This window comes from Mytilus californianus, unplaced genomic scaffold, assembly GCF_021869535.1.
Source record: "Mytilus californianus isolate M0D057914Y unplaced genomic scaffold, xbMytCali1.0.p SCAF_13, whole genome shotgun sequence".
Lineage (NCBI taxonomy): Eukaryota > Metazoa > Mollusca > Bivalvia > Mytilida > Mytilidae > Mytilus > Mytilus californianus.
In genome coordinates this window covers 17,469,565-17,541,653 of record NW_026262615.1, presented here as the reverse complement: position 1 = coordinate 17,541,653, position 72,089 = coordinate 17,469,565, and the positions used below count along the sequence as shown (strand labels likewise).

The 72,089-nt window shown below is 32.3% G+C and overlaps 1 protein-coding gene across 1 annotated transcript; it reads right to left on the bottom strand.

Moving 5' to 3' along the window:
- Nucleotides 1-13,678: 13,678 nt before the first annotated feature.
- LOC127723272 (uncharacterized) lies at nucleotides 13,679-59,810 on the bottom strand. Its single transcript, XM_052229840.1, has 6 exons — nucleotides 59,731-59,810; nucleotides 58,340-58,404; nucleotides 55,284-55,344; nucleotides 50,032-50,135; nucleotides 36,298-36,431; nucleotides 13,679-16,415 (listed from the first exon to the last, which is right to left on the bottom strand). The coding sequence occupies exons 2-6, from the start codon at nucleotides 58,389-58,391 to the stop codon at nucleotides 16,083-16,085; spliced, it is 684 nt and encodes a 227-aa protein (XP_052085800.1). The 5' UTR covers nucleotides 58,392-58,404; nucleotides 59,731-59,810; the 3' UTR covers nucleotides 13,679-16,082.
- Between the last annotated feature and the right edge of the window lie 12,279 nt (nucleotides 59,811-72,089).

Genomic DNA, 72,089 nt, shown 5'->3' with positions numbered 1-72,089 from the left:
AAACATATTCAAACAGATACATTCAGAAAAGTCTGCTTTAAAGGGACACAACCTCTGAACTGAAGACTTACATGACTAACATATTAAGGATCAAGCTGTACAACAGAAGGATACCCATGAAATAAGGGGCATTACGTACGATTTATACAAAACTATGAAATACGATTCTTTTTGTGTCAAGTATTTATGAAGGCGGAATGCTGAAATAATATTTCGTTATAAGCTGTCAGTTTGGTCAAAACTTATCAAAATAATATCAACACATCGTTGATGTATTACTGACTTACAACTCAATAATTTAACCTCAATTGAATTTGTATTTATTGAACCTTTAATATAATCCCTTAGCTAGGCGTGTTTAACTATTAAAGGGAAAAAAATGTGAACACTGAAATTGAAACAAGGGTGATCCCTTTCGTTGACTAATTCGATTCACAACAAATCATTCTTATACAGGTTAAAATGGTGATTAATATATTTTTGATCTGTATTATGAAATCAAATAGTCCTAAAAAATCCAACTGCACTTGCTCAATGTCTATTTCTTATCCTATTTATGTTTATATTAGGTTATGTGACCGTCGGCAGTCTTGTATTAATACAAGGTGAGAAAAAAAAGGAGAAAAATCGTGGAGCATATTGGCAAAATTACATAACAATCTTATAATACTACCTTGTCTAAAAGTTAGTTAATATTTAGTGCATCTGTCCGTAATTGCTGTAAAGTATAAAAGGATTCATATTTTTTTCAAAATCTAATATCAAGGCGTTACAATGAATTAAATACCTTAGTACGAAGATATAAACACACACAAGAAGTCAGAAATCGATTGGTTTAGATCATGTCTTCCAGTGGCAAATATCAAAGGCATATCTGGACGAGGATATATTGATATGATGTGAATATGTCCACAGTTTTGTGCTAGAACGACACATTGATCCAGTAGAATATAAACATGCTTGTTTACGTTGCCAAATTCCACAGGAAGACATGTTTTCTTGCCCAAGCATATTCTTCTGACTTACACTGTAAAAACAAGACATTTATGTTTGATCAATACAATGGCAATTTAAAAATCAAATAAGTGTTGTCTCATTCATATTCTACATGCAACATGTATGAAGAATTGATGTTCAGAGATTTGACTAAAATTATCATATTTGATACTTTTTACGTACTAAAATGTATAACCAAATTTGAACAAGTCTTAAATAAACAATGCACAATGCATGGACCTTATAAAATGTTTAAACATTTAGTTTTTATACTTGTTATTTTGGTCTAGGCGCCATCTGATTAACCATATATATGACTTCCGAAGACTGCCGACGGTCACATAACCTAATATAAACATAAATAGGATAAGAAATAGAAATTGAGCAAGTGCAGTTGGATTTTTTTTAGGACTATTTGATTTCATAATACAGATCAAAAATATATTAATCATCGTTTTAACCTGGATAAGAATGATTTGTTGTGAATCGAATTAGTCAACGAAAGGGATCACCCTTGTTTCAACTTCAGTGTTCACATATTTTTCCTTTTAATAGTTAAACACGCCTAGAACATGTGTACCCCATCCCTAGCTAAGGGATTACATTAAAGGTTCAATGAATACAAATTCAATTGAGGTTAAATTATTGAGTTGTAAGTCAATAATTCTGTGTTCATGTTGTAGACTTTTGGTTTTTTTTAATCTATGAATAATTAGAACAAAAGGACTGATTATTTTATAAATTCACTGAATTTAAACAGTGAATCTGTAAATTGTTTTAAATTATCTCGGGAATTTTTTAAAATCCCCAGTCAAACTTAAAGATTTCATATAATCACTTATCCGTTCAGTGATTTTATAAAACTCCTGAAATTTCATGGATTTTACAACTTTTTGCAACCCAAACTCATTATTGAAACATAGGTAAAATGTAGTTTTTATATCTGTACATATACCTTTTTTTCATAGACACTTTAATGTTCCATTTCTTTAGTGACACTTCACTACAAACCAGTAAAGGTCTGAAATGGCCTATATTTGTACTCGACTGAACTGATTTTTCCTCGACCAGAATTGGTCTTAAATTTACTTGATATTACTCGACTGTAGTCTGAACCATACTAAACAGTCTGAACTTGGACTCGACCTTTACTCCACCAGTACTTATCCATTATATACGAGTCTGAACCATACTCGACACAGTCTTAACCATTCTTGACCAAGTCTGAACCATGCTCGACCTAGTCTGAACCATACTCGACCTAGTCTGAACCATACTCGACCAAGTCTTAACTATACTCGACCTAGTCTGAACCATACTCGAACAAGTCTCAACCAACCTAGACCTATTTTTTGTATCTATCTATTGTATTTCATCAATTTAGGAACTGTTATACATACATATATATATATATATATAATGTATATCACATTTAAAATTAAAATATAACAAGGTGATCAAATTTCTGGTTGGATTAAAAAAATATCATGTAATAAGTTGTTAAGTTCGTTAAATGAGTTTTTATTACATGATATTGTGTTCGCATTGATTTATGCACATCAAAAATACCAGAACTTTCAACCATTATTCAAATATCTTAAATGTTATTCAATTTTTTTTTATCAAAATATATATAAAATAGTATATAAAACAAATTAATAAATGATAAAATTGACACATTTGTTTTGTAAAACCGAAAAAATAATGCAATGATAATAATGAAACTTTCATAGCAATCCTTGATAACCTTAGCTTTTAAAAAAGGAAATGTATTCCAAAGTGGCAGTAGAAATTTATCTTAATTAAATTTAAATACGTTTTGTCAAAATTAAAGACATGGCATACAAGAAGCACTTTAATAAGGTTTAATGGTTTAATTACCTCAGTACAGGTGTGTTTTACAGGTAAAAAGAGAACCATCTTTTTCTTAAACTCGTGTATTACTTATCTAGTGAATTCAAAATAACTATTGTATGTAACCATGAAACCAAAGTACAGAAAGTCACAGGACAAAAATTCACAAGACAGAAAGTCACAAATTTGATAGGACAAAAAGTCACAAATAATTTGTATACAATTGTTTGAATATTTATGAGAAAGATCTTGAAAGGTTTACTTTTTATTACACATATTCATTTTTAAAGTTTAGGAAATTGTTCATAAGACTTAATAAATAAAGATTTATAAAATTTTATTCGTGCAAAGGATATATTTCTTGGCACCACAAAGACATTTAAGTACTTAGACACTGTAACATTTTGTTTTCTTAACAATTATTTGATCATTATTGATATTGTTTCAAGAAAAATACAAAAATGTTTTTTTTTAAAATAAGTGTTTAATTGTTCAAAGAAAAATAATCTCAAAACTGAATTGTGACTTTCTATCCTACATTCGTTTTTATTTAGGAAAATCAAGTTTTGTTTAAAAAAAAAACACATGCCAAACAAAAAGCATTTTTTTTAATAAGGTTTTATTACCCTCATTATAGGTGTGGTTTTCAGGTAAATAAAAGTTTAAGACTTTAAAATTAGATAATTTATTTATCTCGATTTGACAAATCTAAGAGAATCGTGTATTATCAAAGGATGTAAAAATCTGTTCTTATATATATATTTATTTAACTCTGGCTGTTGTCATGTCATTTAAATAAAAAGTTTTTTAACAATCAAAATTATAAAGAAGAGGTTATTTGGTCAAGTATGGTTCAGACTGTTCGAGTATTGTTCAGATCTTTGGTCGAGTATGGTTCAGACTGAAAAAAATAGGTAGAGAGCTGGTCGAGTACAGGTCGAGACTGGGTTAAGACTGTTTCAGACTGGTCGAGTAATAGTTGAGACTATTTTCAATAGCAAAGATAGGGGTCAAGTACAAATCACAACAGTCAAATATGGTTAAGACTGGGTCGAATAATATTAAGTAAAATTCGGCCCAATTCAGACTGGTCGAGTAAAAATCAGTACAGTCGAGTACAGATATAGGCCATTAAGACTTTTACTGGTTTGTAGTGCTTTAAAACAGAAAAGTGATAATTGTATTGTCTGTTAAACGAATATACTTAGCAATGTCATAGTCTATCTATATCATGTATATACAAAAAAAACACATTTCAGATATTAAGCATTGTTAAGTTTAAACTTGTTATCAGGGATTTAAAAAAAATATCTGGCAATATTTACTGTGATTTAATAACATTTTTTAATTTTATTTTCAGGGACTACAAAATCACTGAAACTGTTAGATATTTTACACAATCACTAATTATTTCAGGGAATTTAGAAAATCCGCGATTTTAAAAAATTCACTGTTAAGATATATTTACTTCATAGTATCTTCAAATCCCAATGCTTTTCAGGGAATTTAGGAAATCCACGATTTAAAAACTTCACTGAAAGATATATTTACTTTATAATACCTTTAATCCCAATGCTTTTAAGGACTTTTCCTTTAATCATTTATCATTTATCCTGTTCATATAAGAAACAATTTGTATAAATATGTACAACACTGAGAGAAAGCTCAAAATGTCATATCCACTAAACTCTTACCCATAGGATTGCCATAAAAATCGGGTTGACTAGAACATTCAGTCATGCAATTAATCCAGAGAATATATCCTTGCCTGAAATTATTGCGGAAGAAAAAAAAGACTTCAGCTAAAATCGTTTCACTGCTATTTGTTGATTTTTTTCTTGTACTGACATCAGGAATGAAAAAAAAAAAGATTTCAACTGAATCCCAGTTGATTATTTTTGAACAGATAATACAACAATGCATCAATTAGGTTAACTAATGTAGATATTCAAGACAGAGAGTTAAAAATTTGAAAATGTAACTGTCAAATATGGAAGCTTGGTATGTAAACATTCTTCTTGCAACCTGGTATTTACATGAACTCCCAAATGAGTGTAAAAACGTATATAATTCGTCATGCTCAGCTGTCTGCTTACACGCAATTTTTCATTTTCATTTGATTGTTATTTTTCGTTACGTCTTATTGTATATATGGGACTTATAGAAAGCAATTATAATACTCTTCACGTGGTACATATGTACGTATAATATAATAATCAAGTCTATTTTGTTAACTGAAATAATTGAAATAGTATTTCAAAATCTGTAACAAGTAGTCTGAAATTGCTGCATTGTTCTTACCAAATTATCAGCCTAGTATTTGTTACGATTTTTCCCTATCCAGATGTCTGAATGTTTATTAAACTGAAGTCATAGATTAAAATCGTAATCAACGTATTTCAGGTCTCCCGAAAGTTGTATGATATAATTGCATTGCTGAAGTTATTTGCTTTACCGTACCAAATTATAAGCTTAGTGTCTTTAATGAGTGATCACTCCATATGGTTGATTTTGTATTATACTAAACTGAAATGGTAATTAAGGTATTTAAGTCTTCTTAAAATGTGTATGATAGATTCATATTCTTCATGTTTACTGTCTTAATCATACTAAATTATAAGACTAGTGTCTTTGATAAATTTTATTTCTTATATGATTAGAATATAGATATGAACAATACTGTAAGTGCATCATAAGCCTAGTTGGCTGGTTTATTATTTTGTATTTTATAACATGTATTTATTTGTTTATTCAGGTTACATTATAATAAATAATTCGTCTTCTTCTTCTATAATTTGTTGAATAAACTGATATACTAACATCGCAATCGTGTAATCAAATGATTCTTTTAAGTCGTATGGGAGAATGACATCGTCCATCTCATGTAATCTTGCATGTTTTCAAACTTTATGATAACTGTTACATATCAATCAAAAGATAGGATATTTATTAACAAATGAAAATAGTTACTGGCATATGCTTTATTGTCATCACTGAAATATGTTGATAGCCTTGAACGTTGAATGACCTCAGAGTAAATAAAAAGTACATACACTCATTAAGATCCTACTAATAAAATTGAGAATGGAAATGGGGAATGTGTCAAAGAGACAACAACCCGACCATAGAGCAGACAACAGCCGAAGGCCACCAATGGGTCTTCAATGCAGCGATAACTCCCGCACCCGGAGGCGTCCTTCAGCTGGCCTCTAAACAAATATGTATACTAGTTCAGTGATAATGGACGTCATACTAAACTCCAAATTATACACGAGAAACTAAAATTAAAAATGATACAAGACTAACAAAGGCCAGAGGCTCCTGACTTGGGACAGGCGCAAAAGTTCGGCGGGGTTAACCATGTTTTTTGAGATCTCAACCCTCCCCCTATACCTCTAGCCAATGTAGAAAAAACAAACGTACAACAGTACGCACAGTAAAACTCAGTTTAAGAGAAGTCCGAGTCCGATGTCAGAATAGGAATAAAAAGAAAATAAACAAAATGACAATAATACATAAATAACAACAGACTACTAGCAGTAACTGACATGCCAGCTCCAGACCTCAATTAAACTGATTGAAAGATTATGTCTTCATCATATGAATATCAGGCACAATACCTCCTGTTAGGGGTTTTGTATTATACCGTCATAAAATATATGAGAAGAACATAACCCGTGTCATGCCAACAACTGGTTTTAGAATACATATGTTTAATTCCGATGCAAAGACCCTATAAGTGAATCAATATTAAAGCCAAAATATGCAATCTAAAATGACCTGACAACAGTATCGTAACTATATCCCTTCTTAATAAGTCTGTTTAAAGGTTTTGTTAGCTTTTGAGGTGAATACTGACATTTTCGTGCTTTGTAAAGAATATAACCATAAAAGATTGGATGTGAAATACCCGAACGTATAAGATGTCTGCATGTTGAGTTATATTTACGAATGATGTCCTTGTACCGATGATAAAATATGGTAAATGTTGTTTATATTGTAATAATGATTCTGACTGTAATATTATTTCAAAGAAGGATATTTTGATAAATTCTCGTATCACAAAGAACGGAGTGTGATATGAATAAATGAAACATACCATGCATACAATGTGTTAATAGTTTGTTCAACAGCGTTGAGTTACAAAATTGCCATCTTTAAAACTTTTTTTCGTTAGGCTTACGGTGACTTTAAAAGGTCACATTTCCATCTTGGTGAAGGATATTTGTGATATTCATAAATATGCAAAGCACTAACATGTTTCATGTTAAATTATTTTTTTTGTCAAATTTGATTTTATTGTGAAGCGTAAAAGAAGCTTAAAAACTTCTGATATTAACAGTAGTTTCGATTCCTGACAAACTATTTTCAATACCGCAAGTTAGCACTTGAAGTGAAGCTGGCGAAATCAAATAAATGTCAATAGAACGAGAAAAAAATGATTATCATTAGAGTTGAATTCATCATATAAACAATTATCAGTTAAAATCACCAGACACGTGGTTCGTCTAAAACAGAACTCATCAGGGACGCTCTAATCAGAAAAAGTTAAAATGATCGAATGAAGTTTAAAAGAAATCTTTCTCAAATTTGTGCGTCTTAAAAAATGTTTAATGCAATATTTTTGAAGTATAATTTTCTTACGTGGCTATGTACACTTATGACAATATACAACTTTTCTTTTCAATGTTTCCTAAATAATTTTCCTCAACATTTTACTCCAATTATTTCGATATGTAACTTACATGTATTAACTGTTTATATGTTCTCTTTGCACACACTGTGTTACTAAACGACGTTTCACCAATGAAATGTTGAGGTTTCTTACGCAATTGGGATGTATGTCAGAAATCAGAGATGATTTATAATCTCCCGTTTTCTTAAGTTTTTTTTGTTTTTGCTCTAGTGGTAGTGTAAATCTTTGTATTTACACCTCAAATTTGAACTAACAGTTCTTTAAACATCTAAACCAAGTTACCTTATGTCTAAGACGACCGCCATCTTCACAAATAACAGTAACCTCACTTGACCCTTTAATTATAATGACATTGACATTCATTATTTAATCTTGATAGATTAGTTACTAAGGAATTGTAGATGCCGTAACAAGTCAATGTAAGTGGAAACAGAATAATCCGCCGTTACTTTATAATGAAAAGGTAATTGCTTTATACGTTTACTTCATCATAATTCTAAAGTTATACTTTGACTGTTCTGTGTGACAGTTATCATGTTAATATAAATAGATAATTAACGGAAAGATATTTCAGATGAGTCGTTGAAAAACTACCGAGACCAACTTATATCTGATAATAGTAAACTAATCAAGGTATAAATTTAATATTATGTCAATAATCATACTTTTTTCTTATAAAGGAGCTAACCAGGATATTTAGAAGCATCAAATCAAACGTGCAACTCTGTTTATGAGAAATAAGCATGCCGAAGTCAAGCATATATTATATAGTAGTTTCGTCTTTTGTTCTGCTTTATAAATACATTTCCTTTCCCTTGTGGTATTAAAAAGATTGCCTAAATTACGAAAATCGAGATTCGAAAAGTTAGTTATACATTTGAGTATAAGTGATATATTTTTTATTGTTGAAATTATCACTTATATTGTGTTAAAAGAGTTAGATACCGGAATTCATATACCATATAGGTATGCGTGTCTTAGTGTAAGAAACATAACAGCAGGGACATATATATTTTCACTATTTCAAAGTTTCTGATTTGCTTGGACCTTCTCAACGCAACATTTGCTGTAGAAAGAACTGTTATTAGAGAGTTAACTTCTTACAAAGAATTGTTAATGGATGCATTGTTTGTCATCTAGGTTCGGTTCTTCAAAATGTGGTTGAAATATTCCTGTTTCAAAACAGTATATCAGTATGTAATACAAGTGTTTCAAGTATCAAGACAGCTTTAGTTATACCAATGCCATTGCCTTGTATTTGTACCGTCCTTATTTATCTGATAATCGTGACAATCTACAAGAGACAAAATACTCGCCCGGGTTCTTCAAGCAACACTTTTACAGAACAGATGACGATTAAGGCTCTAATAACACTTAGTCTAGTGATATCGATCGTACTCATTGCTAACCTACCAAGTTGCATTATTGCACTTTATTCGGAGTTGTTTAGCCGTACAGAAAACATCAGTCAATGGATATTTTACTGTTACACATTAGTAATTATTAATCCCCTATTAGATCCAATAATTTATGTTATGAGTCCTGACGATTTTCGTGACCACATTGCAAAGGTTCTCCGTAGAAAACACGATTCGCCAATTGAATCGAGAAGTGGCAGCACAAATGTAACTTTTGATTTCAGCATATGAATGAGGATATAAATGGATCGTTCAGAAAAGTAATTTCAAACGAGGTATGGTCAATTTCTCCTAACACATACAGAGGATCATAGAAATTGCTAATCATCCGACTCATCAATGAAGAAGTTATGAAAACTAAGACATCAATATAAAAAAACCCAGCCTGGATAGCTATATACAAGAACAAAATATGGTTTATTCATATCTTCGCAGACTTTCTCGGTTATATATGCAATGGATTTGATAGTGATAAGCTTTAGACACATCTTTTTCTACTGTTCCTTTTTCCATTTTGCAATGTGTATTTCGAAGTCCGTTTAAAATTAATCATTTTTCCATTATCAATATAAATAATCTATAGTCAATTTTAATAAGTCTCTGTTTTTTAACAACACTGTCTGTTTTAAATACCATATCAATGTTTGTATCGGTTATATGTGTTCTTGTCCCATTATATTTTTCGGATCGTAGTTTCTAATATATTCGTACAAATATCTGGGCATATTATCTACAAACGTTTTACTCTTTCTCTAGCATCTATTTACTCACCTTGCACCGTTTTTTGTTCATCCATTAATCATTTATATCAAACAGGCGCAAACCATGATTTTAATGTGTATTATTCATGTGATCGTTGACCGTGCACTGATCTACTCACTATTAGTGTACAATTAGAGCACCTGTGGCCGAGAGATCTAATAAGTTTAACTAGCACTATTAGCCTGTGAACACAGAGGTTATGAGTTCGAACGGTTCATATTCTTTGCATTTGTAAATAACTAGTTACATTTGTATTCATAAAAAAAAATCATTAAAGATACCTTATACTGTGGATTCATTTATTTTCGTGGGTACCAATTTTCGTGGATTAGGGAAAATTGGCATGTTCGTGGATATTTAATTTCGTGGTTTTACCGAAAGTCTGCGTACAAGCCTATACAAAATATGTCATTCGTTGAACATTTAATTTCGTGGTTCACTTGTACCCACGAAATCCACGAAAATTGGTATCCAACGAATAATAATGAATCCACAGTATCTAAATTTTGTTTTTCCTTTTCATAATGCGTATCTCTGACACTGTAGAAATAAGAAGATGTGGCATGAGTGCCAATGAGACAACTCTCCAACCAAGTCACAATGCGTAAAAAGTAAACAATTATAGGTCCAAGTACGGCCTTCAACACGGAGCCTAGCCTCACACCGAACAGCAAGCTATAAAGGGCCCCAACATGACTGAATGTATCTAGATATTGAAATTATCATAACAAATAAAGTCTGTATTGGTTTAAACATTTTTAATTATATATATATATAGATTATTAGTTTAAATTGAATGAAATTAGTGTTTACTTTTTTGAGACATTAGTACAAAATGTTATTATCAACTAAACTGTAACCCCAACACCAATAAATAGATTGTTGATATATTATGCTATTTCTACATATGCTGAATTTACGTTTAATCTTAATCTGCCAAATTTACGAGAAGAATGATTTTAAATATATTCTTTAAAAACATTACCTCAATGTACTAATCGAATGATAATTTCTCAATCGGCGATTCCGCTGAAGTCCAAATTCTATCATTTTACTAATTTTGCAAAACAATATATCTACAATATACCTTAGTTGAACGGTATGATAGATATAATCAAAATCTTGCAAACCGAATGGCATTCCTGAAAAAAATAATCGACAAACAGAACTTCGCATAAATCAGTTCAGTTTACGAGTAATATGTTTCCCGCTACATCATTGTAAGCAACATAGATATGAAATAGTATCCAAAATGCATGCCTGACATGAAAAGAAATACAAGCCGGAACTCTTTGGTCCTACCAACACTTCAGAAATAGGAGATTCTTTAAAATCTTTAAAACTGTACATCTTTTTCTAGTAATTGGTCTGCAAAAAAGTATTTTCCAGGGAAGACAATGACATCGAATTCATTGCATGCCAACATGGTTTGGCTACTAAGACTTCGAGGTAATAATTGAATGACAATCACAAAAAGTCACATTAAACTTCATCTCTGAGGTTAATATTTTATTCTAAAAATAGACTGAAATTGTCCATTGTTTCACCCCAATGCTCAACCATCCGGATTATTCCAACCATTCCAACATCAGATTAGCATGCTTACTGTAACATGTCAGCATTCATTACATTGTCAGGACTTAACTTATTTACATAATATTCCAATTACTTGGAAACGTGTGATTTCGGGGTGAATAAATTGTGAGGCTTATTGTACATGTTCAACAGTTGTATACAGAAAAAAACAAAACAAGACATTAATTTAAAAAGAAGTAAAGTCAATTTTATCTTGATTTGTTTTACGCAAAGACATTTTGAATTTACCTTGGAATTCGGTTTTTGTGTTATACTTTTTCACCATTACGATTAATAGTTGAAGCACACAAAATATCAAGTTGGAAAGATAACGAACGAAAAACAAATGATAATCCAAAATAAAGGAAACACATAAATAAACGTATAGAAAACGTTAAAAAGAACATCATATTATTTATTTTGTTTGTGAAAATGTTGAAATCGTACAATCGTATAACTATTTATATATATGTTTATTATCTGTCTTCCCTGTGGAATAACACACATTTTTATTTAGTTCATAGAAAAAAACTGATCTCACAAGTATATAATTGCTGTGTGTTTGTTTATTCCACATTTGCTAGAGGTATAGGTGGAGTGTTGAGATTTCACAAAACATGGTAAACCCCGCCCAAGTCAGGAGCCCTCGGCTTTCTTAGTCTTGTGCGTTTTTTTTTAATTGTTGTTCATTTGTATGTTTCAGAGTTAATTGTGGCGTCCGTTTCGCTGAACTGGTATGCCTTATTGTTTAAGGGCCAGCTTAAACCGGACTCCGGGTGTAGGATTTTCTCACTGTATAAAAGACCCATTGATGGCCTTGGGCTATTTTTCTGCTCTTTGTTTGGGTTGTTGTCTCTTTGACAAATTACCCGTTTCCGTTGTATATTGTAATACTTATTGTATCAATGTATTTAGTGGTCCTTTTTTTTTTCCCAACACAACCAACAAATAATTAGCTTTTTTCCAAAACAACCAACAAACAATTAGCTTTTTTCGTTGTCTCGTTGGTTTCTTTCTCCGTTTCTTTGCACTAACATTATTATTAACATGATATTATTATCTTTTGTAACTGTGTGTGTTTTCTTTATTTACTATAAAATATGAATAAAGTTAATTGCGGGATAAACTTCAATGGAACAGTCACTAAACGACAATGGTCATACATCTTTTCAACTTGTGAAAGGTACATGTATATTGATTCATATTCAAGCAAAAAGAAGTAATTCTTGGTGCATTTTGTTATTTATAAAGGCAGCAATATTTAGCAACATTGATTTTGTCCCTTTATCGTTTGCATGCAGTTATATCCCTTGCTCCTATTTGAACGTGTTAATTTGATTTGAACAGTATACAAGACTGAACAATCGATCATAAAGTAATTTATAGACCTTTAATCAATTTTCAGACTTAATTATGTTAATCACGACGGCGAATTTAGTACTCTTGAGGCAATTCGCTTTCAGTGTACAGTACAAAAAAGGTATGAATTCAGCTTTCCAATTCTTAACTTTCCATTTCTAGGTATCAACATTTCAGCTGCGCATTCATAAGGAGTATACATCTCCATGATCCTATTATATTCAAGAGCTTGCGTTTCTTATCCTGATTTTTTTTATAGAAGGTTTCTGCTTAGATGGACGCTTTTGAACTAAGGATTCAAAAAGTAAAATTACAAAAACACCAAACTCCTAGGAAAATTGAAAAGGGAATTCCTTATCAAATGGCAAAATCAAAAGCACACACACATCAAGTAAAACTCAAAACGGAAATTTCTTTATCAAATGGCAAAATCCAAAGCTCAAACACATCAATTGAATGAACAACAACCGTCATATTCCTGACTTGGTATAGGTTTTTTCTTATGTAGAAAATGGTGAATTAAACCTGGTTTTATAGTGGTTAATTTGAAGTCGTTTCTTCGAAAGTTTTTTCGGATTTTATCACGAATTGGTTGACCGTTAAGAAATATATGTGTCACAGATATCAATGGATTTTTTTCAAATTGTCGTTATCACATTCCCGTTTTTTGTCTACGATTTGGATAGCACATAATGTGTCTCGTCATCAATGTCTTACCTACAATTAGAAATATCTGCCTTCCCTTTCAGAGAATCTGATACACAGGTACAATAGTAACGGAGTAACGGATGTAGTACTTTACGTCGGTAAAACATCAATATTGCGGAATCCAACCACAAGAATATATTTCCCAAAATATAGCATTTTGTACCAGAAAAGTTTATGCGGTAATTGTATTGTACAGAAATCATTTTTGTTTTCATTGTAAATTTTGAATTGCACATCATAACTCATTTGTGTGCTTCATTAAATTTCATTCCCTACTTTTCATAAAAAAACAAATTTAAATAGCATATCATACTTTTTAGATGTATTTAATTAAAAGTGCATCCTGATACAATATACATAATATAACACCACAATTACAATTCAATACATCAGCAATAGTATATTATATAAGCAAGCTTTAAGAGGCATAAGAAACACTAACATTATTCTTACAAGTATATAAACATACAAAGAAAATATCAACTATAAATTAATCTTTCTGAAATCTGATGTTAACATAATTTGTTAAAACAGCTGATATTTTCTTTTTCTTTTTTTTGGTCATTGTTCTATTATATCATTGCATAAATGGCAGTTTTTAGTGAATAACGAGCAATTCTCATTTAAAAGAAGAAATGTATGTGACGTCTACGTATACATATAGTACTTGCAACCTTAGGCGTTACTGTTTGACGAGAATTTGACTGATCGGTGAATGATCGGTGACGGATGTTTGACTGATCGATGAATGATTGGTGATCGATGACACATAGAATCCGCCAGATACGTAAAATAAGCTATATGAGAGTAACCGTGAGAACGGTCAACGATCGATCAGTAAATTATTTATATGCACGAATCGGACGTATACATACATAATTAAACTTCTTATGTAAAACGAACTCCACAGTATTTACATTCGATAAACACGAATGTTATTTTTATGAACAAAATTTGATTTTGGTACTTTTTGTATATCAGTATTGGTTGTTTTTTCATAAAATATGCTGAATTTCAGGGAAAAGATACTGAAATTTTGTTCGCATTGCCTAAAATTTCAAATATTTCTTCTTTAATATCAGAACAAATGCAATGTCATTTGCGATCAGTCATTATAAATGCTTTTAGATAAGTAATTTTGTATAAGATGTGAATAATACAAGGACAAAGAAACTTAAACTTTTGTTTATGTTGAATAAGCAATGCAATTATTTCTTTATTTAAAAGGAAATCATGAACCGCTAATTGTTTTTGTTGGATAAGAAGGGAATTGTTTCTTCATTTTAATTGAAATCATGAACCGCTATTGGAATCTAGTACTTTTTAACATCAGGATTGGTTGTTATTTACAGATAATGACCAATATTAGAGAAAAGATGATATAGGTTGCACTTTGTTTCTTTGTTTACAGCTGTTTCACGAGCCACGCCTCTTTTGGGGAGATATCTAATATTCATATAATTATATGTTAATTTGTTAACGTACTGCTTCCCAAATATGATCTCTGTGTTTCATCTCAAAGAGGCATCACTTGTAAATGTTACCAGTATAGAAAAACATGGTAGCTCCTAAAATTTAATTCTTAGGAGGTCCAAAAGTGGAGGTAGGGGTAGTATAGAATTTTAGTATAAGTTTAAAGTTCAGGGCATGATGTTGACAATATGCCGCACAGCCCTATATTTTGACCTTTGAATAAAATAGTAGTGCATATCAACTTTCCATTCTGGGATATGATTTTTCACGAAACTTCATAGTAAAAGTGGCTGTTTTAGCCGCAAAGGGAGTTCCTATGGAAAATTGCATTGTCTATATTTACAGAATTGCAACCTAAAATTGTGTTCGCATTGTTTTAATATGCCAATATTTCTTCTTTTTATCCAAAATAATGCAATGCTATTTGCAATCAATCATTATAAATGCCTCTAAATAAATTTGTTTTATAGAATGTGAATAATATAAGGATAAAAATGCATTAACTTTTGTTTTTGTTGAATAAGAATGCAATATTTTGTTTTTATCTTAATGGGAATTATTGACCACCATTGCATTTTTGTACTTTTTATACATCAGGATGGGTTGTTTGCATAATAGGGAAGCATATAAGAGAAAAGATACCAACATTGTGCTTGCCTTGTTTGATAATGCCCATATTTTATTTTACTTAAAAATAGTGCACTGTTGTTTGCAATCAGTTATTCTAAATGGCTTTGGATATACGTCATTGTTTATACTTTTTATGTAGAAACTAATTCGAATAAGATCCAAATGACAAAATAAATTGCTGTCAATAATGCTTTTTTTGACGTGTGTCAATCTAAGGTAAATTACTTAATAAAAAACGTTTTGAAGTGGGAAGGATTTAAAACAATCTAATTAAGAAACTATTTAAAGATAATCAACCAGTAATACCCTTACATGCTCACGGAGCACATGTGATCATCCTTGGTTTTTGATGGGGTTTGTGTTTAGTATTTAGTATTTAATTTAAGTTTTTTTGTAGACCGCTGTTTGTCATTAGGTCGTTTTCTCGTTTGGTTTTTTTTTTTGCAGTTTGTTTCCGATTAAAGGGTTTGACTATATCTTAAGTATCTTCTGTCTCTTTTCATAAACTTATAAATTGCTACATTTAGAAATGATTTCCCGTTACAGAACTTTTCTTGTGAGAAAAAAAGGCGTTTTTGACTTAAAGCAAATCATCATACGTCAATTGTATTTCAGAGAATATAGAACCAACTGCTATCTTTTCTTTTAGCATCACTCAAAGATCTTCCGTATCTAACCATGTATTCTGGTGTTGACATAATCTTCATTCCAGGATGTCTCCAGTCCCAGGCACCTCCTTTTTTTAGAGCCTTTAACACAACATCACAACAGTTGTGGGATATCAAGTTGTAACCGTAGCCCTCTATTTTGTAATTACTCCACCACTTACTTATAGCTAAAGTATTGACTTTTTCACTTGAAATATGAAACCTGTGGGTAGCATAACGACCCATTTCTTCTACATCTTCTTCGTAATTATCAGGAAGATGTCCTTGAGCATTTACCTACAATATCTTGGAAAATGTATACTTTGTTTTTGTAATGATATTTTACGCACAGAAACGGGTTATATTAGTTAAGATAAAGTTACTCACCCTTCTAAGGCAAACCAGTTCATGTATTTGTGTTGCTTGAAATTAAGTTTTCAATGTGCTTTCTATTCTACGATTTAGATAAACGTATCTAAAACTTTTGTAATCCCTTGCGTTCCTTACTTTAAAAAACACAACGTTTTCAGACAGCATTCTTGATTACTAACTTTGATAGTCAAAAAGCAAACAAAATATCTAGTTTAAGATGATATCACCAGTAAACCAAATTTGATCTGAAACGGTAATTTTGATCTAAACTACTCTTAAAAGACAACATTTGATCAGATATGTTCAGTTTTTCAGTCGATATACAAATCAATACACTGCAGTAAATTCAATACTGACAATTTGCCTTTCTGTCAATTAAAGGGAAACCTCGCCAAAAAATAAAAAAATGATATTATGTCCATTCTGTATAAAAAAGCACAAATTCATAAATATTAAAGTTTTATTCTGCTAGATAAGAGATCGCCATCGATTTTAAATTTAGAGTATCAATTCTCTGCGTGCGGCCATTTTGACATCTTCTCGGTTTAGAAACCCCGATATATCTATAAACCACAAAGGACCAAAACCAGCAGTAACCTAACGTAGTCGCATTTATCCGACTAACTAACTTGATACGGAAAATGTAATTATTTTTTTAAATAACTATGGTCTGTCGTTTTAAAACTGTTTTTTCTTTACGAAGTTTTTGGAACAAGAAATTTATATGGGAATAAGTTAAAAAGTCAAAGTTCAAAGTCATAAATAAGTGTTCCGTGTAAAATCGTTTTCGAAAATCTAATTTGTTCATAATTCTTTTATGTAATAAACTTATTTAAATAAATTCGGACCTTCTCTTATCTGATCACCAGCATGGCTAAAGGAATTATTCCCTGAGGTATTGTGAGGTGACACGTCCAGGTATTCAAGCGATTTCCTGTCGGGTTTAAAAACTCTTATTACACAATTACATAAAGCATGTCCATGCATCGCTTCACTTCTGAGGGTATTGATCAGTGTACACGGCCGATAACTTGTAACTTTCCATTTTAAAACTATCAGGTGTAATATACATCTTTGTCTTACGTGTCCGATAGTGATATACTAGTCATTACTAAACTCATACGCTTGTTTATAAATAACATTTCTAGTGTAAAGAATGATATTTATGAAAATCTAAATAATTCCAAAAAAAGATTTGATAAAATAAAAATCTATTTACATATTTTTCCAAGGGTAAATTGGGGAAAATGTAAGTATATACTCGTTGTCAATAATGATGGACATTTTGAAACATGAAAAACTATTGATTTAAAAAATACGCACTTGTCGATCATTGGTTTATACGCCTAGATAGAAAGTTACGAAACTATAGATAGTCGCAATTTAAAATTGTATATTGAATATAAGAAAGAACATCTAGAACCAATTTGATTTAAATACAGGTCGATATCTAACTTGCTTTGGTTCATCGAAGTTATGGACATAATAAAATCACAGATTTATATTTCAATTAGATTGTTCTCGAACAGTTGAAGAAATTCGTCATCATCACAATTGTTGGGTATAATGTATATTAATGTGAACATGGTTCTAATAGAACCTTATGCCAATTTTCCTGTTCCGACATGCATGTAATATATATGCCACTGGACGTACAATAATGATCCCCAAAAGTTTATTTGAAGAAATAAAGAAACTTCACTCCGGATAGACTGATAGTAGTTGTATTAACGTCTGCTCAGCTTGAGGGTTGATTAATTTATTACGTTAGCTTGTGGGGGAATAAACCATTCCCACTATTGCACTTATGCATAAAATATTAAATAAGAGTAATATAAGAGAAAATATAAATACGAAAAGTCGCATATCTGGTAAAAAAAAAAGTCTCACCAACTATAGGATTTCACGTACAATTGTCATTATGATCGAACTAACGGACAGTCATTAAAATACATGCATGTACGCTTTGATAAAAAGGGGTGCCGCAGTTGCATATTATTCATCATAAATCTATTTCAAGTTTATACTTTCCTGTTATTCTTATCAGTTAACGCAGAGACATGTAACTATACATCTCTAGTTAACGACAATCAACTATATAAATATCTGAATCTGATGTGACTTGCCGTTCATCTCTAGTGGTTCATCTCTTTCTTTTTTTTTTTCTTCTTTTTTTTTTTTTATTTGGGCAGGAACATAAACATTGTTAGATATAATGTAACCAGGTTTGAGGGGGTGGGGGTTGGAGGTCAAGTCTATCGAAAGTTACAAAATAAGAACGTTGTATTTATGAATTTACAAGAAGAATTCTGTTCTTGAACGTTGTTTTCTCCTTTCTTTTTTTTTTTAGTTCAGTGATTTAAATTGAGAAAAAATCTAGTCAGAATTTAAATCGTTCCGACAATCCCCCACCTAATACTCCTCTAAAATCATGAATGGTCATGCTTCACAATCATCAGAATTTACTTTGCATTGGTACATTCTGTATCGGTAGTGATTAACCTTGACATTTCCGGGTATAACAGAGCTACTTGTATATTACCTGTATGTGGTTAGGTACATCATCCCATGAGGTCTTACGTATACAGGTTCACATTTATAATGGTTTCTGATATAACAAGGTTTTATGACATTCACACTTCTGCATGTTCTGTATACCAGTTTCTTATCTTATTTTCAGACCGAATGAGGATGTGATTATTTTCCAGGAAAAATATTGAGTATCAAAGTATCAAATTAATTTCGGGATTTTTTTCTTTCTTGGTATTAAATCACAGAAATTTAAAGATAATACTGCTTATAGATATAAGAAGATGTGGTATGAGTGCAAATGAGACAACTCTCCATCCAAGTCACAATTTATAAAAGAAAACCATTATAGGTCAAAGTACGGTCTTCAACACGGAGCCTTGGCTCACACCGAACAGCATTAAGCTATAAAGGGCCCCAACAAATTGAACATTGATTCCGCCGGTTTGTCTCCATTCAATAAAGGCAAGTTGACGTTAGATTGATTCTGTAAAAAATTTTAAACATCGTTGGTCAAATAGCTAAAGTATTTGTTGTGAGATGTAGAATATTTTAATAAGGACATTCCCGATTAGTTAAATGTAGATCGCTTTGGACGGACCAAACTATATCAATGTAACTGATAATTTTCTCTGCACATTTAAATATTCAAGGTTACCGATGATAATTCAAAATAGCACAGTTTTTGGTTTATACGCTCGTTTTCGTGGGCCGTTTTTATTTATAAAATTATTTCATTGAAAGTTATTCAGAATTCCGATGTTACAACAAAGTACTCACCCATCTATTTAAAAACTGAGCTAACGCAAAATATAAAAAATAAATATAACGGCGATTCAGGTATTTTGCCACCATATTCCTCCCCAAATAATTATTTTTTTCTGTCTCAAACCCACATTTCTCTTTTATCATTTTTTTTTTATGTTTTTCAAACCGGAAAATAATTTTTGTTCTTAATTATTCGATCTCATTCCAATAAGACAAAGTTAACCTTAAATTTCCTATCAACTTTTTAATTATCTTTTTTCAAATGGCTGAAGTATTTATACGTTGTGAGATTTAAAATATTTTGATAAGGACATTAATTCCTGAATATGTAAATAAAGATCGCTTTGGACGGATCAAATTATATAATTACAATTGGTAATTATCTATTTCAAATATTCAAGGTTACCGATTCTAATTTAAAATAGTACAATTTTTAGTTCATACACTCGTGTTTAGAATGCCATTAATATTTATTCAATTAAATTAATTCAGTATTTCATTGTTACAAAAATATTCAGCAGTCATAATTCATTTTAAACTGAGCTTACGGAAAATATAAAAATATACCACGGCTATCCAGTTATTGTGCCACCATACTACTCCCTCAAAATAATTATATTTCTTTTTTTATTTTCTGTCTCAAACTATCACTCCCGTTTATCATTCATACGAAATGATGTTCACACCTGGAACGGTGAACCGTGACGGCTAAAATTCACTGAGTGAAGATCAAAAGATTAGAATTACAGAATGCAAACCTTTAAATACCTTGAATTTAACCACGCATTCAACAGGTAGTCACTAAGTGTCACAGTACAATACACATTGTATTTACACGGTACTAGCGGAAAATGTTTGCTATACTGAAGTAAAAGGTGAGAATACAAACATGCATTTTTAATACACTATCAGTTAAATTTGTTTGTTGAAAATATCCGTCGGAAAAAAAATTCTATTGTATGATTTACTTTTATTACTATAATGACTATGATCATATCAGAAATCCTTAACATATAAATCGTACATTTTATTTTTAAAAGTTGCACGGCTGATCACTTTACTTTCTTAATTATTAGTTGGTTAATAGCTACGCCAAAAGTCGTCGATGCGCTTTAAATCGCGTTATTAGATGATTAACGAACAAGACTTAAATGAGATTAATTCCACTCCCGGCATGCAAAAAGACTTAAACTACGTCACAGAAGTCAGGAAGTTCGAATAAATAAAATTAATAATTCCCAATTTTCTTCTTTATTAGTTTTCATATCCAGATAAAACTTGGTGAATATGTTTTTTATGGTATTATGAACATAATAAGATGATAAGTAAAAAATCGCGAATTTTCCCTTTAAGATCTGTTCAGTCTTTGTTCAGGCTGTTCAATCGTTGTTATTTACTTGTATACATCAACATGATCAACATCATACTAAATTGACTGAAAAGCCACTGAACAGTAATGAATTAGCTGCAAGCGAATTGTCTGAACAGTACTGGATTTAATGCAGAGGATAATTCTGACAATTGACGGAAATGCTGAGCACGACTGAATAGTTTAATGTTAATAGATATAAGAAGATGTGGTATGAGTGCCAATGAGACAACTCTCCATCCAAGTAAAAATTTATAAAAGTAAACCATTATAGGTCACAGTACGGTCTTCAACACGGAGCCTTGACTCACACCGAACAGTAAGCTATAAAGGGCCCCAAAAAATTACTAGTGTAAAACCATTCAAACGGGAAAACCAACGGTCTAATCTATATAAAAAACGAGAAACGAGAAACACTTATGAACCACATCAACAAACGACAACTACTGAACATCAGATTCCTGATTTAGGACATGTGCAAACAAATGCAGCGGGTTTAAACGTTTTAATGCTACTAAACCTTCACCCTTTTTCTGAAACAATAGTGTAACATCACAACATAGAAAGACACACTATAAAATATATGAAATAGCTTAATCAAAAGACATATTAACACCATTGAACATACACTGAACAAATAAGTTTGACCCATGACACAATGTAAATACAAAATAAATAAACTAAGGGAAGAATAATAAAAGTAACATGTTATATCGGTAAGAAATAAGACTGTTCAGAAGATGCGTAGATCAAGGCCGTGTAAGACTAACAATTATCAACTATTGCATGGTTTTTTTAATCTGTTATTGAATACCATGAATACTGTCAGTATTAAAATAATGGAGTTTTACGTAATTATCGGCATTGTTCAACTTAAAAAAGAACACATTTTTCATCAGAACTTATATCAACAAGGGAATAAGTTACGTATGTTTCTGTAAAATAACAATCAAAAACATAACATGGAGCATTCAAACAACTAAATAGTAAAATATTGTATCAGGTTAAGCAGTTAAAATTAACATGTTAAACATTAAATTGTAACTGTTCTATCACCAGTCAATAAGGATGGTGTTTATTGGTGTTATAAACAGTCAAGATTTGAATTTTTTACAACGATATATAAAGTAACGATGTGAAGGTACTTTCATAACTTTCAGTGGCGAATATTTCATGCATTGTCACTACGAGATATGTAGGAAAAGAATACATTATCGTTTTTGCCATGGTATTGTTAGTTTTCTACTTGTGAGTTTGATAATCTCTTTGGTATATTTCTTCTGTTTTAATATCAATAAATACAGATATATCATAATATGAAATGATCATACATATATATATAGATTCATGTTTATATTTTCTTTCCTCAAAATATCATGTTGTTTTTTTTTATATGGATAGTTTACTGTAGAGTCCCACTCATTATCACTAGTAGCAAGATTTCAGTCTCAAACGGTCATTTTGGTCTGATCAAGTCTTAATCGACTGAATTTACAGCTAGGGAAAAACGTTAAGACTTTTTCAGACTTTCAGACGCTGTTATGATATATCGTGTTCAGTCCGTTCATTCATGTCAAGATAAACAAGACGGAAGGCTCGGACGTTCGATTAAGATCTGTTAAGACGGTTTTGGACGAATTCAGACCAGACATAAAAAGTAACATTCAAAATGTTCAGATCAGGTTATGATCCGTTCAGTGTGTCAGAATGATACTAGGAGTTACGTCCCTTCATGTGGATGATACATTTTAATTACAAAAAATGTATAATATAAATGCAAGAATGAAAAACGTAACTTTTGAATAATTAAACATAAAATCATTGGTTGATTTTTTTTTTTCTGTTTTTTTTTTTTAAGAGATTAGGGAATTGATACAAAGTCATGTAATACATCTAAACGTTTTGTTAATTTGTTTTATTTAGGAAATAAATCATTCGTCAATTACTGTTTCTGGTTTTATTTTTCTAATTTATGTTAATTTAAGTATTTATCTACTTATTCTTTGAAAAAAAAGTAATTGCAAATTTTAAACGTAACAACAACAAAAAAGTGATAACAACACTTTATAAATTTCATGCGTCTGAAGCACGTTTCTGGATTTTAACTTTATCAGGAACGATCAGCGCCGAGTACAAATATGTTTTATGTCAGATAATTCATTTCGTTAATTTCGTTATCTTTGTATACTTTCCTCTTAAACTTAATAATTAGTTCGTGGCATCTAATCTTCTAAAATTGAACTAAGACCGTGACGGGACAGTGTTAAAACTATAAATAGCATACCATCGGATAGAGGAGGATGCATGTTGATGGGGTTTACAGAATAGAGAATGATTGGCAAAAAATATAGAGAAAATGGAATCAAAAAAAAATAAAGAATAGAGAATAATAACTTAAAGGTGCTTTAATATATAGAATTGAGAATAATATACAAAAAGTATAATGAATACAGAAAAATGGCCTAAAAAATAAAAGAATACAGAAATAAAGGACCCCCCTCAAGATCTTCATAGAACTTTCCGTTAAAACAATATAACCTAATTTCAAGTTCAGCACCGAATATATATCTTATAACATATGTTTGTAATTGCGTTTACCCTTTCTTTCATTTTAGTAAATATAACAAAGATTAAATTTTGATTTCAAAAATCATTTTCATGAATCAGAATAGACTATTATTATTAGAAAGTGCATCCATCATAAGCCTATTTGACCGGCTGATTATTTAATATTATAAAACATGTATTTATTTGTTTGTTCATGTTGCACTGTAATTAAATAATTCTTCGTCATCTTCTTCTTCCTCTAATAGTAATGTATGGGTTATTTAATATTTTCTGTCTTTAAATATCGAGTTCGATGGCACGTGCCAATAATCAACAGGTAATACAATCAATGATCCTTAAAATATCAAAGAAACGTGGCAATTACATGGCTTTTTCACAATTACATCATATGTACACCTGTCATGGAACCATAGATCCGTATGTGTAGTTTAAGGTTCTAGCACATTTTATAATAATTTCTTTCTAAACACTACTGACGACATGGTTAAAATCTACACGAACATATCGAAAATTGAGTAGTTTTTATAAAAATATACGATAATGACATGTTTAACTAAAAAAAAAATTCTGTAGGGAGTAGCATATATTTCCATGTAAGCATAGTGACCACTTCGGTGTTATCATGTTTATCTATTATATAGTCATTTTTATAAATTTACTGTTTGCAAAAGTATGAATTATTCTACATACTAAATATTTTCTTATCCTAGACATATAACCTTAGCCGTATTTGGCACAACTTTTTGGAACTTTTGGTCCTCAATGCTCTTCAACTTTGTACTTGTTTTGGCTTTCGTACTTTTTCGATCTGAGCGTCACAGGTTAGTCTTGTGTGGACGAAACGCGCGTGTTGCGTATTAAATTTGGAAACCTTGTACCTTTTGTTAGCTATTTTTCGTATGTTTCTCTGTCCTATGTGTTCTCCCATTTATTTGTATTGTACTCCTGTCTTGTAATGTTGTCATTTTAATGTTATACTTAACATTGCAATAAAAGCGGGAGGTTTGGCTAGCCACAAAACCAGGTTCAACCCACCATTTTTTTCTTAAAATGTCCTGTACCAAGTCAGGAAAATGGCCATTGTTATATTATAGTTCGTGTCTGTGTGTGTTACATTTTAATGTTGTGTTTTTGTTGTGTCGTTGTTCTCCTCTTATATTTGATGCGTTTCCCTCAGTTTTAGTTTGTAACCCGGATTTGTTTTTATGTCTATCGATTTATGAGTTTCGAACAGCAATATACTACTGTTGCCTTTGTTTGTGTCGCCTGCTACGAAAGCCATTGAACACTAGGCATGGGTATAACTATCCGGCGCCGGTGTCGTAAATTAGTTATATAAGGCCTTACATTTCAGAGGGTAGATGCTTTATTTGTATTCATAAGCAATATGTTAATAAGTAGATGCGGATTCAGGAGGGGAAGGTTACCCGTACCACCTTTATGACGCTTCACAAATGATAAATGCATAGACATTTTACAGGTTACACTCCAAACATTGACTACTAATACCCCGCTTCCCCTTTCAAAATCCTGAATCCGCACCTGCTAAGTTGCCGTCTGTCATATGTCCATTGTCTTTGATCTCATTTTTCATGGTTCATCAAGCTTCTTTTATCATGTGAAATACTCACTTGTTATGAGTAATAGGATAACTTTGTCTGGCATATGGGATCCATGTAAGATTAAAGTGTCCTTCAGACAGGGTGTAGACTGAATATCATGGTTCATTGGTAAATTTTACGTTTCGTGCTTTCGTCTATTAATCCAGTGCTATAAGTAATCGGTGTTCTATATTTGGTGAATGGAATATTCTTGTGAAAATGGCGGTTTTATGCAATAATGTAACTTATCCAGAATATAATATATATATGTAACTTATTTCGGCTAGATGCGATAATTAACTTGACTTAGTGTAATGACAATTGCGTATTGCTGACAAATGTAAAATATTGATCATTTGATATTTTTGATTGACGCATACCCGCTATCTTTTTATATATATATTTTGTTAAGGGGTTATTTTAAGTCAGATTAATGTGTCCAAGGTTACATGTCCTCCTCCAGACTGCTACATTGTGAACAAGCACGTTAAAACTTCTACTAAGCGCGTCGGTCTAGTACACAGCAGGGTTTATTTATTACATTTCAACGTGTTCTCGTCCGGAATATGCATTTAATTTGCCGCTGGACGTTAAGCAGCCATCATCCATCATCGCGACATGGCTTTAAGATTGCTGTTACTTCAAATATACATGAACTCCCAAAATTTAAGTAAAGACGAAACCATTTTTTGTAATTCGCACTTGAAGCAAACTATGGCCGTAAATTTCAACTTTATAGAATATAGGAAAGGCCACAATTTCATTTCTAATATAGTTATTTTCAAAAGCCTTAATACTAGGTAAAACAATCTCCTGATATAGGCTCCAAAGTCATTAGTATACATGTCTCTGTCTCTACGAAATAAAATAAAATGCGAAATTTTATTTCCGAAGATATAATCTTAGATTAAAACATTATTTCATTTTTAAAAAAATGCTCCGCTGGGCGCAGCTTGATACGACCGCAGAGGTCGAACCCTGAACAGTTGGGGCAAGTATGGACACAACATTCAAGCTTGATACAGCACTGAATTTGGATTGTGATTAAATATTTGACACAGCATAGGTTTCTGACACAGAATGAATGTGGTCTAAGAACTTAATCTTTTTTAATTTACCCATTGAAACTATATCATTATTATTTGCTTTTATATATAAATCAGAAATAACCAATTTAAAATGGAAAATTTAAAAAAAAAAGGAAAAAAAAATCCCCCCCCAAATTTTGTTAACCCCCTTATGATTCATCACCCACAAACTCAATCCCAGCCTTCCCTTTGTGGTATGGTATCTTGCAGTACAATTTCAGAGAGATCCATACACTTGAACACAAGTTATTGTCTGGAAACTAGAAAAATGCTTGTTTTTGGCCCCTTTTTGGCCCCAAATTCCTAAACGTTTAAGGCAATTACCCCCAAACTCAAAACCAGCTTTCTCTTTGAGATATGGAACCTTGTAGTACAATTTCATAAAGATCTATACACTTGAACACAAGTTATTGTCCTGAAACTAGAAAAATGCTTGTTTTTTGCCCCTTTTTGGCCCCTAATTCCTACAATTTTGAGGCGATTATCCCCAAAATCAATCCCAGCCTTCCCTTTGTGGTATGGTACCTTGCAGTACAATTTCAGAGAGATCTATACACTTGAACACAAGTTATTGTCTGGAAACTAGAAAAATGCTTATTTTTGGCCCCTTTTTGGCCCCTGATTCCTTAACGTTTTGGGCAATTACCCCAAACTCAATTCCAGCTTTCTCTTTGTGATATGGAACCTTGTAGTACAATTTCAGAGAGATCTATACACTTGAACACAAGTTATTGTCTGGAAACTAGAAAAATGCTTATTTTTGGCCCCTTTTTGGCCCCTGATTCCTTAGGGTTTTGGGCAATTACCCCAAACTCAATTCAAACTTTCCCTTTGTGATATGGAACCTTGTAGTACAATTTCAGAAAGATCCATACACTTACACACAAGTTATTGTCATGAAACTAGAAAAATGCTTGTTTTTTTCCCCTTTTTTGGCCCCTAATTCCCAAAATTTTGAAGCAATTACCCCCAAAATCGATCCCAGCATTCCCTTTGTGATATGGAACCTTGTGGTACAATGTCAGAGAGATCCATACACTAACACACAAGTTATGTCTGGAAGTTACAAAAATGCTTATTTTTGGCCCCTTTTTGGCCCCTAATTCCTTAACTGTTGGTACCATAACCCCCAAAATCAATCCCCACCTTCCTGTTGTGGTATTGAACCTAATGGTAAAATTTCATAGAGATCCATTCACTTAAACCAAAATTAGAGTGCGAAAACCAATGTGTCTTCGGACGAAGACGACGATGCCGACGCCAACGTCATACCAATATACGACCGCAAAAATCTTTTGCGGTCGTATAAAAATTACTTGATATTAAGAAGAAAATAAAATTTTTGCAATTTTTCCATTTATAAAGAGGCATAACTCTAGAACGGTTGAAGTGACGCCACCAAAATTCAATCTTGATCTGTGTTTTGTGGTAATAAGCATTGTGTATAAGTTTCATAACATTTGGTTGAGGCTAACTTAAGTTAGAGAACGGAAACTAAAACTTTTGCAATTTTTCCATTTATAAAGGGGCATAACTCTAGAACGGTAAAAGTGACGCCACCAAAATTCAAAGTTGATCTGTGTTTTGTGGTAATAAGCATTGTGTATAAGTTTCATAACATTTGGTTTAGGCAAACTTAAGTTAGAGAACGGAAACTAAACATTTTGCAATTTTTCCATTTATAAAGGGCATAACTCTAGAACGGTTAAAGTGACGCCACCAAAATTCAAACTTGATCTGTGTTTTGTGGTAATAAGCATTGTGTATAAGTTTCATAACATTTGGTTGAGGCAAACTCAAGTTAGAGAACGGAAACCAATTTTGGGACGTACGTACGTACGTACAGACGGACAAGGGTAAAACTTAATGCCCCCACCGCTACGGCGGGGGCATAATAAAGTTTAACATAAGGAACATTAGTTTTCACTTTTGTATATGCTTTGACGTTAAAGAGACGTTGTCTTCAAAGTTTTCTTTTTTCAATTTGATTTCCTTGCAACGTAAGTTTCAGAGAATAAAAAATCTATTAATTACAATGGATTTATTGTGCAACGCATTTGTTTGTTTTTATTCGAATGTAGGACAAAAGTCACAGATTAAAAGTCACGGACAAACAGTCACAGGACAAAAAGTCACCATCAGTTTAGATTATTTTTAACTTGATCAAAAAAAATTACCGACAATTAAATATCATTGAATGGGTCTATCAAATTCTTTATCGGTAGAGTTTGGTGAAAATTAAAACAAAATTCAGTACGGGAATAAAGAGAAATTATAAACATCACGAATAAACCTTAATCAAACAAATGTGTTCTTACTTTCAGACAAAAATATCTGTTTAAAACACGCCAGTGTAGAGATACAGTGCATATTCTACTGAAGTTACCTAATCAATAATTTTACATTCGTAATTATTACGTAATACGACTACTGTGTAAATTTGTACCTAGGTTAGAAGAAACATCGGATGGTATATACATTACAAATCGTTTATTGTCTTCCATTATACATATGATCAGAGGCATATATACACATGTAAATACATGTCTCTGATATGACGATGACATTTAGCTTTAGGGCAATAGAGAAGAACACATTTTAGAATGTAAAACATTCTGTAAAAAAAATCATTTAACAGGTAAATACGCTCCCATCCTAAAAAGATATGAAAATAATGATATACGTCTAAAATTTCATGCAATCTAATATCAATAATAAAAGTTTTCCAAATAAGAGTTTAATGTCTAACAATGTAAACTCTTTCAGTAAATGTAAATTGTTTTTCGTCTCCAAATAAAAACATGACACCTTTAAGACATCTAGACTTATTATCGTAAGAAATAGTATACGTATACATAATTAGGCAGTATTTCAAATTTTGAAATTTTGATGAAAAAGAGAGAGAGAGCGAGGAAGAGAGAGAGAGAGAGAGAGAAAGAGAGAGAGAGAGAGAAAGAGAGAGCGAAAGAGAGCTCCTGGTACAGTTTTCTTGTAGGTTAAAGAAAGGGGAAAGTATGCCTTTATGTAGTAAAAGATTGGTACCTTTTAAATTATTATTTTATTTTTATATTCAGGCTTTTTCCTAAATTGTTACATTATTTGGAGAATTGCGTTTTAATGGCAGATCTTTAATTGTTTTTGTTTATTGTATTCACAATTTGTATATAATATCATAACGATTTAGAACTTGACATATTGTGTAGACACCTGTTTCTTGTTGCAGACTAAAAGCGCCCTCTTGGTATTCTTATGTTGTTTTGTCGTTTTGTTGCTGTCATATTGAAGTATAACCAACATCTCCTATAGTTTAAGTTTCGTTTGATTACTTTCAAATCCGTTTATATGAATTTATAAATGAAAGGGTTATTGAGTATACCCAATTTAAGTAAAACAAAACACGCTTTTTACTTTTTTTTTCACGAAGTTGCTAATTGATTAACTATGTCGTAATTGCTAGGTTAGTGGCGGATTGGAAAATATATCATTTTTAGCATAATTAAAGTCATCAAATTTGTTTTATCCTTGCTACACTCAGTGCTATTTCTTTATCTGTATATCACATCTAGTGAATTAGTCTAAATTTCCATCAACTGTATAGAAATATTTCTTTTTTATCACTTTTTTATTCTTAATATATATGTAGGACTAAAATCTATGGTTGGTTCCAAATGTATGGCAGATTCCTAATCTATGGCAAATATGACGTCATAAGTCAAATCTATGACAGTTTTTTGTTTTCTCCAAATCTATGGCAGATCTTGAAATTGCGTAATTTTCCGGGGAAAAGAGTAATATATAAATATATAAAATTGATTAACGCTCAAATAAATATTATATGAAAAATTAAACTGTTTAATTCTTTTCATAAAAAACTGCTTTCTTGTTTGTCATAGGACTACCATTTTTATTAGGTGGTTTGATAAATAGACTAAACAGGTGCCATGCACAGATAAGAAATACTTATTTTTAGGGGGGAATCATTTTAATCCTGAAGTCTGTATTATGGTATGGAATGTTTGTTTCAAAAATGTTTATAAACATGCTTCCGTTTTCATACATTTTCACTTGTTTAAGAAAAGGCATCAGTCGTAAATGTACTGCCTTGTTTCCATATGCACAAAATTTGCCATTGATTTGGAAACAACAAAAATCCGCCATAGATTAGGAAATTACAAAACTTGTCATAGATTAGAATTGTAACAAATCTGCCATAGATTTGGGATGGCATGACGTCATATTTGCCGTAGATTAGGATTTGCCAAAGATCTGGAACCCTCCATAGATTTGAGTCCTACATATAAATATATATATATATATCTTTTCCAAAAGACCAAATGAGTGAAAAAGTATATTTTAACAAAACACATTTGACTAGCAGGTCGAACATATATATATATATATTTTCCAAAAGACCAAATGAGTGAAAAAGTATATTTTAACAAAACATATTTGACTAGCAGGTCGAACAACTGATGTTCTTAAACCCTGCTGACTGCCATTGGCGATTGCTAAATAAACGGATCACAAGATGTAACAAAAGAGATCTTATTATTAAATTATTACTAAACAGAAAACAATAAACTTGCGGAAAAGATGGTATACCGCAAACATGAGGTGCAAAAATTTGTACACCATATCCGGATTTCGACAATTAATGTCTCTTCAGTGATGTTAGGAATCGAAACGGTATTTGGAAGGCCATATAATTTACCTCATGTTAGGATAGACTCTTGAATTTTGAAAGAGTCAAAATAGGATGAACGGATCATATAAACCCGATGGCAAATATAATACAAGCCCAAACGACACAATATAAACAAGTCTAAATTGAAAACAACGTACAAACCTATGATTGCGTTGGATAAAAACCGCAATTTTTATACGTGTGCATGCAAAACAAATTGTTTGGTAGAGGGGTCTAAATACAGCACAAACAACATTTTCCAAAAAACCAAAAATGTGCAAAAGTATATTTTAACAAAATGCATTTGACTAACAGGTCGAACAACTGATGTTCTTAAACCCTGCTGACTGCCATTGGCGATTGCCAAATAAACGTATCAGAAGATGTAACAAAATGGATCTTAAAAATAATTAATTTAATACTAAACAGAAAACAATAAACTTGCGGAAAAGATGGTATACCGCAAATATGAGGTGCAAATATTTGTACACTATATCCGGATTTCGACAACAAATGTCTCTTCAGTGATGTTAGGAATCGAAACGGTATTTGGAAGGCCATATAATTTACCTCAATTTAGGATAGACTTTTGAATTTTGAAGAGTCAAAATAGGATGAACGGATCATATAAACCCGAAGGCAAATATAATACAAGCCCAAACGAAACAATATAAACAAGTCTAAATTGAAAAAACGTTCAAACCTATGATTGCGTTGGATAAAACCGCAATTTTTATACGTGTGCATGCAAAACAAATTTCTTGGTAGAGGGGTCTAAATACAGCACAAACAACATTTTCCAAAAGACCAAAAAAGTGAAAAAGTATATTTTAACAAAACACATTTGACTAACAGGTCGAACAACTGATGTTCTTAAACCCTGCTGACAGCCATTGGCGATTGCCAAATAAACGTATTACAAGATGTAACAAAATGGATCTTATAAATTATTAATTTAATACCAAACAGAAAACAATAAACTTGAGGAAAAGATGGTATACCGCAAATATGAGGTGCAAAAATTTGTACACCATATCCGATTTCGACAATTAATGTCTCTTCAGTGATGTTAGGAATCGAACCGGTATTTGGAAGGCCATTCTAATTTACCTCAATTTAGGATAATCTCTTGAATTTTGAAGAGTCGAAATAGATTGAACGGATCATATAAACCCGACGGCAAATATAGTACAAGCCCAAACGAAACAATATAAACAAGTCTAAATTGAAAACAACGTTTAAACCTATGATTGCGTTGGATAAAAACCGCAATTTTTCATACGTGTGCATGCAAAACAAATTTCTTGGTAGAGGGGTCTAATTACAGCTCAAACAACATTTCCCAAAAGACCAAAAAAGTGAAAAAGTATATTTTAACAAAACGCATTTGACTAACAGGTCGAAAAACTGATATTTTTAAACATATATATATATATATATAAGCGTGTCTATTTTTTTTCTGACAAGCCCACACAGGGACTTTTGTGTTAGTATAGAAAGTCCCTGGCCCACAGTATCAACATCTTCCTTTTAATGATCAATTTATTATAAAAAATAAACTATGTGGACAGTGTTCAAGCATCATCGCACACAAGTTTGTTTTGGAAGACAGCTGATTGGATAAATGTAATAGATTGTCACGCCTACATTTAACGGATGTCCAATCAAATGCCTTCAGAAACCTGTCAATAAAAAAATTTCTGCAAACGTGGATAAGTTTGATTATGTATTCGATATTTGAAAAAAAAATGTTAGATAGTTACTATTCGTTCAACATTAAATTGCAAAGAACGTGTCGTGTAACAACCCTCCCCTTTTTCCAGTTTTCAGCTTCTTATTTTTACACTTTCTTTTTAAACAGAAAAGAATAAAATATGAGCATACTGCAAGTTTCTGAATTTTAGAAGAATTCTATATAGCGACGTGTGATTCCCGGGAACGTCATATTTTCAAGATGTGACATACCTCTGAAAAAAGTTAGATCATACAAGTTTCATCTACCATGTGCAGAAAATAAAAACACCACCAAATTATATTTGCAAATTGGAAAAGATTAAGAATAGTTTTATATCCGTACTAAAAATCTTCTGCAATTATTGGAAATAAAACAAAAAAATGTGTTTCTCTCTGCCTGAATGCAATCGAAAGCAAATTTTCATTTCATTCTTTATCTATTTGCAAAAGACGAAGAATTCTACTTAAAACTAAATGATTCAAAGACAGTCTAAGGATAAAATACAAGTGTGTACTACTATCCAGGAAAACGAGTTTTCCTTACAGTAACTAATCCTTAAGTCACAACCGTCAAAACTCTGGATTCATTTTTGATATTTACCTGAGAGATCATAAAAGACATACTTGTATCTAACAAGAACTTCGGTGGCAAAAAAGTAACAATAAATGTTTTTTTTTTTGGTAGACAAATATCAAATTGAATAAGGAAATTTTATTGAAATAAAATTAAGATATATGATAATCTTTCTAAGCAAAGTGGCAAAAACACGCATATCGAGTTACGTAGATGCAAACTAATTATTATATTGATAGGCATTTACGACTATTTTATAGATTAAAGGATTATAGGTCGAACACGACACACGATTCATGATTTCCAATGTACATGATTCAAAACAGGTTAATTTTGTTTTTATTGATTGCATTTTGAAGTGCACATGCTTGGCTATGATCGTTGAATGTTCAGCAAACAATATTACATGATATGCAGGATGCTATCAATCGAAATCAAAAGAGAAAGATTTAGTTTTTTGAAATCAGAACATTCCTTAAATTCAACATTTAAAACAGTTTTTATAAGCAATAAATATAAAATTGAGAATGACTGATATACTTATTATTCTATCTAACAATTAGCATTGGCAGTCTCGGCAGCTTCATCTCCCTGAGTAAGGGAGGTCCTATTCTTAACGGTAAGCGGACAGAAATTCACAAATTTTTGATAGGACAAAAAGTCACAGGACAAAAAGTGACAAATAATTTGTTGACAATTATTTGAGTATATAAGAGAAAGATCTTGAAATAATTACTTTTTTTACATATATTCTTTTTACAGTTTAAGAAATTGTTCATAAGCCTTCAAGTTGATAAATGAAGATTTTATTAAATTTCAATCATGCAAATGACATTTCTTAGCACCGTGAAGCCGCTTAGGTACGAAGACACTTTGACAGTCTGTTGTTTAAACAATTATTTGATCATTTAGTAAATTTTGTTTACAAAGTTGGTTTATGTATACAAAAGTTCGAGACAAATACAAAAATGTTTGTTTTTTTTTTTAAATAAGTATTTTGCGTATTCAAAGAAAATAGTCGTAGAAACTGAATTGTGACGTTTTGTCTGTGATTTTTTTGTCCTGTGACTATCTGTCCTACATTCTGTTCAACAACCCAACATAATCATTCGAGAATGATATGTACTTCTTTTCAACAAGCACGGATTATATATGAGTAACGTTTGAACATAGGTCAATTCGGCTCCGATTCACAACAATTGTCCTCTGACAAACATGACCTTTGGTCGACACACGCTCGGCGTATCAGACTACAACAAATCAATGCATATCAATGTCAACTGTGTCTTTTCCTCGACTGAATGTTTAAACAATATAAATAATGGTTACAATTGTAGCGTAATGAACTGCATTTGAACCTAGTTTGACTTTAATTTTCTGTTGAATCAGTTGAACATCTAAGTGGTCATCGATGTGTAATACTTGACACTGGACATTAATTTTACGATCGATAAAATACAATCAATGTATTTCTTTCAATCTTTTACTTAATTATAGGTCACAAATACGGCCTTCAACGCAGAGCCTTGGTTCACACCGAACAACAAGCTATAAAGAGCACCAGCATGACTAGTGTAAAACAACTCAAACAGGAAAACCAACGGTCTTATCTATAAGTACAGTCATTTTGTTACGTTATTTTATAACTTAAGTTGATGGTAAAAATTGTCAGAGAAGTACCAAAATCGGTCTTTATAGGTACCTAATGGTAAATATAAACCGTTAACTAAATTCTTAAAATATGCTTGTATTCTTGTTGCATTTATTTTGAAAAAATAATGCTTTATTATAAATGTTATAATTTACCCGGTTTATCCTTATATGTGATAAAACATGGAAATATATTTCATTTTACTTCCATTGATAAAACAGCCACAGCGTTGCATGGGATATTATTTAGATAGTTTGTGACAATCCGTTTCGGTTGACTGCTCAGATAATCCGTTTATTTAAATGTAAATAACTTTCACCAAGCATCTGTCATCTATCAAAAATTTAAAAAAAAAATAAAGTAAATCAGATAGTCAGAATATATTTTTTCTTGACAAATTTTATACGGCTAAGAACAATTATTTTACATTACAGACAAAATTTGTATAAGAATATTTATGAGATATATTACTTATCTTTACAGGCGGGATGAATAAATACAGGATTATTTTATGTCAGAAAGCACGACTGCAAAGTTTTTATGTTCAACACCTTTTCCGGTTATAACAATTATTCTTTTCTTATATAACCAATTAAATGTTAAAAATTCTATCGAAAAAAAGCAATGAATTGTAAGTTTGCATACGTTATTTAATGAAATAGATATACAGTATAAAATTAAAAGAACACAAAAGAATATCCTCCAAGATTTGCCGTTTTTATTCATAAAGGGGGAGCAACCCCAGATAAACACAGAGAAAGTGTCGCCCGTTTTATTTAAAATATTTAAAATCTTAACACGACTGAACACGATCTTACAAAAACTAAACAAAATTTTTACCTTTGGTCTGATTTAATCTGAACGTGATCTGATCAAGTCTTAATCGAACGCTAGAACAATCTGTCTTGTTTATCTTGACATGAATGAACGGACTGAACACGATATATTGCAACAGTGTCTGAAAGTCTGAAAAAGTCTTAACGTTTTTCCTTAGTGGTAAATTCAGTCGATTAAGACTTGATCAGATCAAAATGACCGTATCAGACTGAAATCTTGCTCCTAGTGTACCATGTGTATCAACGCAGGTTTACAAATATTGTCATACATATCAACATTTAATCAAGGTCAAGCATAGAAGATAATGAGGAAATCAATCTTGCAAATACATATCTGTTGGGGTGAAACGAATTTTGACTTGGATTTAACTAACAAGAAGAAAGATAGAGGTTTTGTAAACCTACCTTTTTCTTCTTTTTAAATCCGCTTGCATTTCCTTTTGGCCACCAGCTGACGTATGTTCCATTGTCAAGAAGCAGTGAACAATGTCCAACACTACCTTCGAATGCTTCCCATACGTATATGAATGTCATTAGTACTGTAAAGGATTGAAAAGATTTATATACAAACATAATCTCTCACGGTTACTTGATCAGCACTCAACCAATAATTACATGTAGTATAATGAGAATTGGCAAACTTGTCTGTGTAGAGAAATGTTGATTGCCTTTTTACTTTTGATTTCGATATGTAGTGTTATAGCTACTGTCTATTTCAAAATGATGCAACGAAAATCACTACAAATTTCTTTATATGGACACAAATTGACTGACATGGGACGGACTTTCATTTGTTTTGTTTTAATCTCAAATCGACAACGGTCTTCTAAATGAACGTAGGAGGAGAAAGAGGAATAAGAGAGCACTTTGATTTGGTTTTTTTATGCATTCAGATGAGCATTAGAAAACTACGGTGAATAAGGAGCGTGCGAGTTTTTAAACAACTCAAGAAGCCAGAGGTTTCTTTATCCTCTTTTCATGGCAAAGATGTTGACAACAGACAAATCCCCCAAAACATTGTATACGCTAACAGTATCATTAGGAATGTTTAATTTAAGCACTTGAAATTCACAGTAACTCTAAATATCTAACATTATTCGAGTAATAGGAGATTTTAGAAAATCATAAATAAATCCGACGTACTCTCCCTTTGTATCAACATGAAAAGGATGATGAAAAATTCTGTTTGAATACTGGAAACCTTAACTTCCAAATTATCCTTATAAAGAACAATATAAAGCCGGGTCGTCTAGATCTTCTACTAAACATTGCTCTAAAGGTCATATTTCCATTCTTTCTACACGAAGAGATGGCCTTCTAAAACAAAACGATGAGGTATATTCAACAAGTTGTTGACACTTAGTTTGGATTCTTTAAATTGCAAACATCTACTCTAACATCTTCGATCACAATCTCTATTATTTATTGTTCTAAGCTCTGCGCTACTATTCCTCATGCTCGGTCGACTACATCGTCCAATAAAACTGAGCTTTTGCTGTAAAAATAGGAATTGTATTACAATTTCCTTCCTTTAGGTCATAAATAATCTTTCTTTTTGAAGAACTACACTGATTCCAACAACAAATACACCGAAGGCAATTTCTTAAAAATATAAATGCTGAACGTTTTGATCGACATTTTGGTTTTTAATGACTGATATTTCCACCGACAGTTGATGTTTAAATGGATTGTAACTGTGCATCTGAAGTGGCCGAATTGTTTTTGTACCTTTATACAATATAATTCACACAGAACAGTCTCAAATATAAAAAGAAAAGGTATCTTGCAAAGTTCTGTATTTCACACACACATATATTAATGATTTTCTGTCACTCAAGAAACAACATTAAAATGAGTTCTTGCATCTTATATATCACAAGGAACTTGAAATAAAAGATACAATCGCTACTAAAACGTCTGTTCCTCGATATTGAAAAAAATAAAATAACAAAAATACAAAACAAAAAAACTGTCATATTCCTCACTTGGTACAGACATTTTCGTATGTAGAAAATTATTGATTAAACCTTGTTTTATAGCTATGTAAACATCTCACTTGTATGACAGTCGCATATACTTTCATTATATTGACAACAAAGTGTGAGCAAAAAGATGGATAACGTTAATAAAGTATTTTCGACAAGCGTGGTGATTTCAACTTTCAAATGGTCGACTTAAAATGGTTTATCAGCAGTAACATACGATCTGTCCCATCGTAATGCGTAAACAGATCTCAATTAATACATCACATTGGTCTATGTTTTCACTCTACGACTTCATTAACAGGGGTTTGATTCTGACTGAAAATAAATACTCAAACAGAGTTATGAGAAAAAACGACTGAAATCGAGACTACATGATTTGCCCGTCACCATCACAAATTTCTTGACGGATACGAGTTGTCGGTCACAACTCACTAGCGACATGATTTTCGATTTAGGGAAACAGAAGTCTGATCTGTTAATTTGTGTCAAATTTTCGATATTAACATTTTGACTGAGTGAAATCGAATGACGGATAATGCATGCATAGTAGGAGACGCCTTCCCTGCTTAGACATCAGGCTGCCGTTTCATAAAACAATCGCTAATAACGACTAACGTTAATATTAGCGTGCGACTAACGACTACATGACGATTACGTTTACGTGCGTTTCATAAAGCATACGTAGACGAATCGTTAGATTTTTCGATCGTTAGACAATCGCTATTTATTTTTAGAACGGGAATCCCCGGATATCGCACTCTTTGTCGTTGGAGAAAAATATGCTAGTAAACGACTGAGAGAAAAAAAAGACTCCAAGTACAAGAAATCCCAATTTTAAATGTTTCCTCCAACGAGGTAGACTTAATAAAATTGTTTCCTATTTATTAAAGAATAATTCATGCAAGTCCTAGATTAGTTGGAAATTTTCACATGACACACGATTTATTTTTGCGTAGCCAAATTGGCCTTCATAGGCTACGCGTACCAGCAACCGATTTTATAATAAACTGTCATATGATCAGGAATAAAACGTGAAAGATACACGAAAAATATCGGCTATTTCCTGACTTTGTGAATTCAGTGAAGATAATGGCAAATAATATTTTTTTAATTTGTATTATTAGTTATAAAAACCGAAATTAAATGTAAATGCACATTAAAAGAATAAAATTATACAGCATATGAATAAATATATGCCAAAAAAAACTCGAGTGAAATATTATTTGTTATATTTGTTTCGCGATCATTACAAGTAATATTTAAAGAAGTCACATTGTGTTCCTGTAATATAAATCTATACTACTCAAGGAAGAGACCGATTTCATTGTAATATAAATCTATACTACTCAAGGAAGAGACCGATTTCACTGTAATATAAATCTATACTACTCAAGGAAGAGACCGATTTCATTGAGCAGTAACTCCTCTGAAACCATACAAAGTCGGAAATATTTGTGATATCACGTATACATGTAATGATTTGTAGTACTTATTTTTCTTTGAAACAATCTTTTTTCTACAGAAAACGACAATTTTATTTAGTAAATTTCAAAATTCGAACCTTTATCAATCCGTGTCTTATACGCTTTCGTGTATGCTCAGTCGGCGTACTACCCGCGAAAATTGATTTTTGTTTTGTTTCAACTCTTGCCTAATTGTACTGCGATTTCGCGAGCATCTTCTAGTAATATAGAATGCTGTCAGTAAACTATGTTTTTTATAAAAATTTAATACTTAACTGAACAGTTCGTCAATTAGTCTTCGGTGAAAATTTCAGGATGGTCTATCTGCCAACCTCGCGATGCAGCGATTAACTTCCGGAATCAATCGTACGGCGGTTGTACCCCGTGGGCATGATAGAACTATTTACATATGTAACAATAAAATGTATTTAATATGGCCATATATTCTTGCAATCACGTATTTGCTAATTTGTAACAACAATTTGTAAAGAATTCAAACATAATTTAAGGTGACTCGAATGTTGCTGATACTGGAATTTTGACTCGAACTCGAAGTTTAACTTGGAAAGTAACTCGAAATATAACTTGAAGATCATCTCGAACTTGAACTCGAACTATAATTGATTGTAATTAAGCCACATGCAATTTACCACCTCGCAACTCCTAGAATGTGTGTTCCAGATATAATACACGCAAAGAATTTTGAATACCACAAAAGGAACTGATAGGATTCAGTTTTATTCATGTTTGATAAAACATGAGGTGTGCATGTTCAGGTTAGAACCTATAATTATGAGATATCAATCTTGACCCCGAAATTTACTAGGCCGACATATATGGACCTACCAATCTTTACTAATACCCCCACATGCTGCATACTAATAGGAGAAACAGCAAATACCAACTTTCTTCTTTGGTTTCAACTTGCTGAGAATCGAATCCACGGCGATTCAAATATGAGTAAATATTTTATTTATTTCATGGCAGTGCTTAGGTTTTGAGATATAAGCAAACCCCCTCCCCCCCTTTTATGTTTAATTTTTGGCAATGGTGGCAATTCTTTTATGTATGAAATCCCCGGATAGAATGTATAAACTAGACACAACTATAAAGAACATCCAGTTAAAGTTGGATGTATTTGGAACAGTCATTTCAGAGGAGAAGAATTTTAAAATAATTTACGACGACGGACGTCAAGTGATGACATAGGCTAACATGGCCCTATTTTAGACTGTATGTGAAATGTTAAAGCTGCAAAAAAACAAGTACTAAATATCTTTTCGATCTAGACTATTTTTGACATATAAATTTTCAGAATAATTTGATAATTACTGAGTGATAATAAAGTCTGGGGACACGTGAGTTTTATAAGTTATAATTGGTGTAAGACTAGTTTCAGTAACTGCCAATCGTTACTTTATCTTTTTGATCGTTGGTTTTTTATGCCTTGTTGAGTTGAACCATTTTCAGTATATATTTATAATTCATTCTTATGTTGTACTGTTTTGTAACTTTTTTTTCATGCATACTCTAGCCAAAATCATGACTCTGCACCCAATCGTCATTACATATCCAAGCGATAATACAGTCGAAAGTTGTTTACCGACAAGTGACCGTACAGTGAAAAATATTTAGTGACGTGTGTTTTTAAAGATTTAGAACTATTTGTGAGTGTAAACATATTGAAGTTAAATTTGAGAAAAAACTATATATTAATTATGTTTAAACACCTTAAAAATTTTGAAAACAATTCTTTTATTAAAAGTCAAAACTTCAGCTGAACGAACACAACTATTTCCATAATTTGGGTCGGAGCTCTTAGTTTTATTTCACTCCCCCCCCCCCCCCCCCCCCCTGTTTTCTTGCTTTAAGAATGGGTTCGGCACCCCTCAATGTTTGAATATTAATGACAGATACAAAAGTTTTCTCATATACATTACAAGTAAGCCCCAGAGATAATAATGGAAAAAAAAACACGTATCCGAAAATTATTTCGAATGTCGGAGCCCCGCTTGACAGTCTCCCGAATGACCACAATATAAAAAAAAACATACAATTGCGTTCCCACATTGTGTTTATTAAATAGAGAACATTAACATTTATAGCTCTTTTTTAAATATTAAATACCTTTTTAATCACATCGATGGCTTTAATGAGGGTAGCGATGCACTTTACCGTCAGGCGCCTAACGGTCATTTTCGGCTTACGTCGCGTTAGCGACTAAATGGTTAAAGTTTTATCGTGATTCGTCAAAATATCCTTATCGTACGGTGGCAGAATGCTGCCATGTAAGAAAAAAAAAACTGTTCCCTCAAGATACTTTGTCGTTCCCTCAAGATGCTATGCCGTTCCCACAAGAAAGTTTTATCGTTCTCTCAAGATATTATGTCGTTACCACAAGATAGTTATCTCGTTCCCTTAAGATGCTATGTCGTTCCCTCAATATGCTATGCTGTTCCCACAAGAAAGTGTTATCGTTCTCTCTAGATATTATGTCGTTACCACAAGATAGTTATCTCGTTCCCTTAAGATGCTATGTCGTTCCCTCAATATGCTATGCCGTTCCTACAAGAAAGTTTTATCGTTCTCTCAAGATATTATATCGTTTCCACAAGATAGTTATCTCGTTCCCTCAAGATGTTTTGTCGTTTCCATGAGATCGATATCTCGTTCCCTCATGATGATATGTCGTTCCCTCAAGATATTATGTCGTTCCTTCAAGATATTATGTCGTTCTTACAAGATAGTTATCTCGTTCCCTCAAGATGCTATATGCCGTGTCCACAAGATAGTTATCTCGTTCTCTCAAGATAATACGTCGTTCCCACAAGATAGTTATCTCTTTCTTTCATAGCCGCATATTGCCACCGTATTCTCGAGATTCAGAGATCTCAAATAATTATTTGTTACCGTTATTTTTGGAGAAAAAAAAATTGTCAAAAGCAGTCGATTTTTTTTATCGTCATTAAGAAAATGGTCATGCATCGAGAATTACAGTTAATGTCATTTGACAACATTTTTTTTACCGTTATTCGTAATGAAGGTATCCCCATTACGACCCTCTTTTACATGGCTTTCGCCGGCTGAATAATGTTTTCACAATTTTTTAGTTCCATTTTCACAATGAAGCGAGAGAAATTTTACTAATTAGAAAGATGTACAAATGTATACTATATCATTTGAGCTTTACTTGGCTGTTGATGGAGACCTTACATTTCAGCAAAATAGATATAAGAAGATGTGGTATGAGTGCCAATGAGACAACTCTCTTGTAGATATGTATACATTTTTGAGTCTCGACAATCTTATGTCAGAATTACACAACGATTCAAAACATGCAATTAAAATGATCAATTCTTAATTTCTCTCATTCCAATCCAGACCAGTCTTATCATTTTACATGTACATATTTCCACCCTTTTTGTCAAGCCTGCGAAATTTATTTATAAAGCGGGACATACCGATAATAGATTACGTCGTCGGCGTCGGGGTCAACATTTCGGTACAGTCTGTGGACCCTCTGTGGTTAAAGTTTGTTTGAGACATCAATAACTTTGTCAACCCTTCGTATAATTTCATGAAATTGGTCAGAAGGTTGTTAATGACCAAAAGACAGTATCCATCTAAGAATATTTTTTTTTTAATTCTGTAGTTTACTGATAAATGGACTAATTTTTTAGTTAACATTACACTTTTACGCTGACAGCAGCATAAAACCGCGAGACAAAGGGTTCCGAATTTTTTGATAACATGTATTCCTTTTCGGTTATCGTCATTATAAAATATTTTTTCTTTGTTCATATTTATAACCATTTTGCTACTTTTGCAGATAAGATATGTTTAAACTAAATGGCTTTCTTTAAATTATTTATATCGTTCCTTTCTCATTGTTTTAAAACTTTAAGGCACTAGTATTAAGGTTCTTTGGCTATCGTAGTACTACCATTTCATTTTCATAGTAATAATAACATTTGCAAAAGCTATTTTCTATTATATATAACTATTGAAACCATTTTAAGGGAAGTTAGTACCGTTCTGTATTGTTGCACACCCGAAATTTGATTGTTCAAGTTCCAATTTTATGTATATTTTTCGTCTGTTGTGTAGGTAAGGAACAAATATATCCGTGTACATCACAGGCACTTGTTTCTGTCATTTGGAAGGTCAACTACTGTGGATTAGTTTATTTTCGTGGCTATCAATGTTCGTGGATTAAGGAAAAAATGCATTGTATTGATATTTATTTCGTGGTTTTGCCAATTTATGCATACAAAGCCTAAAGAAAAAAAATAATTCGTTGACTTAAATTATTGGTCCACCTGTACCCACAAAAGCCATGAACATTGGTATCCAACGAATAATGTTGAATCCCGCACAGTATCAAAATATCTGACATTGTCACAAGTTTTTTTTTTATAAATATACCCTCATACCCTTCCCATATCTTTTTAAAAGAGTGCGGCGTTTTTTTGCTAACAGCTACAGATTTAGATAGTTTCAAATGCCCTCGACGAGGAATAAAAATTAAAAACAAAATATTATTAATATTTCAACCGGAGTTATTATAATTGGACAAACAAGCACTCCCTGCCAAAACGCGGACGTGACAGAAGACACCTTTTAGTAGCGTTAACAGTAAACATTTGGTATAAAATTTAATTTGTCCATGTTTTTGTTCATATATCACCAACAAATGGTTTGGTCCAGATATTTCTGATTGTTTTGTTGAAATAACTTGTTATACATATAAATTGTAAGTTCATAGCACGCAAATTCTCTTTTACTTTACCCGAAAGTCAGTGTGAAAGGAGGTTTTGAGAAATTTATCAAAGTCGTCCTTTCAAGGCATGGTAAAAGTGTATCTGAAAACTCAAATATGCCTTATCTACCAAGACGGTATAGCTAGATATGATATATGTGTCATTTAAGGGAGCTACCATTTGATTTTTAGGGGGGGGGGGGGGGGGGGGCTAGGATGAAAAATTTTGTCCTGCCTTTTTATTTCTCCCTCTATTCGGTCCTGCCTTTTTATTTTTCACTCTATTCGGTCCTGCCTTTTTTTTTTAGGTTATCCTGACTTTTTTTTTACATAAATTGTCATCCTCCCTTTTTTTTTTTGCAAATAATCTCATCCTGCCTTTTTTTTTTACTCAAAACTCCTGTCGTGCCTATTTTTTCAAATTTCATCCTATTACGGATTACGAATGTGTCGGGTTTTGTGATTGGCTAATAACAATGGTATAACAGTATATATTCCAGAAATTGCAAGGTAATATTCGACGGTTTTTATCCCCAATTGGAACCTCAGGAACGTCACCATAACGAATAAAATTGAGAATGGAAATTGGGAATATGTCAAAGAGACAACAACCCGTCCAAAGAGCAGACAACAGCCGAAGGCCACCAATGGGTCTTCAATGCAGCGAGAAAATCCCGCACCCGGCGGTGGTCCTCAGCAAGCCACTAAATAAAATTGAGTACTAGTTCAGTGAAAATGGACGTCACACTAAACTACAAAACATATAAATGAACTAAAATTAAAAAAAACATACAAGACTAACAAAGACCAGAGGCTCCTGACTTGGGACAGGCGAAAAAATGCTGCGGGGTTAAACATGTTTTGTGAGATCTCAACCCTCCCCCTATGCCTCTAGCCAATGTAGAATAAAGAAACACATAGCAATACGCACCGTAAAACTCAGTTCAAAAGAAGTCCGAATCCGATGTCAGAAAAGGTAACAAAAGAAACTAAGCAAAATGACAATAACACATAAATGAACAAAGGACTACTAGCAGTTACTGACATGCCAGCTCCAGACCTCAATTAAACAGATTATGTCTTCATCATATGTAAATCAAGTACAATCCCTCTCGTAAGGGTTTTAGTATCATACCATCATAAAATATATGGGAAGAACATAACCCGTATAATGCCAATAACTGGTTTTTAGAAAAATGTGTTTATTTCCGATGCAAAGACCCTATGAGTGAATCAATATTAATACCAAAATATGCAATCCTTAATGACTTGACAACATTATCGTAACTATATCCTTTCCGAATAAGTCTGTTTAAAGGTTTGGTTAACTTTTGGGGTGAATGCCGATATTTGTGTGCTTTGTAAAGAATATTACCATAAAATATTGGATGTGAAATACCCGAAAGTATAAGATGTCTGCATGTTGCTTTATATTTACGAATGATGTCCTTGTACCGATGATAAAATTTAGTAAATGTTTTGACTAGTTTGTGATATCGAAAACCCTGGTGAAATAATTTTTCAGAGATTTCTTTCGTTAAAATCAAATACGTTGTGACAAAGGAACTTTACCATCTAAAAATGAATAAATAACAATAGGAAATGAAAAATCATCTCTTTTATCATAAATTTTGGTTTTTATCTTCCCGATAGAGATATAGATATCAAGATCCAGGAAAGGGCAGTGTTCATTGTAAGTGTTAGCTTTATTTAAAGTCAGTTCGGCAGGATAAATCTCTTAAGTGTACATACTGAAGTCGTCACTATTGAGAGCCAATTACAATACAGATACAGGTCCGCAATAAGTGGTGCACAGTTAGACCCCATGGGAATTCCGATTACCTGACGATATACGGAATATCCATAGCGAACAAAAATGTTATCTAGTTAAAATTCAAGGGCGTTACTATTTTATGTAGTCTTAATCTCTACAGAACAGTTGAATAATGACAGAGGCTGACAAAGGGTCAATAATGATGAGTATCCATAAATAATACGTTTTTTATTTAACATCACGCGATTAACACTCAAAATACTAAGTTAATGGCTAAAAGTGTTTTCATAAAGTATTGCCCATACGGGAAAATTATTTTTTCTGCAATGTCACACTCTATTCCCTATCTAAAACCTGAATAACATATAAAATATGTGTTTGTGTATTAATGTTAAACTCTCAAATTTACACATTAAGTGTTTTGACAAAGTTTGAGAAAAGTTGTTAATAATGATTTTTTGTCAATTTCAAAGTTACCTCCAGATATACCGTTTTCTTTATATCACTTTCTTTTTTTAATTCTACGATATGTTATAGCTACATACGAGTATTATTGGTACCCCTTTCAGAATAGAAAAGAAGAAGAATAATGAAATCCTGACTTGGTACAGGCATCAAAGTAGTTACAGTGTCTTTACTACACTTTTGTTGATTATAAAATATTAACTTGGTTCATGTTTTGAATGTAGTTTATGCTTTTTGGCCATGAAAATTAAGTGCACAGAAATACCTTTCGCTTTACCATCGTATACTTTGTTTTTGGTAATACAGCATTATAATTTAAACGTGATGAACGAGAACGGTTACTTGAAAAACCATCAGTAAAAGAACTAGATAATATTTCATAATATATCAATAATTCTGTTAGTATATGTCCCCTAGAACTTGTAATAAAAGATACCACAGATACAGTTAAATCTGCAACATATCTTAACTTACATCAAGAAATTGACAATGAGGATCTTCTGAAAAACAAAACATAACGACAAAAGGAATGGTTACAACTTCCCATTTGTATGTAGCTACATTCAAGTAGCGCCTGGATATTGATTATATATGTCCCATTTAATACGATATTCAAGAGCTTCCGTTTCCCTATCATGAAATAATTAACAATGTTTGCTGCTTACAAATGTGCTATTGAACTAAAGGTTCCAAGAGGTAGAGTTGAAGTCATTCTGTCAAAAGTATGCAGACGCCATGATGAGTTGGTTGACATTTATGAAACATTAGTGTCACAGATGATCATGGATATTTTTCAATTGTTGTAACCAAAACCCTGACATCTTTTCCTCGATTGTGACATCATTGCATAAGACTTATCACCGGTGTTGTACTAACAAAATCAATACGAGAGGTGCCATATATGGAACATGCACTGCTTACCCTTCGAAATCACTTGAGTTCACCCCGATTTTGTGTTGTTTTCATGTGGCTCAGTCTTCAGTTTTCTATTAAGTGTTTTGTTGACTTGGTCTTTTTGTCGTTTTTTTGTTTGTTTTGGACTTCTAATTTTTTAATGTTCCTTTTGTATCTTCTACCCTTCTTTTCAGATATAAATAGATATACAAAAACAAAACGTTCAAACAGAAACAAACTGAACGGACAATAAACAAATTGCTTGTGTTTGGATTGTTAAGCTTTGTTTTCAAATGCGGCGATGAACTCGTACGTTCTGTAAGAGTCATCATTTCCTCTAAAATAAGTAACATGATAATATCCGTTGATGCATTACCTCTGGTAAATAGATATCATGTATCTTATGTTGAAGAGAAACGAAAGATACCAAGGAAATTAAAAAAAAAAAGAAAACAACACGTTATAAATTTCATGTGTCCTAAACGCTTTTCTGAATTTACCTTCATCAGGAACGCTCAATGCCAAATATTTGAAAGCCAAGGATGTATAAGAACCGAAACAGTTGAAGAGCTATACGACTAAAAAGGACATACAAATATCCAAATCCACAAACTGACAATGCCATTGCTAAAAAACGAATGTTAAAATTTCAATAGAAGTGTTGTGACTAGAATCAGTTGAATGGTCGAAGAAAAAATAATGTCCATGGTGCATCATTTCGTCAGTAGTATTGGCCTAACGAATTTTTCTCTCTATCTTATCAATTTAAATTATTCAATATTTCTAACTGTAATTCGCACCTCGGCCTACTTTGGCAAATGCAGATAAACTATAATAGTTAAGTGTCATATATTCCTGATATTTCAAGAGTGGTATGTCTGACAAGACTTAGTGTTTCACATCACAAATAAAATGCAAACTCAAACTTCGTGAAAAGTCAGTTAACAACAAAGAAACAAAAGCTCGACCTGTAAGTCATTAGGAAGGACATATACAAATATCAGCTCCATACATGTATCTGCAGTCAGTAAAAAAAGTCCAGAAAACAACATTCTAATGACATTTTATAAGTCTTGAGGCCGTTATTATGTGAACCGAACTAATCACTAACCATATCTAATTGCAATCCTTATACTAGTACACTAAAGTACACAACATCAGTTTATTATCTGACGCAGTAAAAGTCCACACAACTGATAGATTTCATAACCAAATGTAGATATAAAGGTATAGACATGTTATCCTGTTACTGTCTGTAAAGGGTATAAAACTAGAGGCTCTAAAGGGCATGTGTCGCTCACTTTGTTTATGGCCATTTCAACAATGGAATCTATTCAACATCGAAGACTCAAATATAATTCATGACAAAGATCACATTTTATATTGATCTTCAACTGCTGATATTTTTTTACTGTTTTTCTTGCTGGTCCCTATCATTTATAGTTTTACCCAAAGTGTAAAATATGAAATTGAAAAAAAAGCCGACTTACTATTCGGGCTTTGTTGGCCTATTTGTAGATCTTGATTCAATTGTCTTTTTTGTTGTGTATAGTTTTCTCATTATCTTCTATAGATTTAGCAAAACAAATATAAAAGAGTAAAACTCGTCTTTCAAGGGCAATTACTCCTAAAGGGATTCGGCTGACAATTAGAGCAATGTTAACTCAATTGTATATCTTGTCCTGCTAAAAAAACTCGTCATTCAAGAGCAATTACTGTATATAAGGATTAAACAGCCATGTATAATTAGTAGATCACTTTTCCGATTTTAAGTTTCTCTTTATTTAGTATTCAAGATAATAAGAAAAAAAACCTAAAAATCGTCCTTTGGGGACAATAACTACGTTGACCTACTATGTCGACCATGTTGAATTATTTGCAGATCTTGTCTTGCTGATCATTTTTGAAATTTTAAGTTCCTATTTATTTTATAGTTTATTTTTTAAGATAATAGGCAAAAATAAATAAAATTGGTAAACACCGTAGTTTAAGGGCATTAACTCCTATAAGGAGTCATCTTACATTTTATGATTTTAAGGACTGTATGAAAATCTCAACACTTTAACCGTTTCTTAACCTGTCAGATTTTCTTTCTACGGCAGGTTTCAAGATTACAGACAACATTTGCATTTTTCCCCTTCGTTCTATCTTTGGCATGTCGGTCATGTTGTTTGGAAGGCAGGATCATCGGACAGATTTGCCAAAATGAATTTCCAAATGATGATTGTAGCCAAGTTTGGTTCAAGTTGGTCTAGAAGTTTCAGATGACATGATTTTTGTAAAATTTAAGGATGATGACAACGGACGCAAAGTAATGAGGAAAGCTCACTTGACCCTTTGGGTTAGGTGAGCTAGAAACTGATCCTATTTGATTTTTATTCTCTTTTTATATTCTTGATGAATATCCCTGCCTGCAATTGTTTTAATCAGTTTAATATTAAGGGTAAAAAAGTTCAAACTTAAACTGTTCATCTAAAGTCTGTTTTCTTTGTATCTAATTATGAAAATATTGCAAATGTATCTACCGGTATATGTTTTTTAGTTGGAATACTACAAAGAACTGCAGTGTACATATACATTTTTTTTATTTATCTATAAAATGTAACCAATGCCTAATTTAGCGTTTGAACATTAATTTCATCTGATTCAGACTTTAATTAACAGTTGTCCTATTGTCAATTTAGCACTATACCCAATATCCGTATTTCTATTTTGAACAATTATAAAATTAATTCCTACTAAAATCATTGACAGATACTATAGTCAAAATCCATTTGGTGTTGCATATAAATAATATACCTTTATTTTTTTTGCTGTCATTTCTGTTTCTTGTGTGTCTTTGCCAAAAGTAAAGGGTTATCACCAATGAAACTAATACCAAAACTCCAGTTATTAAAGCAGCTCTGAAATAAAAAAAAATAGAAATTGTTACATTAATAAACGGCCTGTGTGGCTTATCTGGTATCATTGACCACAATAAAGAACCTGCATGGCTTACCTGGTATCTTTGGCCAATGTAAAGAATGGTGTAAAAACCAATACATTAAATTTTAGCCTCTAACTTCGATAGCAATTGACCATTTATAACAGTTTTTACTATTGTTTTTTCTTATTAATGAACAGATGAATAAACACCAAATCATTTTACATTGCTTTTTGAATACTGTCAATTACAAGCTACAAAAAGTAGAGCATAGATCCCCTGTTAAACCCACGGGACCGGGCCTCTACATGCTCTAGGAACGATTCCCTTTCAGGGACATGCAAAAAAGGAAGAGCGAGCCTAAATCCCCTTTTAAAGACATGGGACCAGGCCTGTAGGAACATGCGAAAAAGGTAGGGCGAGCTTAGATCTCATGTTTAACACATGGGTCCGGGCCTGTAGGAACAAGGAAAAAAGAAGGGAGCGCTTAGATTCCATATTAAACACATTAGACATTGTTTCTAAAAACAAGCAGGATCTCTTTTTTTTCGGCTCCTTGCAATATGCTTATTTGTATATAAATTATGACGTTTCTAGGAACATGCACTTATCCAAAATATCGCTGCATCTTCCTTTATAAATGTCTTATCCTTTTTATAAGGTCTCCCGAGATTTGTGTTTTATTTATATGCTGAAAGTGCATTTTTTTTCAATTTTGTAGGAAAGTCGTTTTTACAAGTAGATCATATAACTTTTGTTGAATTTAGCTGTACATTTCTAATTCTATTCTAATGTGGAAATCCCCTGTTTTAATTTAACGTGCTAGAGATGGCGTGATTGTGAAGTCACGAAACATATGCTATAGTCAAAATGATTTTTTTCAGGGAAGGAGGTTGAACAGACAACATGTGTATTGATAGAACAACATACTAACTATTGATTGTATTTATTACAGGTAATTGATGTTTGATCATGCATGCTTTTTTGTACATATGATTATTGTGTGTGTTTTTTAATTCCACATGAATCATATGTACAAAAAAAATAACGTGCATGATCAAACATTTATTACTCGTTTATCGATTATTTTCAGAAAAAAATACATAATATGACGGGTGTTATGGGAGCACAGATTTGTATTTTAATGCATGTTTAAAATTTTATTTGAAGGATTACATTTATATTTATGAACTCAGGAGCAATTTCTATGCCATTGATTTTAGTCCAGGTCAGGACGACAAGTGGATCGCACACGATTTATAGTGTATATCAACGGGAAAATACTTTTTTATTCATTTAGAGGTGAACTGATGTCTAGTCACTATCCACGGGTCTTCACTCATTGCATAAAAAATGCTGTTGTTATAGTAATTTAACAAAAGGGTTATCGATTATTTTCAGAAAAAACATGAATTGGATCAGATTTTTGCAGAGAAGGATTTCTATTTTAGAAGTTTGTACATAAGTTGGGTTGCATTTTTATAGTAAAAGTTACGGGACGAAAGGCAATTTTCATTTTAAAAGATGATCCCTTAAAATGAAACAAGGGGAGGGGGCGGTGATGTTGGACCTTCGTTAATTGATTAAGATAAGATACCTGTATATCATAATAGCTGCAAATTTTGAATTATAATAAGTAATTTGTTGATTTGACCATTTCAAAAGCATTGACCCCGACGCGTATCATTTTGAGAATTTTTTTCCAGTTATGACATGTTGCGACTAACATATTGGTTGAAATGTTTTTGTCGATACTTTCAGTCTTTCATAGCAGAACGGAAATGAAGTTAATGTTAAGATTTAAAACATTACCTTGACTTTTGACCTTGACCTCATTTTCTAAGTTAGAACCCCAGGACCTCAAATGTGATTTATGATTTACAAAAACATAACGTCAAATTTAATTGTTAAAGATAGATAACTCTTATTAGATATCACTGGTTGTTTCGGTCCAAACCAGTCTAAACTTCCTGAGGGTGTAACAAACAAGTACTTTGGTCAGTGTTTTCCTGATTCCACTAGACAGAAACATTAGATAGAAGAGTATTAAATTATTTAACCTATATACAATTCAGGATCAGTACAAACAATTATTTAGGAATCTGATGTTCAGTAGTTGTCGTTTGTTAATGTGGTTCATAAGTGTTTCTCGTTTCTCGTTTTTTATATAGATTAGACCGTTGGTTTTCCCGTTTGAATGGTTTTACACTAGTAATTTTTTGGGCCTTTTATAGCTTGCTGTTCGATGTGAACCAAAGCTCCGTGTTGAAGACCGTACTTTGAACTATAATGGTTTACTGTTATAAATTTTGACTTGGATGGAGAGTTGTCTCATTGGCACTCATACCACATCTTCTTATATCGAATATATCGAAGTAAGAAAAAAACAATTTCGTTGTTTTTTATTTTTTTATTTTTTTTTTTTTGTTTGTTACGGAGGAGATACACTCACAAGAAAAACAGTATAAATTTAGGGAGATTACATTTTCAATACAAAATCATCAGCTAAACAGGATGAGTTTCAAAAGCACAATAACTCTTCGATATAATAGATGCAAAATATCTAAGCGACATCTTGCAAAACCACTATACATCGCAAGAAAACAAATTGGTGGAAGAAGAATAGAAATAATAATTAAAACAAAATGAAAAGGTCTTTCCACGGCAAAGTCGAAAGACCTTATTATGTTGCTCAACATATATATAGTTGAAATTTAGAACTTAAAAATTATTTAAGCATTATTTTAAAATGTTATGTTGACAGTGGTTATCTAGATCGAAGCTCTTACTTATCTATGAGTTTGACTGTCCCTCTGGTATCTTTCGTCCCTCTTTTACAGAGGTTCAGAAAACTGTAAAAATTCTTGGAAGTTTGGTTTTCATCAAGAGAGATTGAAATAGTTCTTGTAATGAAATTGACCATTGCCTCCTTAACTTCATTTTTTAATATATAAGTTCATTTGCTTTCTCCATATTTTCAACATTTTTGCTGACATACTGTCTTTAGTTTTTTTGTTTATTTGTATTCATTATTGACAACTTTATTTGAATGAAGTTTAGTACAATGTTTGAGTTTTCCTCTGAAAAATATTTATATAAAAAAGATAGAAAAATTTTTCAGCTTATTTCATAGATTTCAATTTTATAATTACATGCATGAATTGTATCTGTTTGTTTTAATAATATCCTTAATTACAGGTTATGTAACTGGTTTTGGAGTAACATTTATAACATAGAGCAATATAATGTAAATTTCACACTTTATTAGACATGTTTGTTATCAAAACAGTTGTCATTGATTAAAAGTCTGATAATCTGATTAGTAAAGACAAGAAGTCAAGTGAGCATTCTTTATTCTTTATCTTAATTTATAAACAAATATATGTATACTTTTATTGTCTCAATGGAATACAAGTATCTATTACTGATCAGAAATATGAATGCATTTGTTCATTGTCAACATGGTCAAGATGATGGTGTATCATTTCCTTATCTTTATATCATAGCATTATGATGAATAAAATGTTATCCAACCTAACCTTAACTCCCAACTCTTACTGCAAATTATGCTTTTAGTAATTTTAATACAATCAAGCTTTTTACTCCAATGTTGTACCTCAATTAAATCAAGACAGTTTTCATATTTTAATCGTTTTTCTTACTTTAATTTGTTTTCTTATTTTAAGAAAAAACAAGTCTTTAAAGTATTTTCAAGTATTTGATAGAAAATTACGATTACAGATTACGATAACCCCATCCCTGATATAAACAACATTTTGGCAAGTTACTACAAAATTCAGCCGATTTTAATTTAGATTCCCCTTTATATGTTCAATGAGTTGGTCTGATCACTTATATTAATGTCTTCGTTTTGTATAAAGTGATAGTAATATATCTATATGTTTAAATCAAACAAGGGTTGAGATCTCATAAACATGTTTAACCCCGCCGCATTTTTGCGCCTGTCCCAAGTCAGGAGCCTCTAGCCTTTGTCAGTCTTGTATTATTTTTAATTTTAGTTTCTTGTGTACAACTTGGAGTTAAGTATGGCGTTCATTATCACTGAACTAGTATATATATTTGTTTAGGGGCCAGCTGAAGGACGCCTCCGGGTGCGGGAATTTCTCGCTGCATTGAAGACCTGTTGGTGACCTTCTGCTGTTGTCTGTTCTATGGTCGGGTTGTTGTCTCTTTGACACATTCCCCATTTCCATTCTCAATTTTACTCAAAAAGCTTCAATGATACTCAAATATCAAATGGCCGTCCTCTTATGCCGTATCTTTTTAAAGATATTGCAAAAATGCGGCGGGGTTAAACATGTTTATGAGATCTCAACCCTTGTTTGATTTAAACATATAGATATATTACTATCACTTTTTACAAAACGAAGACATCAATATAAGTGATCAGACCAACTCATTGAACATATAAAGGGGAATCTAAATTAAAATAGGCTGAATTTTGTAGTAACTTCCCGAAATGTTGTTTATTTCAGGGATGGGGTTATCGTAATCTGTAATCGTAATTTTAAAAATGTAAATGATCCAAAACAATAATCATCATAATCATCAGATCCATGCATCAACATAAACAGTGATTAGAATCAAAAAGCCAATAACAATATGTTAAATATGCCTATAGATGATAACTATGCACTGAACATAAGAAGCAGAAACTCTTTAACTAATGATGAAATAATTTTCTCAGCCATTTTTGAAGTGGTCTGAGTGGTCTTTGAAACTAATAAGACGCATTCTTTTATGTGGTGCTAAGACGAGGTGACTACAAACTCGTCACAATTGACTTTAGAAATAATTCAAGTTGCCTTTTAAACTGGTCCACATTGTCTTAGAATTGGTTTAAATGTTTTGGTCAGACTTGACTTTGGTCAGTGTTTTCCTGATTCCACTAGACAGAAACATTAGATAGAAGTGTATAAAATTATTTAACCTATATACAATTCAGGATCAGTACAAACAATTATTCAGGAATTTGTTGAATTCTAGCTCCCAAAATAGAAAATGCAAAACTGTTTCGTGTAATACCCGTAGAAAAACGCTTTATTGTAGAACTGGTATTTCATTTCGAATCTAATTAGATATATATAAAGTTAGATTTCCTACTTACACTTCACGTTCAGCCAAACTTCTGTTACTGGCGGGAGCATTGGTTTGTGTAGCACTTATATCTGAAATCAAACAAAGTATAGCATGTATAAACATACAGAACGTGTCATCCTCCTGAATGTTAAATAACACTACCTGTCTTTTGTTTTAATCTAGTGAGTAGATACCTTTTCTTTATTATGTTTGGGTTTTCTAAGCAATAAAATGTATGCATATTTTAAATAATTTAATTGACCCCTTCAAACTGTAAGGCTTAGGGTTCGAGATACAGCTAAGGTTAGAATTAGAGGTGGGGTTAGGATGGGGATTTCAATTTTACACCATAGAAATAGTTTTCAGAAATAAAATTCATAGAAATCCAATCAGCACATTTAATAGTTTGTGTGTAAAGTTGTCATACACAGTCTGAGAAAAGCATGACCTTGTGCAATTTATATGTATGCAGAAATACATATTTCGCTATATCATAATTTATTAAAAACAAAATCATAGCAACTATGAAAACAATTTTCAGAAATTTACTATGGTGCTAAATAAAGGCAATAGTAGTATACCGCTGTTCAATAGTCATAAATCGATTTAACTGAAACAAATCCGGGTCACAAACCAAAACTGAGGGAAACACACCAACTATAAGAGGAAACAAAACGGAACAACAGAAACACTGAACTGCTACAAAAACAAACGCCAACATACATAGAAACGGACTATGTGATAACAACTGGCATATTCCTGACTTGGTACAGGACATTATTAGAAAAAAATGATGGGTTGAACCTGGTTTTATGGCTAGCCAAACCTCCCGCCTATATGGCAATGTTAAAAATACCGCTAAAATGACATATTACGTGACAGGAATACAGTACAAATAAATGAAAGAACATTCAGGACAGAGAAATACATAAATAAATAAATAATAAGATAGTACATTTCAACATGTAAACTACAGAATAACAACGAACACCTAAAATCAATTTACGACAGAACACAAATACACATATACAGCACAATAGAATAATGAACAGTGCGTCACGCGAATATATCAACGCCACAAAAAAGTGACGTTACAGGTAAATTTCTAAATATAGAATATAAAATTGGGATTAAGTTTGTAATGGTGTTATTTGGTGTATTTTCTAACCATTACAAGAATATCAATATAGAATTGTGTTAGCAATGGTGTAATTATTTGTATTTTATAACCATGTCGGTTTTCCATCTAAATCAAACCGTGTAAAGACAAATAAATCCTGTGAATATAGTTGCTTTAAACTAAAAATCATATAAATGAACTAGGTGATTAATATCTTTACTGTTACATACATATAGAAAATAAAAAAAGAATTAAAACCACAAACGATAAGACATTAAACAACATCCAACCATAATTACAAATGAAACCTCATAACTAAATACATGAATGTTGGATGTACAAATACCGAGACACGTCTCATAGCATTGCGAATTTACACTCAGCAAAACAGTCAAATTCGGGAATAGGTCACGTTCGGTACTTAGACCAGACGACGTAGATGGTTAACCACAATCTAAGACGTGGTAAAAATGTCGTTAGTTAGTTTAGACACAGACACATCGTATAGAGCAACCAATTCATGATGGTGTCCATAAAGTTTACGGAGTGTCATTTAATCTTTCCTCCTCATAACTCTGTTGGAGTTAATCTATAAATCTATATAATGATTTTCAGAATATAATTAGTTAAACAAAGATTCAATAAGTTTACCGTATTTCGTATATAAGTGCACGTGTATGTGCTTTATAAACAATATTACCGAAAACAAAATTAATGTCATTACTCGCATGGATAGGCCATTTAAGCTAGACATGGAATGCTTGTCTGTCTTTTAGTCGTTGTACTTAGGTGCACAGATGCGGAATGCAGTCAGTGACAGCTGATAATTGCCCAATTTTATAATTCTAAAGAGATTATAGCTGGGTAATTTTCTTATTTTGACATAAGGACCTCAACATAATCCATACAGATATCAATGCGCACAGGAATTTAGAGCGTTTCTTGAAAATATAGATTCTGTTAGACCTTACTTTTGTCCCGTAAAATCTGTTTGTAAGGAAAACTATATGTACAAAGTTGTGGTAGATGATCAAAATGGTAATTTTTACTTTCAACAATGAATTTGAATGTCCCTTTGGTATCGTTCGCCTCTCTTTTGTAAGAGATCACGAACCAGAAGAGGATAAAAATACTACTATAACTGCTACACCCCGGCAAGGTTTCATCATACAATCTATTTTTATTCTGAAAGTGATGATAAGTTATTGAGGTTATGAATTAATGCTACCTTCATTGTCTATGTCTCTGAAACATTCATACACATGTACCTAATGTGCCTTTTACACAGGCGTTACAAAACCCAAAGTAGTAATACCGCCTCGAAGCAATAATCTATTCATATCTGGTAATTTTGACTGATTTAGAAAACAATATTGTACAAATGACAGAAATTAATTCCAACATTTGTTTAGATACCATTTGAAAAGTTGTCAAGATTGAAAATTTTGAATGCCATTTTGTCAGAAATACTAATTTTCAATAACACAATGTCAATCAGTTTTGTATCATTATCTGTTTTCTTCGTAATGTTCTCAACAGTTTTAAGGCTAATTATTACTTATCATTTTTACCTTTGTTACCACCTGACAGGAGAACATTTTTAAGTAACCCGGAATTGGATTAGAAACTATGAATGAATCCAATGGTATAATGAGATGTTTTTTCTGACTATCAAGTCATAGTATTTCTATTTTATAATTTAAGTTATTGATTAAAATCGTCTCATTTATAAACTGCATTCAACAAAAATTTATGGACTGTTTGTACCGATAAATTCCATGCAGTGACTGGGAACAGCCATTTATTCAGATTCATATCTGCCATTACATTTGTTATATGAATTTGACATCTGTACATGTCGAAACAATAAATAAGAAGATTCAAGTAGTTTTTGAATATGTTTTTTTTTTTATAATTTTTTTTTTTTGTAATTCATACAACATATACAGTAATCATTTATTTACCTTGAATTATATGACTGCTGATCACAATCAGGGATTGTAGCAAATACTTCATGTTCAACAATTATCTGAAAATTATATTGTCAAAATTTACTACTAGTATATATATATTTCATGGTTCCTCAAAAATAAGCAGTTGCTTAAGTTTGTGGTCATTTGATCAGAGCATGAGCTAATGCATGACATTTTAAAACTGACGGTCAAACGCCTTACACCTTCTTAAATTGATAATGAGATAAAGTAATATACCCCCTCATTCAAACCAGGGTTACTAGTAACAGATGCACAACGGCATTATGTAATTAAGATTGTGGTACAGTTTCAATAAATTTATTTGAGTGCTGTGCATGGTTAGGAGGAGCTGCTAATACATAATGGGTACCCCACAGATAAAGCAAATGCAGTCTATGACTTGCAAAAGGAAACCACAAAAATGATGGAAATAAAAAATAATAATAGGAGCACAATGACATTATGTGGTATAGATTATAAGAGCTTCAAATTTTCTATCATGCTGTTCAAGAGCAGTAGTGGATACAAGAGAGTGATAAACGGACTGGTTGGGGGACAGATGGTAGGAAGAACAAATTGACTAACCGACGAATGAGCAGACGAACAAAAAAAAACAAAAATCAAAAACCCTGCCCGCAGCAACTGAGAGATCATGATTTTGTTTAGTGGTCAAAATCATTCCATTAAAATTACAATGAATTTCAATAAGGGTTTTCCATTTATCATACGTGAAACCAAACATTTGTTTTTACTTTTTTCAATAATTAAGTACAAGAACTTTTGAACAGTAAACTCAAATTGACGAAACTCGAACTTAACCTCTGTTAAATGATCTAAAACATTCCATAAAAAATCAATAAATTTCAAACAGCAGTTCTCTCTTTAACATCTGAAACCCAGAAGGTTGATGGACGCACAGACAGACAGACATAAGGACTTTTATATTCTTCGTTGAACGATCGGGGATGTAAAATCAACAAGTTGTTTATAAATTTAACACAAAATATTAAAATCTGTCATTGACATCAAATTATTTAAATGACAAAAACATAGGAGTAAGCTTATTTGGCATTTCTAGGATAATCTTGAAATTCGTTATCAATTTTCTTGTTTTTTCAAGATGGGTCAATATGCGCAATTAATTTCAGCTAGGCAAAAATGATAACCTTTTCTTCCATTTTACTGTCAATATCGTAAACGTGGATAAATATGGCTCTTTTAGAAAGTTAGACATTTTCACAGATGTGGTTAAGTATTCGGGGGTACGAACTGTGATTACATTTTTCATCAGTTCGAAAGACCTCATGAGATTTGGCTCCAACGAGTAACAGGTCCCTATATTCACATTCTCAAATTCTCAATAAATGCAGTTCTTTACTTACCTCAAAAGGTACTACATCTTTTTGTACAGTCTTCCTCTTCAAAATAACACAATTGAGCTCAGTCAACGACCTGAAATTGCATCGTGTCCAATTTCTAGTTTATTTCTATTTATAGTTGTGTTCTTCAGCTTGAGGCACATTAAGAATATTGACCCAGATGTTAACAGTTTATAAAGGTCATGTTAGTTAGCAAGCATTCCTCTGTGAATTCGGATGGCAGGAAATACATTCTTAGCAGGAGACGCATACTCTGAAAAGGATCAGATCGCGCACTCTTTTTGGGATCATGCAATTCCCTCAGCTATTTTTATTCTAATTTTGATTTGTATCCTTCTAATGCAATTATAAATTTTTATCATGAGCCATGTGTGTGAACATCAATAAACCAACCTAATACAGCGTTTTCACAATCTTCGCAGAAGGCTAAAACAAATCTTTGAATTAATTCCTTACCTTAATTAGTCAATTTATTTAGTGTATGTTTTGAATTGAACATACGTTAAATAAACAGTACGTTTCGTTAATACGTACATTTTAAGCAACAACATATTGAAGTAAGCTATTGACCCTTCTATTTTTAGTTTTCTTTTATCTAATCACAAACAAAAGAACACTATTTTTATATCTTATAAAAATTCGGTTTATTTATCAGTCGGGGCACTTAGCGAGCCCATAATTTTGAAAACTATTGAATTTCATAATTATGCATAACAAATAAAATTTGATATGTCCGAAAATCAATTTTGTGGGCACTGCTAACAAGTTCCGTAATTTATTAATCTATAGAATTCTATTTTTATGATCATCTATTGGTTATATTCATTTGACGATCGTCGCCTTCCTTACGTTTTATTTATAAATGCTTACAGGATACCTGTCTTCAATCTGGTACAGTATTTTGTACAAAAAAGACAACTCGTGTCGTCTTATAAGCCATATTTTTGTTAAATGTGCTATCGTTCCTTAAACAACGAATAAATCATCTTGTAGAAAATAATTGTGGAAAATAAGTGTGTCAGCTGACCTCGTTTACAATACATTAGTTTTATCAGGTGGAGATGTTATCAAAAAGTAGTACATATCCTTCAGAGCTCTTTTAAAATTTGAAATGACTATATACACATTAGGTATAGAAACACATTACTTTCGCGTGGTTCTATGTCTTGATTTGACGAAATTTAATTAATGGTCAGATTCACAACTACGATTAGCCAATCCATTACATGGAAGTGTCATTGTTTCAATCAGAATAAAGACGAACTGTTTACGTCTGCAACATTAGACATAAAATTTCACACTAAGTTAACCTGATTCCCATAGATGATCAAAACAAAGTCATTAAATCGCCACCAGCTGCATTTGCAAACGACTATTATTTGAACTCTAAATGACTAGGCTGACCTACTGACGGTGTTAGAAAATTTAGGACTCCCGTTAAGGTTCACATTTAACTTTCTACGCTGTAATAAACTCTTTGGAAAATACTGTTATCTGAAGACGAAAATGTAACTTTGTTTCAACATAATTGTACTGAACATGTGAAAATTAACGATTAAATTAAACTTGCAAAAATATAAGTAAAATTAATAAAAACGATTTCTACTCTATTTAAATACAATCATACTCATTAAAACTATTATCTATTAACTATTGTCTTCAATCCCTGCATAACTTAAAATTACATAAGTTAAAATATCTAATCGTAGTATTTATTTATCGTAGGACATGTAGAAAAAATCCGTCCGTTCGGATAAGTAGTATTATGCATATCAGCTCAAGGTTATCCTAACGTTGCCGCGTTTTAAATAAGAATGACGAATAGCAGCACAAAAACAGTTTAATGATTGTGTCAAACTGTCAAATCCAGTGTATCTGTGGTTTTCCTCAAATGCACCCACGCAGAAAGAGTTGTGCTTCTTTGATTTTTGCGATTTACCGTGGCGTTTCTTTTAAATGCTATATACTGTGTTTTCTCGTTTAAATTGATTAGATACTGCCCAGTTTGAATGGATATTGATATGTTCACTAGCGGATTTAGGGTTGGTTTTTTTTTGTTTTTTTTTTTGTGTGTGTGTGGGGGGGGTGGAGGTCCCCCCCTGCTTGAAAATCTTAAAAATAATTTTTGTATTATAAATCATTTCCTTATTTTCATGTTATCTTTACTATAATAAATTAAATATCCAGTGAGCACTTAATTAATAGGGTGACACAATGTCGCTACACTCCGTTAAATATACACATGTCATAATTACATGGCCTGGGGGGGGGGGGGGATAATTAGAGGATCAAGGGATTTAATTAAGACAATCCAAGACTGCTATCCCTATATTTTAATATTTTATTGAATACTCACCTCAGTCTTACAACACATTTACATAAAATTACAACTTCACATATAAATTACACGTTTCTCATCATCTTCAATTGTATTATTGTTACAATTAAAACATATTCTATAATTAATCGGTAAATTAAGATACCTGCTGAATCTAAGCATATTGCAAACTCTATTTCCACATCTGTACCTAGTGCTCAAATCTTTAGCATCCTAAATGAAAACTGAAACCCACCTAGTTCTTTTCCTTTTCCAAAACGAGAAATGTACGGGTTAAAAAGATGTTTCAAATATGCGTGGCTGCACTATTTCCCATGGATTGTCTATTCAACTTCACAGGACGGAATTTACTGCAAATTTCGCATTTTATTCGTTACTGGCCGCAACCTCGGATAGTTTGTTAAGAAACCAGTTCAGAATTGGGTAATAGCAAATGGTGAATGTAAATCTCACGAAAAAAAACTACCACCAATCAGCCTTATAAAGAGCACAAGACCTTACTCACACACACATGATAAGCCGACTAGTGGAATAGACGCAAGGGCTGATACAGCAACTGCAAAACGGGTGGATAAGATCTGTAATTTAATAATTAAACTAATCTAAAAAGTAAGTTTATTTTGAGTAACCATATGCCAGATGAAAAAAAGTGCGCCTATTTTGAAAAACATAAAGTTCGGTATAACAAGAAAACCTCTATAATGTTCAAAAACGCTTAAAAAAAACCCCGCTTTAAGCTCTGGATCCGCGCCTGATGTTTTAAATAAATATTGAATTAAAATTCCGTACACGTGTCGTTTTGTATCTATGTACCATCCACGTGCGTTATGCAAAAACACCTGATATTGTAATACCTGTGTTTCTGGATTTACCAACAACACATTCACATGACACAGTTCTATGACTTATAAGACTATTCACTTCGACATGCTTCATGCTCTTTTCAAAATACTGTGCAATTTTATTAAAGATATGGCAATTTTTAAATACCGTTTTGATATCGGTGGACCATTTTTGAAATACTAACGTATTTGAATTATTCTCTTCCTCAATATACATGAAATATTTGCCAGTGGAACAATCACAAATCAATTATGCAGCTTCTTTTAGTTACCTTTAGAGTTTTAAGTTTCAGATGGTTAATTGTCTCGACGCATTCAACATGTGTAAATCATTTATTTGATACCAAGTGGATTTAAAAAGATCTGAAAAGTTTCAATGTGCTTTTATACGGAGGACTCAGGGGAGGACTAGAGAACTTCTATAATACGGAAAAAATATATTAGAAAAAACAAGAATAAATGATGTTTTAGAAAATTTGAATCATAATGACTGACATGCTTGAAATCATAAATTGGGTGCGCAATTGCTTATTATTATTTTTCTTCAATTTAACCCCCCCCCCCCTTTTTTTTTAAAGAAAATGATTAGATTTCATAAATAAGACTACATCCATTTTTTTTTGGTCAAATATGGTTCTCTAACTCCTTCGATTGGTAGAGCCTCATAAACAACAAAGCCTGGATCCGTGCATGAAGTCTGTTATGATTATGACAGTAGACGTGCAAAGAAATAACTAATGACCAGTGCATGATATGAATTACATCTTTCTTCATGGTCAATCATGTTGCGGGGTCCACACGAGTTCACATGTACATGTGCCATGTGTTTGCTTAATTTCGTTTTTTCATCAGCTATTGACTTGGCATCTTCTTATCAAATAATGTGTGTGAAATTTAAATCTCATTTTAATTATATATACATGTAAGTTTCGTACCCTTTCTACTTAAAAAAAGCCATTTGCCAATGTAATAAAAAGAATAACTAATCAAAAAATTCAAATAGGCTACGCGCATTAGTGAATTCATGTGTTGTTCGGTCACTCGTTGAATAATTTTCTCTATTTGAATTCTTTGATAAGTTAATCTATAAATCTCATTTTAATTATATATACATGTACATGTAAGTACATATTTATATATGTTTGTTGATGGAACAATTTGTCTCTGTCTTAAAATCAATTAACGTACTTTTATGTTATACCTATATAGTAAAGAGTTACATGTAAGTACTTTTGTTGTATGTTTATATCATTCGGTCTTTTTTAGACATTTAATTCTTTAATTATTTCACTACTGTAGCTTAAACATATAGTCGGAAGGCTCCGTTTTAGTCTAAGAAAACAAGTTGAACCCCACCATGAGTTGAAACATCCATACTCTTAGATCTGTACTTTGTTTTTTATCTTTTGTTGTAAGGGATGTATGAATACCCTGCCCCGTCCGGTCTATGGTTATTTTAGAGGTTTTTTTGTTTGTATCGATCTAATGAGATAAGACATTTTCAACTAATTTCTATAGTTTGTTCATATGTTATGCTATACAACCACTGTCACAGCTTAGAAGAAAGTTTGAGCGCTCACAAACATTTTTAAACCCGCCACATTATGTATGTGCCTGTCCGAAGTATGGAACCTGTAATCTAGTGGTTGTAATGGTTCATGTCAGTCATATTTGTTTTTTCCAAATTGTTTTGTTATGAATAATGCCGTTATTTTTCTCAATTGATTTGTTCCACATTTTTTGTTATGTCTTGGCCTTTCATAATCGACTATAAGGTATCGGTTTTCCTCATTGTTGAAGGCCGAAACGTTGCCTCTTATTGCTTGCATCTACTTTATTTGAACCTGAGTGGAAAGTTGTCTCATTGGCAATTATACAACATCTCTTTATTTTTATAATTTTAGAAAATGTAAGGAAATAGGATATCCATCCGTGACACAAAACCAGTGTATATATATATGCACGGCATCTAATAAAATTCAAGCGAGTTTTTTATTACAGAAAAATAACAATGAATAACATGCAAAACATTAAACGTTTGACGTCACGCAAAGATTTTACTCTATTGAAACTGTGACCGATGGCCTTGAAAATATGGAAAGGATGTGGGTTATATCAACAATACTCCATAAAACAAATTGATGAACAAGTTTCCAGACAAAAAAATCAAAAAGTGAAGAAAATTTGTCTTAAACGGTTCACTCCCTCATTAACAAGAGTAACAATATCAATACGTTAACCTCCATGTTGCATTACTTGATATGATTAACACGATCGTACATAAATATTAGTCAACAAAAGTAACGATACACAAGTTTGAAGTCAAATTTATCAGAAACTAAACAAAACAAATGCATATAATCATAAATAATAATAAAAATAATCTGACCAAATTGAAAAGTTAGAAAATAACGTACCGTGTTATTGAACATAGTGGTCAAATTTATTTTGCGGGAAATGGTGACAAAAGTGGGCACTTAAATTCGAAGAAGAGAATTTAATATGCATATATCTACAAAGGCATTCAAAATTATCAGCACCATGTTTAAGTTTGAGGTTTTGAGTTCTAAATCAATTCATGAATTTTTGGGTGAAAATACAATTTTTGAAATATCAAATATTGCAACAATAAAAATCGCGTATCTGCCTTCAATGGTTTTGATAAGAACATTACACTCTGTAAATATTAGACCAATTGACCTTTTATTTTCCTTATAACAGAGTATCCAATTTAATTATATAAAGAAAATGCATTGCCTTGTATTGTTTCTTGTGTTCGTCCTGAACATGCATGAACTATTTGCCACTGGAGTTAAGCAACCAACAATCAATAAAATCGTTTCTTTTGACTAGTATATATAAATCGATTGAAGATTGTTTACATCAAGTGACTAACATTACATGTAATATTATTTTTACAAACTGTAGTATCAAATCTTACCCGAAGTAACATGTATATCCGTAAAGTATTTCATTAAATCTTCTCGTTTAAGGAATCGATTGATGCAGTTGTTTGATTTAAAAAAAACTGTGTTAGAAAACTAAGTGCTAAAGAATTGGTTTTCGACGATGAGAACTAAGAATTTTGTTTAGATATTAGATATTTTTCTTTCTGTGTCCTTGTAACTTTTGTTGTCTCAATAATATTTTAGATTTTGGTTACTTTGATCGATTTTATACCTCTCGCAGGTTCAAACAGTTTACATGTGCAACCACCTCAACAATGGAGTGCACAAATATATACGGATAAAACTGCTCCCCTATGCACACAAAACGTAATTTACTATTAATAATGGACTTCTGTCAATAGTTATTTTATATCTATGTTACACTTTGGTACACCATTTTTACATGTCTGTCCTCTTCCACCGCAATACCACTATTGATTTAGGTTAATTAGTTGAAAAGTTAAATTTGGTTTATAGTAAGTTTACTGTAGCAAGAAAATCAAGACGGGTTCAAACAGTATAAGGTTTTGAAATCAGAGTTTACTGTGCACCTTACGATCAGCATGGGTTTATTAGATGTCAATACGTATACCTAAAGTCCAGTCTAAAAATAAGCATACTACAGCTTTCTTACAATTTGACGGAAGGTATGTACGCTTGACGAATCATACGTCAGACTCGTTTTAGGGATCCTTTATTTTGACATGTTTAACTAATCGTCAAGGAACTTCGATGGCGTTTCACCCTAATGTTAGCAAATTTAGGACCATTGGTCCTGCATGCAACGATACTTGCTAAATTTGGTTTTTGTGAGATATAGGTTTTCAGGACCTACGATAGGTTAAGATATAACAACAACAAAAAGTGCTCCAAACCCCGCCTCTCCCCCCCTCCCCCCCCCCCCCCCCCCCCCCCCCAAAAAAAAAAAAAATACTACTTTGCATTATTAACCCTAAGAAAGTACCAAAGCAAATAAATCATTTTCTTACCTGACATGAAAATTAGGAAAAAATAAAAAACAAAAACTACCTAAATTCAAATATTTGCAACGTCCAAAATAATGAAATGAAGAAAAAAAGATGAATCCAAATAATGCCATATGCCGGTGCTCGTTTAATAACTTGTAGTGCATCACCGCCTCTCCCTGGGTAATACTTATTGTCGCCTTGTGATATGAGGTGATGTGTCACGGCCATACACCGGAGTTAGATACTCCTATGGAACTGTTCTATCAGCGTATAATTGCGTTATGGTCCGGAATATTCATAGAATATTAGCCACTGGACGTTGAGTGACCACTAGGCATCTATCTTCCAAGCATGTTTTCTGTTTAATCGTCATTAGGAAATCCACAATATATTTGTTGCAAAATTGTAGAATTATTTTCTTGATATATATTTAGGTGTTAAAATGTGTATGTAAATGAACTAAACGATCTACATGTAAATAATTAGTTGATCTTTAATCATAGCTCAAGTGCAGATTTAGGAGTGAGGCGCACCAGAGTACCTCTACTCAACAGACACTTTCCTAGCCTCCAATTCTAGATCGTTGCCTTTTTCTATTATATACAATTAAATCACAGAGAGAGAGAGAGACAGTTTAATTTTCTAAAATTATAAATCACAGATAGAGAGACAGTTTAATTTTTTTAAAAACATCCAAGCTTTTCGTTTTTACTTTGAGTGTAAGAGAACGAACATTTAACTTCATTTAAGCATTTTCGTAAACAAATATTCTGGTTCCCAATTTGATGAACCAAAACTATTGTGGTCTAGCAGATGACAAAAAAAAAAAAAAATTCTGAATCCCGATTTTCCAAAATATAGTGTTAAAATTTAAAAAAAAATAATTAATTGATAGCGTCGAAAAACTAAAAAAAAAATGATTCCGACTTAAAAACCATAACCCCCTCCCCCTTTTAAAGTTAAATGGTTGCTTCATAGCTTGTTTGTTTATCTTTTCACATTACTTTTTCAAACCATTGTAGCATCTTTGTCTTGCAAATCTCGTTGATCCACGTTGACAATTTGTTGTAACGTACTTCAATAATTTCATTAAAATATTAAATCGTGAAACTCATGCTTGAACAATTCCCGCGCAAATGTGTGTAATCGTGGTTAACATAAGCAGAGACATATATACACATTTATCGCTATTTTACAAAACTTTCCTTTGATCTTGCTGACTGAAGATTTCCTTTCTCAGCGGAATCGAGTGATATGAAAATTATCGCTAAAAACTAACGGGACACGTGTCGATGCAAATGAAATTGCCAACGTCGTCATAGGTAAAATAGCGATAAACAGATTATGAGTGGTCATCGTCACGGAAACACTTTAGATTTTCATTTTGGTATTAGAGAAATCAAAAACAAAAAATGAAAATACTTTCGTTTTCCGTTTTGGTTTTAGAGAAATCAAAAACGAAAAATGAAAACACTCTCGTTTTTTGTTTTTTGTTTTTGATATTTCAAAATGAAAAACGAATGGACGCAAATATACACGGACCGTCATCTCAACTCGATTGCTTTTCTCACTTTCGCCGTACCGGCTCAAGCGAGAAAATCAATCTCGTTGAGATGATCAACGATAATCTGTAAGTATCTGACATAAGCAACGTATCGGACGTAAGTGTATTTGACACTATTTTTCTTTATTTTCAGATATTTTAAAAAAAACGTGTATTATTTGCGATATGCTAAATTTTGGAAAGTTAAATTTAATTCAGAAAAGAATGCTGTTTTACCGGATAAAACAAAGACTTTTAATTGTTATTGTGGAAATGTAATACGTGCTCCCTTTACCATGTTTACGTTCGTTCGTACCTTTCGTCAAAATGTAAGAAAGCTCTACTAGGTACTTTGATTCAAGGACGGAATCACGATGTTCCGGGTGTGTTCTAGTCCTACTAATCAATTTAATCAATATTTAAACTTTATGTATGAAGATAAGAACAGATTATACCCATATCATATGTTTTATCACTTAATCATAAAATCATCGAGTTTTGTCATTGGCAGTGGCGATCTATGATAGGGCGTGCAAGATGTACACTCCCCCTCCTTTCATCGACCAAGAAAGAAAATATTATGGTTCTCACATTTATATGTATCTAAAGAATAAACTATTCTTTCACCTAGCTCCTTTCGCCAGTATGAATTGCCTTTTCGGGATTTACACTCCCTTTTCACATATCATGGATTCTCCCTGATTGTACTAATTATTGTACAAAAATGGAATTAAGTCAGTCTAGAAAAGACATTAAGATTAGATCATCTTTATCTAAACTTGTAATTTTTTAAGAAAAATATGTATTAAGTTTTAATCAAATGAGTATTACCACAACTGCATATGTGTACTTTTGAACATATTACAGTAGCATGTCAAATTCCTAACTATGTATATATCTATAGATGAAGGCCAGTCTATATGATCCACTTGGGAACCGTTGAGTAGTGCATTAAATTTTTGCTCGCGTAATAAAACATAATTATAAAAGAGAAGATGTAGTATTGTTGCCAATGAGACAATTCTTCACAACAGACCAAGTGACACAAAAAGTAACAACTTAAGGTCACCGTACGGCCTTCACTAATAAACAAAATTAATCCCAAACTGCATAGTTAGCTACAAAGCCTCGTAATGATAGGTAAAACTATTCAAACGAGAAAACAAACGGCCTGACTTATGTTTTAAATAGTGAACGACAAACAAATAGGATATATAGCAACATGATTCCCTCATATCATTGAAATATTCCCATTGGGAACACAATATAACAGTGATCATTTGGTAGAATAGTGAAATGCCCCTCTAGGGAATCTTGTAATAAATCCCTTGGTAACACATGATAAAATTATCACAATGAGAAATGTTCCGCTTGGAGCACATACTAAAGTTTTCTTTTTATTAAATATTACCTGGGGAACATTGACAAAAGAATTGGAATAACAAAATTTCGAACTCCTCGGAATTTTTAAAACTGAAAGTTCCTAAAAAAATGGCTAAAACTCAAACACATCAAACGATTGAATGACAACTGTTACTCCTGACTTGGAACAGGCATTTTCTTCTGCAGAAATGTTGGATTAAACCTTGTTAAATAGCTAGTTAAACCTTGAAATGACCCTTTATGGAACTTTAGTGAACATTTGATAACATGTACCATTTTTTTCTGCACCAGATGTGCCTACCGACAATCAATGTCTCTTCAGTGATACTCGAAGCCAAACTATTTGAAAATCCAAATCTTATTAAAAGGATGAAGAGCTATAAACCAAAAAGGACAATAAATGTATAACCAAAGCCGGGCAAGGAATCAGAGCTTTGCATGAGGGAGATACATTCTTTAAGTTTAGGGAACAGATGATTAAAGTAATTATTTCTTGTATATTCTCCTTGGGAACACACAATAAAATTTACCAATTTCAAGGCCGTAGCGCATGTCCAAATCAACTGAGGCAAATCGCCGAGCGAAGCGAGGCGAATTTTTTTTTTAGGGGGGTTCGGGTGCCTGAAACGGGAGAAGCTTATTTCAGCATTACTATGGGAGAGGTCAATGTATTTATAATAAAAAACAAAAAAAAATATAACAGAAATGCGTTTTTTTTATTAGCTAGCCTAGTAAGTAACAAAACAAGTTTCAATATTAAAGTTAATCTCTGTTGGTCAACCAAAACTTTCCGATTCTCCTGTGACCTGTACTATCGAAAAGCTTCAACACACGTTCTTTGTCAACTGTATCATTCCTATGCACATGGAGCATGGCAAGCCCACAAAGCCTGTCACCACCCATTGTAGCCCGTTCCCAGGTTTTCAAACGCCTTAAACTTGAAAACGATCTCTCACAACAGACTGATGTGACAGGCAGAAATAAAAGTACTTGTAATATTATGAAAACATTTGGGTATAAGTCTTTGTTAGTTAGCTAAATTGTTGTCTGGAGGCTTCCTTCATCTACATTGCTACAGTCTTTCTTACCCACCTTTCAAGTTCACATGTTAACTCTTCCATGTTAGTTACGACCGGAAATGCTTGGAAAAGGGGTTCAATTAATTCCGGGGTTAACTTGCCTACATTTTTTGGAATAAGGTAATATCCTAACATTTGATTTTTTACCTCATCAGGAAACAGTTGCATTTCACTAATGACGTGATCCAAAAATGGGAAAAATAAATTTATTCGCCAATGCTGCTCTGCAGTAGAGGCTGTTGCTGCGTTCTCCCTATGAACTTGACGCCCAACTCGCCTACGTGGCATTAAGTCTATTGCTGCGTTTTCCCTATGAACTTGACGCCCAACTCGCCTACGTGGCATTAAGTCTATTTCAGTAGCATCTGCTATCACAGTACCTCGCCTGAAAAGTTCTGAAAAAATTTCCTCTGTTCTCTTTTCCTGCAATAATTCCAGAAGAATTTTTGATTCCTCAAAAGCATCCACCATGTTGCAGTCAGTCTTTTGAAGGAACATGTTAGTGGCTTAAGAATTATCAAGACAAATTGGGCCACTAACACGGCAACAATGCATTCGGGGTCTTCCAGGTAGCGCCGATAACCACTTGCATTTGTCATCACTTGTGCTTACATTTTCAATTTTAGTCAGAGCAGCATGAACAGATTTGTAGTTTGCAAGAAGTGACGAAACCGTGTCTACTCTTGCTGTCCACCTTGTTTCGCATAAACGCTTCACCGAAAGATCTGTTCCATTTTTCAAAAGTTTTATGTCGACATCTTCTTCCTCATTTGTAAACCTTCAAGCATATCATCTACTAATTTTGTACTGCCTGAAAATGAGTTTAGAATGGTTTTACGCTTATCCTAATGGGATGCACACAAGAACCATGTCATTTGGCCGACTGATGACATCAAATTCCGTATCTGGCGCACATCCTTGCAACTTTGCGTCACCACAAGGTTAAGGTTGTGCGACTGGCAGTGAACGAAAGGTGTATCTGGACATTGTTCACGTATGTGCTGTTGTACACCTGATACATGTCCACTCATGACAGAGGCTCCATCGTACCCTTGTCCACGCAGTTTCTGCAATGACAGTCCCCATTTGTCTAGATTATTAACAATTGCATTAGCAATATGTTCAGCGTCAACTTCCTTAGGTTCAACAAATCCTAAAAAATCCTCTCGTACCTCACAAGTGTCACTATCAACGTATCTGATACAAAGCGATAGTTGCTCTGTCACGGAAACATTCGTAGTTTCATCGGCCATTATGGAAT

What these genes read in the sequence shown, in the direction of transcription:
- LOC127723272 (XM_052229840.1), bottom strand. Translation starts at nt 58,391, where the DNA reads ATGAAGTATTTGCTACAATCCCTGATTGTGATCAGCAGTCATATAATT. An exon ending in AGTTTGGCTGAACGTGAAGT is followed by an intron (nt 50,136 to 55,283) that starts GTAAGTAGGAAA and finishes TTTTTATTTCAG; the next exon opens with AGCTGCTTTAATAACTGGAG. An exon ending in TGACAGCAAAAAAAATAAAG is followed by an intron (nt 36,432 to 50,031) that starts GTATATTATTTA and finishes AATCCTTTACAG; the next exon opens with TACTAATGACATTCATATAC.